At 39.1% G+C, this 72,089-nt stretch overlaps 1 protein-coding gene across 2 annotated transcripts; it reads right to left on the bottom strand.

Annotated features, from left to right (window-relative positions):
* Positions 1 to 24,267: 24,267 nt before the first annotated feature.
* Positions 24,268 to 64,234, bottom strand: LOC147233494 (prospero homeobox protein 1-like). 2 transcript variants are annotated; one of them, XM_086148350.1, is made up of 7 exons: positions 61,964 to 64,234; positions 57,865 to 58,279; positions 57,081 to 57,695; positions 55,360 to 56,571; positions 49,954 to 50,061; positions 42,150 to 42,344; positions 24,268 to 26,744 (listed from the first exon to the last, which is right to left on the bottom strand). In XM_086148350.1, the coding sequence occupies exons 2-7, from the start codon at positions 58,213 to 58,215 to the stop codon at positions 26,559 to 26,561; spliced, it is 2,667 nt and encodes an 888-aa protein (XP_086004476.1). In that variant the 5' UTR covers positions 58,216 to 58,279; positions 61,964 to 64,234; the 3' UTR covers positions 24,268 to 26,558. The 2 variants fall into 2 exon arrangements, with proteins under 2 accessions (XP_086004476.1, XP_086004475.1); XM_086148349.1 differs by lacking the exon at positions 61,964 to 64,234 and adding an exon at positions 61,219 to 61,338.
* Between the last annotated feature and the right edge of the window lie 7,855 nt (positions 64,235 to 72,089).

The raw sequence follows: 72,089 nt of genomic DNA, 5'->3' as shown, positions 1-72,089 counted from the left end.
GTGAACAGACACTGTAACGGCAGAGTGTGTGTGTGTGTGTGTGTGTGTGTGTGTGTGTGTGTGTGTGTGTGTGTGCCCCCCACCTCCCTGCTTGTGTGGGCGGGGATGGGGAAGGCAGAGAGAGAGTTGTGGTGCAGTGGGATGCCCTCACTAACAGAGCTGTCTAGCTCTCAAAATGTGTGAATCACATATTATCCATTTACTATAATAAATAACTTGTACTGAAAGGGAGAGTTTCAAGATATGGACCATTAGAAAACAAAACAATGTGTTTGCAGCATTGAAATTGAAATCCATGGCATGCCCTCATTAAAAGAGAAGTCTAGTCTTTTGGAAAAACAAAATATGCCTATAAATGTTATATCTAGATTTGCTTCTGTGCACTTTTGACCACTGCAGTGTCACTTTGATGACACTGACATGTTTTGGAGGAATGAGAGGGCACCCACCCCTTTTAAGTTTACGCTACCCATCTGTGATCAACATCTTAAACCATTTTCAGATTCTTATTGGAAACAATTTATTTCTGTTATGGCTCACTAGCTTATCCAGCTGATTCCCCGAGTGAGAATATGACTGTGTGATCAAAACATACTGACATTGAGTTGGATCGTTTGTATAACTAGTTTTTGTATTTTGCAGCCCCTAGCAGAGCCTCCCTAAAAGGCTCCCACAAAATGCGCCAGTAATTATCTTTATTTCCTTCCTAGACCAGACACACCAGAAAGAAATCTGCCTGAGTAACTTCAAAACCTAGAGTGTATGCTTTTTGCTCACTTACAAAGGGCGTGTCGGTTATCATGGGGGTTGAGAATTCATTAAATATGTATATTGCACTTTAGAGCCATTGAAAGTTGAATAAAGAGCCTTATTTACCCACATATTTTCCACCCCAAGTTATTGCAAGTGTATTTCTCCCTTCCATTAACAGTGACCATCATAAAGGCTTGGTGAAAGCAAACCTTTTCAGTCGATAATGTTGCTTTGGTTCAAGTGATGTCTCCATCATTCTGGCTGCTTTATCAGAGCCAGATTGATGAAACCATAAATTAGAGCCCCGCCTCATGCTGTCTTGCTTTATAGCTGCAATGAAACAGAGCAGTGAGCTGTTTGTGCTGAGGTGTACAGAAAGTGCAATGGCCACAACAAATGCTCATGAAATGAATCCAGAATTTCTTTTTAGCAAAACCAACAATATCCAGACTTGTTTGTAGCGTTCAAGTAGGTTGGAATAGAATGCTGTACATGTTAAAATGCAGCCCCCCCCCCCCCCTCCCCAAATCAAATTATTTACACAATATGTGTACGTCTACCCTTTCAACCTGTGATCAAATTGTTTTTTTCTGCTATCACATTTTTAAAAATCAAACCATAGTTTTAAAGTACAATTATGAATTTAAAGATAATGGAAGTTAGGAAGTTAGGTTCTTTAAAATAACTATAATCATGCTTTTGGGCTCCATGACTGAAAGTTCCCTATTAGGTATCCCAACCCCCTTCTAAAGCTATTTGAAAGTGTGGTATCAGTGCAATTGGAAATCTAAACCAAGCCAGTGCCATGTTATTTATTGCTCCTCTATTTTCCAGCTGGTTTCTTTATCTCTGATTTAGTTTAGAAGAAATCTGTTCCTCTTTTCTGTCTGAAAACAAAAACATCATTGTATATATACTCTATTCTGCAGCATCCCACCAATAAATCAGTGACATCAGAACCAAACACCCTCCCCCTCACCAAAATGCTCTGGAATATGATTTAATATAGGGTTAATTTACACTCTCATTGCAGTGTACAAAATTCCCAGCAACCCCAAAATTCGTGACTCACTACAGTACCATAATAAAAACATTATCTGCCAAAACTGACAAACATTTTGAGAGGGAAAAAAACAAAACAAAAAAACATTATATATTACTGATATTCTGACTAAAGTAAGTGCGGGTACTGTGGGCAATTTGTAAAGCAATTGTTTTACTCTTTCACATTTTTTTTCACAATTTAGGACTGGAAATCAAACTAAAGAGCAATAGAAAGGTTTGTGTTGTGTTTTTTCACAAGAAGAATAAACTGTAAGCCGACTCAACACTTTTATAAGCTTCAAGAGCACCCAGTACTACGACATGCGCTGGTTATGTGAGCTCTCTCAAAAAATCTCTCTACACTTGGAGATGAAAAAAAAACATATCAATGAAAATGAATACACATTTCCAGCACAATTATTCATACATAAGCAAAACCAATACACCTTTTTTTCAAAAAGATAGAAGAGCAGAGATGTTTAGGTTCCCTATGGGGGTGACAAGGATGGTCTGGATCATGAATGAGTCCTTTAGAGGGACAGTACATGTTATGTTTTGGAGAGAAGGTCAGAGAAGCCAGACTGAAATGGTTGGGTCATGTACAGAGGAGGGATAGTGAATATACTGATAGACGGATGCTGGTATTGGAGCTGCCAGGCAGGAGGTCTCAAGGAAGACCAAAGAGAAGATTATGGACGGAGTGAGAGGGGATGATACAGAGAATAGGGTTAGATGGAGAAGGCTGACTCGCTGTGGCGACCCCTGAAGGGAAAAGCCGAAAAAGAGGAAGAAAAAAGAAGAACAGAAGAAGATGTAACCTATACACCTTGACAGCCAGAAAACTGGTATTATCTCACGATGAATAGAACCCCAACAGCTAACATATGCTCTCGATTGTCGGGAAGTATGAACACCCACCTAGATCCAACTAAGGCTGAAACTTAACCCTAGAACACTAACGTTAAGATAAGTAACACCATCACTAACACTGGGTATATTTTACCCAATACAATATCGTGGATAAAATACAGTTTTCATCAATTTATAGATGGGCCGATGGGAGAAGGGAAACAAACATACAATTGATAACATCAGTGAGCAGCCTGAAGCTACCCAAGGACCCATAAAACTCACCTGACATTAGTGTTCTAGGGTTAACGCAACCTGAATAATATCTGGAAAAAGGGGGCATCACAACACCAACACCCAGTGGCTTCTCGAATTTAAAGCAGAACATAAACCAATGGAAAATACCACGGCAGGTATATGAGACAGTTTAAGATGAAGAGCTAGAAAGCACCAGGGTCTAAAAAAGCTGACAGATGGTGGTGAACACAGGAAGACGTTCTGTACCTATGGCTGTTCCGCACAGGCCTGAACCCCCTCAGCCAGATCATTACCAATGGCGGTTTTGAATACCAATTTTGAAGTTTGCTACAGTCATCAACCTCCTCTATGTGGATGACATGAAGTGGCATGCAACATGTGGGCATGTCTCCTTAATTTACCTCACTAGGATAAACAATCATCATCGGGATGTCATTGGGACTGTTGGTGTGCAAAAGAGGGAAGGTGATCACCACCGACGGAGTTGAACTCGCTAAAGGCACAATAGATGATGATCAGGGCAGCTCCAAATATCTGGGAATCCTGCAGGCAAATGCAAACCGTGAGAAGACAGCACAAAGGTCAGCTATAGTAAAATAACTTCTGAAGGGGCGTGGGTCCTGAGAAATCGTCTGTATTGCAAAAACAAGATCTGGCCACTAAACATCAATGGCTTGCCAGTGATCAGATGCCCTACTGGTATAATTCCTTATAAGTGGAGGAAATGGAAGCTAACAATGTCAAGACAAGGAAACTCCTTGCAAACCATAGAGGGTTTCACTCTGAGTCTTGCCTCCTGAGGCTGTGGACTGATAATCATCTGAGCTACTATCCAGGAGGACACGGCAAGCCTCCAGGAGTACATCAGGAAAATGGCTCCCTTTAGTGATCAGCTCACTTGGTACACTTGTGGCAGGCCCTTATCACGTTTTTCACCTTTAAGGAATATGTCGCCTTTTTCGGAAGCTCTAGTTTAGTTACTTGTTATACATTTCTTCTTGTTAGCACAACCAACTGTAGCTGAACTCCTTCAAATGTTTTCAAATACATTCAAAGATGCCGTCGTGCATGTTGGGACTCATGTATTCACCATTTTGTGCAGAGGTTGTAAAACCGAGTCATAGACTACATTATGATCTCTCTGCATCTTCAACTGCAAGTCCATCAATTGAATATGTGATATGCTGTGGACCTAGGGTAAAATGGTAACTTATAGCTGTTTATTTATAAAATACGATGACTTTGGTACACATCTGACATGGACACATCAAAGGTTTGTTTCCATTGCAAAGTTTATTTAGTTTGGGTGAAAAACATATTTTTCCATTCAGCTTTTAGTCCAATGACTAGTTTCCCTCGTCACATATTCAATGAACATTCCTTTCTCGCCTTGTCACGTACTGTCAAAGTCAACTTTAATGTCAATACTTTCATACATTCACACACACAGAATATTGAAATAGCATTACTCTGAGACCCACGGTGCTAACGTAAGTATATCAGAAAAAGTTCGCCAACCTTACTCCATTTAAAATAGAACTAACATGTCAAATTGCCTCTGGATTGAGTTTGGTGCTTATTTTATTCCACTTGTAGTATAATGGGGAATTCTCCCAAGTCGGGAAATGTATTTGAAAAAGGAGTCTTCTGGGTATTGATACATATGCGTGTTTTTCTTTTGTGCAAAAAAAATCACAGTATCGGGTATTATTTCCAAGTGATCAGTGATCCTCCCCAACACCTTTTCTAAAGCAGTCAAGAAATCTCCACATATCCCTCCTATACATTTAAGCAGGAAGTGGGTTGGTCCAGAGATTAGGGCATAATACGATGAAAGACAGCAAGACAGAGAGAGATTTCTAATGATCCATTAGTCTTGGGTTTCAATTTCCACACCCTGCAGGGATGGAGGAATTTAAATACCTATCATGATGCAAAATGTAATGAAACAGAGCAAGAGCAGAAAATGTTGTTAGTGTGTGGCTGATTGGAAGGATCCTGCTTCAAATTCAGGTACCAACATTTGAAGCCAAAGGTTGCATTTGGTCAACTTTCCTTCTCCTTTCTGCTCTCATCTCCTTCTGTTCACCATGTGATGCTTCAAATAAATGAGGGCATCAAATTATTTCATTTCTTTTTGCAGCAGATTGCCTGTGTTAGGTTTTCACTAGTCTTGGTCTCTCCGGACACAGAAGCCACTTTCATACTGCTGTTAACAGCAATACTGCAGCCACACTGTCAATCTGCCCTTTTGAGGCGTGACCAAGATGACAATCTGTCTCTCTATCATGCAAAATCCTCTTCTCTATGCTCTGTTTTTGTTTCTTACTGCAGTTTGGACTGTTGAAGATTTTATTTTTAGTAGCACATAACAAATCAGTCGATGGTGATTGGAAAAATATAGTTTCTTGTTGCACTGTCTATCCTGTGTAATCTAATTGGAAGATAATATTTTTTTTCATGTTTATGTATCTCAAAAGGAAATTTTAAGCAATCAATTGCCCCTGGAAATCCTGGCGGTGGCTTTTCAACCAATCACAGACTATAGCTGCTGGGGTTGCGTGACAAAATACAAAAATAGCTTTTGCATCTGCTCACAGCTGATGGAGAAAAGCAGGAATGAGCTCTTTGCTTGCAGCCGGAGGCTTGTGATCAGTGAGGGCTCCTGGTGGTGCCATCTTTAGCCCTTCTGTTATCAGACGGATCTAACGCAATGCTTAAATAACACAAATATGTTCCTGCAGTATTTGTTAATCCCCAATAATGTAAGCATATGCTGTGTATTAAAAACATAACAATTGCTCTTTACACACCATAGAGGTTAAATTTAAACTACACTTGACTAAAACCCACTCAAAATGGTCTTAATTTTTTTCAATAAGCTAATTCAAACAGTACAAGTGCTGTATATTCACAGATAACAGTAATGTGTATGGGTGGAAGATAAAACAAACATACATGTATTTGAAATAGGCCAGTTCTATGTCAGAAAAAAACATTAAGTGGTCTAAGAGGACACCTGGTGGATGATAACAGAAGCTGACAATAGAGGGATAAGCTTTACTGCTGCTGTTAACATATCTAATGTATTCTAATGGCCATCTGTCAACCGTGTGTGTGTGTGTGTGTGTGTGTGTGTGCGTGTGTGTGTGTGTGTGTGTGTGTGTGTGTGTGTGTGTGTGTGTGTGTGTGTGTGTGTGTGTGTGTGTGTGTGTGTGTGTGTGTGTGTGTGTGTATTGTGCAAACTGCTGTGTATGCAAACTTCTGATTGACTCACTAGTAATTTATCCTTAGAATTATCTGGGTCTCCCATTGGAAGGTGGGCTTCTAGCTATGGCCCTATGGCCTCTGGAGAGTTTAAATATTAACCTTTTCAAAGAGTCTTTGAAATATGATAGGACATATTGTGAATTATTCTTTGTTGGTAAATTATTACTAATGAGTTGGGTGATGTAATAATAATAATAATAGCATAATAAGAACAACACTACTACTAAGAGAAATAATCACAATTGTAACTATTATTATTATATATATTATTATCATTATTAGACATTGCAATAACAAAGCAAGCTTCATCACCAGGGAATGTCTGAATTTCCAACAAAAGAGATTGAAACAATTTGCTACAATGTCGGGATTGTCAATGTGGTAGTTATTGAGTATACTATAATCAGTAAAACAGTTATAAGTAATTGAAGGATTATTATTGTAGGTATAGGATATCAATTTTCAGATGCTCATGAAGGAATAACTGAAAACTCTCAGATGTAACCTTTTTTTCCCTTCCTTAAATATATTAGCCGCGCTGCATTTATTGATCTAAATCATTAGCTGGGTCTTTGTCAAGACATTGACCCAGTGATTTAATCACATTTACCACAATCCACATATTGTAACCCTGTGGCTTAAATTAATGTTTGCCCATCCTCAGTTGTGGAACAAGCTATCAGATTATGTTGCGTTGTCTTTTGCTTCATCTAATTTATTAAAGTGCCAGTTAATTTATAAAGTATACAGTATTCAAGTATACATTGTAATAAATTATATGGAGGTGGACATTAAATACAATATGTATCCACAAACCAAATGCAGTACTCTAAGGTCCCAGTAATTTCATATGTGGCTTGGTTCTCATATTAAACATAGAAATGTGTTACAAATACAATTCTAGTTTAATTAATAAGCTCTGGTTTATTGTACATTTCCTCAAAGCACCAGTGACACCTTCCTTGGTGCATCAACATTTGACTCTAGAGGGTACTGTTGCTCTTAAAAGCAAATTCTATGGTAAACATGCAGAAGCATTGATGAAATACATATATGATCCTGTGTAACTGATTGTGCAAGCAGAAAAAGCAAGCCTAATAATTTTTTGAGCAACTGACAATCAATTAATCAGTTTGTGGAAACAAGATGGAGGAAAAAAAATCCATGACGACATCTGAAAACATAAGGTGAACTGACTGTCAAAAAATAGTGCAATACAAAATATAGACAATGTCTATATTTTGCTGTAAAATATTATTTAAATGGATATAAGAAGGCCATCATAAAACAGAAGCATCGACAAGACACAAATTGCGAGAAATCTTATTATTCATACTTTTGGATTTGGATTTTTTTTTTTGCAAGCAATTCAACAATGACAGACAATCAGCAAATTAGACAATAAATTAACTAATTAATTAACCTCTGGACTCATTATTTCATTGTAGACTAGAGTCCGGATTCCAGTACTGACTCATTACTGGTGCTAGCATTAATATTTAAAAAATATATATATCAATTGTCAGGTATTGACTGTGTAAATTACAGTTAAAACTGTCTTGGTCATTTTCAAAAGAATACTGTTGCTTCAACCAGCCACATTTGAAATCAATATGACATATTTGTCAATATGACCTAGATGGGATGTTAGGAAAGGTGTGTGTGTGTGTGTGTGTGTGTGTTTATTTATTAGATAATCTAGGTATATCACACATTTATCATATAAAAGAATCTTAAATATTTTTGAATCCGCCCACATAAATGCCCTACCTGACAGATCTGTGAAATGGGTCAGGTCCTGACATTTTTATGTTGTCTGACGAGGACAAACAGATGAATGACTGATAAGCCTTTAAAAGTCAAGTGGAAAAATGTAGCCAATATTTACAGACTGGCTCTGCTCCTGTATGTTAGATAGCTTGTTGCACCACCAGTTTGTGCATTCTGGTTGAAGCTTAAACTATTTGCTGGATTTGGAATTGAAAGAAAAGCAGGCCAGACCACACAGGTGATGACCCCTACATCTTATCTCTCCTCCCTCCCTCCATTCATCCAACTCCCCTTCCAGATATACCCCCATTTCATTTTTCATCATTTTCACCTCCCTCCCGCCCCCTTCCCCAACCCTCCTGCTCCGTCTGAGATGAAGATTTGGCTCTTGCTCATCCACTCGGTCCCCATGCGACCGCAGTAATTCAATTTTTCCAATTTTTCTAATCTAAAGATTTCGTTTTCATTTTTCTAATACTATCAAAGCCAAAAGGGAGTGGGAGGGGAGAGGGAACCATTTGTGAATATTACAACCTCATTTTATTCCTTGTCTTGATTAACAAAAGACTCCTTCAAGCTTGTCCCTTCTCTTCTACTCTTTTCACATTTTTCTATCATTAGCCACTTTTCCCTTTTCTATTTCATCTAAATCAAGCTTTTTATTCATTCTTTGTTGCTTTTCTTTGTATAACCCTTAAGTCAGAGCCCAAGTCCAACATTATTGTGATTATTTACCCTGGGAGGGCAGCAAAGCGTATGGGGAAATTGTTAAATCCATGATGGATTATGATGTCCAGATTGTCATTCTGAATTAAAGAAAATGATAAGGAATATACGAAAAAGAAGCACAAAAACAATCATAAGTAGATTTAGTTCTCAAGGAGAAACTGTACTATAATGACTGGGGGTGGGGGCTGTGGTACTGCATTCAATCACTGAATATCTGCCTGGTGTGGCTCCTTTAAAACCTTTCCCCAGTAAAATACTGTACGGCTTAACCAGGACCTGCATCCACTCAATTTAGACTCTCATCAGGAAAGCACTCGTAGCCATCTTGTTTGTCAGTTTGTGTTATTACTACCCTCCTTCAGCCATCTGAAGAGCAGATTCTGGTGTATGACAACAAAAGTCACATACTTCATCTTCATTACATTCAGTTTTGTATGATCCGTTTATCTTTCATGTCATATTCAGCATTTTTGTTTGTGCTGTGATTTGACTCTGTTAGTTTTTAGCATCACCCAGGGATCTTCATATCTTGTAAGGTATGGAGTTTAAAAAAAAAGGCTTTTGAAAACAACTTGTAGTACAAAGCTTTCAGACTTGGTTAAAGAAATAATCAACAGTCAACCTATTTGACAGGTTCTCAATAAATATGTAGTCAGGTTCGTCACTTAAGTAATGCTTGTGTTTTTCAGTGAAGATCACGCTCAAACCAGCGTTTCCCCCATGTCCACCTTTAATCCAAGATAATTCATGTTGAACGTATGTCAGACATTTGCTCCACAGTGAATCAACTAGAGAATTTCCCTGAATTTGCGGCTTTTGATTTGACGGATTGTGTGTGTGTGTGTGTGTGTGTGTGTGTGTGTGTGTGTGTGTGTGTGTGTGTGTGTGTGTGTGTGTGTGTGTGTGTGTGTGTGTGTGTGTGTGTGTGTGTGTGTGTGTGTGTGTGTGTGTGTGTGTGTGTGTGTGTGTTTGAAGATGGGGGCATGGAAATGGGTTGAGGAAGAGTGGGATTATTTGAGGAAGACTTAGTGAGTGCGATTATGCCATTGGGTCACCAAATACTTACTCAAATTATATTCTGTAACATTTTTGTCATCTATAATCGTGCAACGATGCTTTGTGGTAAGAACATATTCAGATGTTCTGAGAGGTTGCTCTAATCCCTCTAATCTGAAAAAAGTGCAACACCACCAAAGGCATTTTCATTAAATATTTTTTAAATTGTTTCATATTTTCAAGATTTTTTATGATGACACCATTTCTATCCAGGTTGAACGTCTCATCAGTATCCAGAGCTCCACACATTTATGTTGGACAAACATTAATGCAAAGTGATACCTCATAACACTAGATAGGTTTAGTGACAGGCCTGTGAGGATGAGGGTTTGAGAAATTAAGATTTGCAAAGAAATGCCGATTCATTTTGATTGCAAGCTTTGGATTCCAAACGTCAGAGATTTCTTGAACATTCCTTCTTTATTTTGTGCATTGCTTTTGTTATGAACTCATTTAAAACCTTTCATGCAAAATAACTGTGCCACCTTGATCATTAATGTTATCCATCACATTGAGGTAGAAAAATCAGGTGTGTTTATCAGTGTGCAATAAATACAGTACTCCACTGAGTCACAGACAAAACTGTGTTTTAGGCTTGATTTGTGCATCATTTTAAGGTTAACAAAGCCCTGCCATAACTTACGACATAAATTCAACAATTATGTGTTGATCCTTTAATGTGAAGGCATTCAATATTTGACACGTTAATTAAAATAAACCTGGAAGTTTAATATTAACGAGCAAATCAAAATGAAAATATGAATATGTTTCTTAAAATGTATCATAGAGACTATAAATTTCTCTCAGCAGAATATTGGATGTGGACTGGCTTCAAAATTTTATTGGTATCACAACTCATCCAGCACCCCAAAATCTGACTTTTAGTGAGCTTAGATAGACTAGAACTTTTATCAATTCCATGACAGAACAGTCCTCTCTGTAGAAGCCTACATCATTTTACGCAGTGATTGTCAAATGTTAGACAACAAGAGGCAAAATACATTTTTGACTTCAGGGTAGAAGCTTGTTCAACATTCTGGCTTTATCTTTTCATTTTTAGAAGAGAAAACCTTGAAGCCTCCATTTAATTCATTCAGTTGAGAACAAGCTTGCTGTCTCAAAATTCAATCACCTCATATTTATGTTACAAAAACAATTTTAAAATATGGTGGCTTGAAGATTAACGCTTCATTTCAGATTAATTGATTTACAGAAGAGATTTTTCATCATGTCAATTGTTTAGATTTCACAAGTAGGTAGACTATTTGATTCACTCCTTTCATAATAGCAGCTCTTTGTACTTGTTTCCAATTGTAACTTTACAAACCACTGGAAAAAATGTTCATTATAATAAAGTGTCTTCCTTGTCCAAATACTTACATTCTCTTTAAATCATCATTCTTCCCTGTGATATTTCTTCCCAATGCCTCATGTGCTCTTGTGCAGAGGAAGGTAGGGGGCAGTAAAAGAGCTCTACATAGTAATTTGTAGCTTTTTGTCCCATTGTCTTATAGCCAGACGTCCTCTTGACAAGGCTCTGAAATATGTTGTTGTGGCCAGAATAATGTCTTGCGCTTGCTTTGTCTTTTTCTCATTTTTGACAATTGGTGTTTTGATGGATGTTTAAGTTTTCATTTAACGGTCTGAATAAAGTTCGAATTATGACTAAAACAATGGGGTATATATCAGCGCTATATATCAACAATATGTTAAGTTCAGGGGATTCTTTTTGAATTAAAAATTACCATAATTTTCCAATTTACATACGGGTGGATCTTATTCTGTCTTCGGTGTGCTAGTGATGTTCTTAATTTGGCAAATGTGGCAAAATCGTTATTCCATATTTTTTTCTTCAGTGAAATCCCTGAAATTAAAAATTACAATTTGTGGGAAAAGCCAAGAACAGGAATAAACAAACAAAAAAATTGATAAAGTAGATTAAACAGCATAAATTAACAAAAAACTGGTAGAAATGTGTTTGTTCCACCCTGACAGAAAATTATGTCAGCAAAGTTTGATGAGATTGAATTAATGTAAGATAAATATATGTATGTATATACACCATATGGCCAAAAGAATTCATTCACCCATCTAAATAATCAGAATCATGTATTCCAGACACTTCCATGGCCACAGGTGTAGAAAATCAAGCATCTACGCATGCAGACTGTTTTTACAAACTGTGAAAGAATGGGTCACTTTCAGGAGCTCAGTGAATTCCAGCGTGAAACTGGGAAGGTTGCCACCTGTGCAACAAATCCAGTCCTGAAATTTCCTCGCTCCTAAATATTCCACAGTCAACTGTCAGTTGCGTTATAAGAACATGGAAGTGTTTGGGAATGACAGCAATTCCGCCACAAAGTGGTAGGCCACGTAATCTGATGTTGTGGGGCCAGCAGATGCAAAGAGGTAGCCAACTTTCTGTAGAGTCAATTGCTACAGGCCTCCAAACTTCATGTGGCCTTCAGATTAGCTCAAGAACAGTGCGCAGAGAACTTATGGAATGAGTTTCCATGGCCGGGCAGCTGCATCCAAGCCACACATCACCAAGTGCAATGCAAAGTGTCGGATGCAGTGGTGTAAAGAACGCCGCCACTGGACTCTAGAGGAGTGGCGACACGTTCTCTGGACTGACATATTGCGCTTCTCCATCTGGCAGTCTGATGGACGAGTCTGGTTTTTGGAGTTGCCAGGAGAACGGTCCTTGTCTGACCGCACTGTGCCAAGTGTGAAGTTTGGCGGTGCCTAGTTCAGGAGCTGGTCTTGGCCCCTGAGTTCCAGTGAAAGGAACTCTGAAAGCTTCAGCATACAAACATTTTGGACAATTCCATACCCCAACTTTGTGGGAATAGTTTGGAGTTGGCCCCTTCTTTTTCCAACATGACTGTGCACCAGCTCACAAAGCAATGTCCATAAAGACATGGATGGCAGAATCTGGTGTGGTTGAACTTGACTGGCCTGCACAGAGTCCTGACCTCAACCCGACGGAACACCTTTGGGATGATTAGAGTGGAGACTGAGAGTCAGGCCTTCTCGTCCAACATCACAAATGCGATTCTGGACGAATGGTCAAAAATTCATATAGACACACTCCTGAACCTTGTGGACAGTCTTTCCGGAAGAACTGATGCTGGTTTAGCTGAAAAGGGTGGACCGACCTATTATTGAACTCTATGGATTAGGAAAGGGATGTCACTTACATTCATTTGTGAGTCAAGGCAGGTGAGAAAATACTTTTGCCCATATAGTATTATACATGTATGTATATATATATTTTAAATATATAATACATAGGGGTTTGGATATGGAGCTCACTTAATGCTTATGCTTTCTGGCCGTTTCAAAAGCCATTTCTTTTTTTTTTTTGCCACTTTTTTAGAAAAAAATAGTTTTACAAAATTTGGTGCCAACTTCCACATGTAGAAAATAGCTTTCCAGTATCTTCATTTCATACTTCATGTCCATCCCATTCAACAGCTAGCCACATTTTGGATTTGGATTTGCACTAGTTTTTCTTTTTTTTTAATAAGCAATGTGTCTGGTAATACTCTGGATAATGTCTTCTTTTTTACAGTTTTTATTGCTGTATTTTAGTCATTTCAGAGGAGGGGGACAACTTATGGTTTTCCCTATGGTAGTTTCCAATGATATTCTACACATTTTCAATTACTCAATCAACGTTGCAGTAAACATGTTCATGTTTGAAATTTAACACACAATAGAAATAACTGTTGTCACCTGAATTCCTTATGTAAAGCAATTATGGCTTTTGTCCTCAAAAAAGTAATAAAAATACTAAAAAGAAATACAACTCAACATGCCATTCTGGGAACTTAACCATGTCTTAATGACAGTAGAAGTTTTTTTTTTATATATTCATCTTCATTTTATTCCCAGCTTTTGCTTAGCTGCCAGCTGACAGGTGTCCACTAGTGTCATTCATGAGCACACATTTACACGTGTGTTGTTTTTTTTTATGTCGTGTTCACCCATTCCAGCTGACCTGACAGTGAACCTTGACCACAATGTGTTCAAAGAAACCCCACATGATTATTTGTGGTCTGTTTTAAGACATAGAAGCATGAGAGGCCCAAGATTCTTACCCCCTGTCACCTCTCTTTCGTGTAAGTCAACCTTGGGTTTTCCTTTTAACTTTTTCTCATTTCAGTCTGAATTATTTCTTCATACAGTTACACAAACCATGCAATTACACAAACCATGTCTTTTACCTACTGCATCTCATCTCATAGTAAGAAGCACCGTTCTTGACACTTTGTTATGGATTTATTTATAGAATGTGTGTGTGTGTGTGTGTGTGTTTCTGAAGAGGGCTCTTGTAGGGGCCCCGTGCATTTCTTGATAAATGAAATTCCTCTGCCCACTTTGGGATCTTGACAAAAGGACAATGAAGAGCTCGTGAGACTCACATACATTTAAAAAAACACATGCACATATATTCCAAGTGTGGAGTTCTTGTCACATACATATTTTATCCACAAAGAGTGTTCAGATTTCCTCAGGCTTGTTTCAGTTAAAATGGAAACATACAGAGATATAAAAGATTAGGGCATTGACATCGCGCTGCTTGCCAGGTGAGCTTAATGCAGCTATGTACGGAATACGCACTCAATGCACTTACACAAATGCATCCAAGCAACATAATAAATACACTTGACCATGATATATAATTAGTAGCAAGATTCTGGGACTGAGAGTAAGGAAATGCTAGAATTGGTTGACATGATGCAGAAGAGCAGGTTGGATATACTGTGTCCAGGAGGCCAGGTGGGAAGGTAACAGAGTTAGAAGCAGGTTTTAAATTTTCTACCATGGTATGGTAACGGAGTAAGAATCATCTTGCAGGCAACAGAGGTAATGAAGTGATGGGCAGGTTTGGTAAACAGGTTGGGATCACGGAGGGGATGATGGTGGTAGACTTTGTAAAAAGGATGGAGGTGGACTATATCTTGTATTGATGATGTAATCATAAAACAGTGACTGCAAAGTCGCGGTTGTTGAGCGCGTAGACAGAAAGTACGCGATGGTAGATTGGGAGATGACTGGTGGCAAGGAAAATGAAAGGCACAAGTGAATGAAGTGGTGGAAGCTGAAAAAAGAAGGGTTTTATGAGTTTTGAGGTATTAGTTTAGAAAGGCAGTGGGAGGTCAGTTGGAGTCTCCAGATGACTGGATAACTGTAGTTAATGTGATCTGGGAGACAGCCAGGAGAGAACTTTTCTAAGGAAGGAAGAAATGATGGCTTAGTGGTGGACCGAGGAAATGAAGGAGTAAGAGATTGGAAGGCTGTGTAGCAGGCTTGGGTGATTAAGGATGGAGAGGAAAATATTTTGACAGGTACAAGAAGTATGATGGGGATATGAAAAGAGTACTGTGGACAGCTGATGGATGAGGAATATGAGACTAGACAAAAAGTAGCAGAGTTTGAAGCTACAAAGTAGCAGATATTGATAAAGGTGAAGCAAGGAGGCCACTGAAAAGGATGAAGAATGGAAAGGAAGTTGGTCCTGATGATGCACCTGTGGAGGTAGGGAAGTGTCCAGGCTGGTTCTCATTTTTAAGAACAAGTGAGACCATTCATTGAAGTTATGGGAAAGAGTGGTAGAAGGTAGGCTGAGGGAAGAAGCAAGCATTTGTAGGTAGCGGTATGTTTTCATTTCACGGAAGGATACAACAAATGCAATATTTGCTTTGAGAATGTAGATAGAGAAGTTCAGAGTAAGTCAGCGGGAACTGCATTGTGCTTTTGTAGATCAAGAAAAAAACATATGACCGGGTACTTAGAGAGGAATTGTGGTGCTGTATGAGGAAGTCTGGTGAGGCAGAGAAGTGACTTAGAGTCCAGAGCAGGGGGGAGTGTGTGGAAAAAAAATGAAGAAATGTGTACAAACAGGTTAGAAGTGATGGAAAGAGTATCAGCCAGTGGCCTTGAGGAAAAGACAGGAGGCAGGGCTTGGGAGAGAGAAAGCACATTTTAGATGTTTTGGAAAAATAAGTCAGAGGCATGACTTAGATGGCTTGACCATGTACAGGCAGAGATTGTGAATATATTTTTACAGAAGGATGTCGAGGTTAAAACTGCCAGGCATGAGGCCAAGAGGAAGACCAAAGAGACGATTTATGGATGGAATAAAAGAGTACTTGAAGTTTGATGGTGTGAGAGAAGAGGATGCAGAGGAGAGGGTTACATGGAGGAATATTATTCTCTGTGCTGACCCATGGAGGGAGCAGCCAGAAGGGAAAGAAGCATTGTTAAATTGAAATAAACAAAACACACCATAATAATCCCAAATCTGTCTATTAGTCAACTCGGACCAAAGGAGGAAAATGGAAAGGAAAACTGTAAAGAGGGTGACGGACAAAGAAGAGAAGAAACCAAAAAATGTGTGAATCAGGGGATGTCAGAAGGGTTTGGGTGGCGCGGATTAAAATGGAACAGCCCCAGGCATCTTTCTGTTTTTGTCTGGTTAAAGGACAAAGTGTTAGCAGAAAGTTAGTGCTTCTGTGTAAGTGTAGGTATGTGTGCACACCAAGTGTGTAGATGAGGATATATTATCTGTACCCATGTGGGTCAGTTGATAGAACCCCTGTTATTCTTGAAAGGCTCTTATTGACAGACTTAATGTCCTTATTGGACATGAAACACGTGGCTGACACACTCCCTTGTGTGTGTGTGTGTGTGTTGAGTGTGTGTATATCTGCAAGCAAGTGTTGTGTATGTGTGAGTGCTGAGAATCTACACGGTGTGAGCCTTTATTGATTTCATCATCAGGAGTCACCTCTCTCTGCTGGTTGAATTTTACAGTCACAGGGTGCCTTGCCAATGTCCTCAGGATGCCTGCTAACATGTTGCAGGAAAAAAAGCCCAAACTTTATTGACCTGCTAAAAATACAAGCATATATATATGTGCGTGTGCGTGTGCGTGTGCGTGTGCGTGTGCGTGTGTGTGTGTGTGTGTGTGTATGTGAGTGTATACAACAGTACATATGACACAAACACACTTGTGTCTACCTAATAAGGTACTGATGAGGTGTTTATTATTGCTGTGTTGTTAAAAGTTCTAAATAAATCTGATACATATATGAAGTCATATTGCCAAACCCAAATCTGGAAGCATATATAGAAGGACAGAATTTGTAGAAAGACTTTTCCAATAATTCACCGTCCTTTTATTGACTTAACACTTGTAAAATTACATAGAATCACCGGTTCAACGCCATTGTTGGTCAGTTTGGTAGCAAACTGAAGATATATATATTATAGATATGATGATATATAATTATAAATTAATACTAACAGTGACACAATAGGGATCGTCCCTGACCTGAATGAAGATACAAAATATCGTTACAAAATATTGCATTACATTAAACATTACAGAGTCATTGCTATGCAGTCCAAGTCAACAGGGATAAAAAAGTGCGTTGATGTGTTGGTGTGTGATGTAAAGCTTTCTCTTCATCTGCTTGCCCCTAAAGAAAATGCTATGGACCAATGAGTAACCAGCAAATTGTGTACAGGCTCACAATTGGCTTATTTCTACATAAATTTGTGACTTTGTGTTCCACTTACATCTACTATTGCAAACCTTGTCATCACTATTTTTTCACTTAGTTTCCCCTCCATTATCTCTTTCTCTTCCCATCTCCCACTGTGAGATGACGAAGTGCATTCTTGGCATTTTCAGTCCCATATCAAATGCTCATGTGCATAAAGGGAAAATGAGACCAGTCAGTGTTATATAGTTTATATAGTGTGTGTCTGTGTGTATGTGTTTAAGTGTGTCTGTGAGAACATTGTGTGGAAGCACCAGTGAACATCTGGCCAATGTACCAATGATTGGTTGGGGAAGTTCCTTAGGATATAACACTTGAAAATGTCTTGGCATGTTCCTGACAACAGCAGTGCAGTGTTTGTGTGTGTGTGTGTGTGTGTGTGGGGGGGGGGGGGGGTATGTGATTGTGTGTGTGTGTGTGTCTATGTATGATGATGATGATGATGATGACTGTATTTTGTGTTTATGAATGAGAATTAGTGTGTGATTATATGTGTAATGCTTGTAAGATGGATGATTGCATTATATGAGTTTAAGATGATTGTATTCAAGTTGTGTGTCTCATAACTGTGCAGTACTTATGTTTAAAATTATTTGTGTGCGTGTGTGTGTGTGTGTGTGTGTGTGTGTGTGTGTGTGTGTGTGTGTGTGTGTTGGGAGCTTTTACTTTCCACCATTAGTTCCAAATCCTTTTTTTGAGCAGGCGGCTGATTCTTCCCTTGATTACTATTTAGACTTCCACACTTTTATTGAGCGCTATCTCTCCTCTGTTTTATCTCATAGTTTATACCTTCTGTTTGGTCATTATTCTTCTTTCACTGGTGTAATTTCATTTTCTTTCCTCATGGTTCATGACTATGCCACTTAGGTTCAGTGAGAGGCCAGCAGAAGTTTTCTACTTTGATTTTTCCTGACTGTTTTACCAGCCCATTTTTCTTGATCTCCTCTTGTCCTTAGTTTTTATTCCTCCCAAATCTGTCATTTCTCCTCTGTTAATTATTTGCCTCCTTTGTGACTTGCACAGGCTGATTACCCAGTACACATGTTTCTGAAATCCGTTGATCGCACATGCGTCTGTTGTGTTGTTGGAGGTGGTGGCCCTCATCTACAACATCCAACCGGCGGTGGCGGCGGGCGGCAGGCCGTGGAAGATGCAGCAGGGTTGTTAAAAGTGTTGTTAAGAGAGCGGCTGGCAGCTGCTCCTGACAGGTTGGGGATGGAAGGACAGATGGTGTTTGATTAGCGAACAGACTGCTGATGGAAGGAGGGATGGAGGGAGGAATGAGGAAGAGGGAATGATAGGAGGGATGGTGATAAGAAGGTTGAAGGAGGAAAAGAAAAACTGAGACGTGATTCTTTGAAGTAATAGCTGCAAAATGAATGGTAGATGGCTGCAGTGATATTGATGAATGAAATCCATATCAAAGTAGATAGGTAGATGGAGGGGAACAGAGGATTTCACCTAAGGAAGAAAGGGTGAAAGAGTGTTGGGAGGAAAAAGTCAAAGTGCCATCAGGGCAGCTGTTAGAAACAATTACCTTAATTCACTTGGGTGTTGTCTTCAAGTAGTCGCACAAATAAACCTGCAGCGTTCGCTGATGAAAGTCTGTTCAACAAGCGAACAGTGATTGTTGCAGCCCCTGATGATCACATTCAATCAATTGTTTATCTCAATCTTGTTTTAAAGCGATCATTTCAGTATTACAGGAAAACGTGACTGTGGTCAATCGAAGGCAAGATAATGCTCTTAAGTTGAAGAACGGTGCATTAAAGCATAAATAAGTAACTGCTTTTGAAATGCTAATCAAAATTTACAATTACATCTTACAAACCCCTGTATGTGCCTTACTTCTTAAAAAAACACACATAAAGATAATTTATGTACAAGTCTGCAATAGCAAACTTAACATTCCGTCCATCATGCAGAAATTCCACTTCACGTTTGCTTCACTTTCCTGGGCTCGTGGCAAAAATCACAGGATTGGTTGATGATATAAGAAAAAAAACAAGGTGATATATATATATATAGTGGCATCATGAAAATATGCAGAATTACAACGCATACACAGCGGGTATATTTCTGACATAACTAGTAGTTTAATACCTTTTAATCTTAATAGTTTATTTAGAAGCCTTTCAAAAGCACCTAAATAAAACTAATTTGACTCACTGCATAAAATGATTTCACTAAGAATTTTGTCTAAAAAGCTTTGTTCCGAACTGATGTTATTTTTCAACTGTTGGTGACACATGCTTTACTTTTGCAGGATTTCAATCTTTAATTTTGGGAAAGTATGGCGTAAGGAAATCTTATAAACATGTGACTGTGTGAAGTCTAACAATTAACAATCCAGAATGTGGGCGCACATAAACTGTCCAGGATAATGGTCCTATCTGTCTGGAATGTCAACCACTGCTGTAAATTATTTGTCATAATTTTTACCTGCTCATGCTATTGCATTGTTAAAGCCTTCAATCATTTAGGTCCCATAGTCACTTTATCCTGTTTGCACAAGTGCTAACCGAGCGTCTTGGAGGAATGTCTGGCTTCAATTCAATTCCTTAAAAATTTCTGTGCTGAATGCGTTTTTTTCAATTTTGATTTTAAACGATTTAGTGAATAAATACATAAAAATACAGTGATTGTCGTTGTTGTTAAAAGTACTGGTATAGTGTGAACAGGGCAATTCAACCTCTAACACATGCCATTCCCACCACTTGTAACTCTAAGGGTATGCCAAGTTTAAAACATTCAAGGTGATCTAGAGCAAATCTCACATTTGGCTGGTTGTATCATTCAGTTCTATTTTGCTCAACTTTTTCTTACTGACCCTCAGTATGAGTTTTTTTCAGCAGTCAGTGGGTTCTCTGATCACCAAACCCGATGCAGGGTCTCTCCATTGCTATGATTACTGAATGAACGTAGACTAATGATAGACTGTGCCGTGAGTAAGGCAAGGTGGGCCTTGAGCATGTGGGTTTAGTACTGTCAGAAGTGGGAACAGGGTAATTCTGCTTCCTTTGGTATCAATAATTAAAAGTAATGTATGTGACCATTCACACGATTGAGTATTTGGACGCTCCATGGCAACAGTTTTTTTGGATCCTTGTTTGGTTTAGCTCGTGACTAGACAGCTGAAGCGGCAGCTGCGTTATTGTTCTGATGTACATGAGCCATAAACGAAGCATCGAGTCTTATTTTAGCCAGTGAACTCACTTTTTTGTTTTTAAAAGAGCTTCAAATCCCTCAGGAGGAACAGAGAAATAAACTCTGCAGCAGTTCCCCTTCATTAACTTTTAATTCCCCTTTTTGGTTGTCTTTGTACTTTTCATTCTATTTTCATAATACAGAGTATCTTGAAGGTATTACTTCAAGTTCTGCACAGATGTTCACCTGTTCTCTTGAATAAAGTCATTCAAAGATTCAGTTTCAACCTCACAAACATTTCAGCCCCATTTCTAGTCAATGTTGCTTTATTGCCATTACAATATAGAGATATATTACTGAGGAAATAAGATATCTATGGTAGCATATTGGTCATAAACCTGTCAGATAAAAAAAAAAAAAAACAGGGACAGAAAAATATTCCACTTGGAAAACATACTTAAAAGGAACAAAGTAAACAAACAGACTGAGCATGACAATAATACAAACATTCATTCAATTGGACAAAAAGACAATATTATGGTGTTATATATCCAAAAGATCAACTTTACCGTGCAGTGGCAATGCTCTCCAACAACATTTCTCTCGTTGTTATTCACCATTAAAACTCTGGAACAAAATTCAATACCTTATCTATATTACAAAGGTTGGACAGACGGCTATATATTGTGGATACTACTTAAATGATCAGCAGAGACATGGCAAGATGGCAATTCTAGCATCAAACACAAAATTATGAACATAAATCACTTATTCAATAAAATATATTCTTTTGTTATAACGTGGAAATGACAACTGATATTTCAAGCTCAAAGATGATCAAACTTGTAACTTTCAAATGATGAATATAAAGTATTCAATCTATTTATGTGTGAATGTAGAAAATTGAAAACATACAATTTCTTATACACACATTAGCCACTGTCCACCTAAGTTGCAGTTAACACAGCTAAGATAGTTGCCGCTATAAATATTATAGTGAGGAGAGATTTTCTCTATAATACACTCCCAACTCAATCATAATAGCTGCCATTACTCAGTATCACTGTCAAGCCATCGTGGTAGACAGTGTGTCTGTTTGCATGTGTGTTTGTGTGTATGACAGGCTGATTGTGAATGAAACAATCATCAGTGCAACACAAACACAGCTGTTTTATTGTTGCACTGCTCAGATGTGCTTTCTCAGGCAGAAGGTGTGTGTGTGTGTGTGTGTGTGTGTGTGTGTGTGTGTGTGTGTGTGTGTGTGTGTGTGTGTGTGTGTGTGTGTGTGTGTGTGTGTGTGTGTGTGTGTGAGACAGATCATATAGAGCAAAGAGTGACCCCACCTCCTGTTCAGCACATCCGCTTCTAATAAAAAGCTTTCACAGTGGTAGCAATCCACAAAATCCTCTCCTCTTTCTGGGGCTTTCTTTTATGCTTTTTTTCGTCGTCTAAAAGTTAAACCAGAAATTGTCATTGTTCTGTATATCATACTCATAATCGTGAAACGTATGATAATCATAGTCTTTGTTACAAAGACTAACTGAACAGGACACAAATATTTTGAAAGAATGAAAGGTACCCCCACTGAATTTTGTGAGAGGTGGGAAGTTGTGGCTTTGGTAAAAACAACACTGTAATTGTAAATTAGTTGAAGAAGTTCAGCTATCAATGATATTTGAAATGTGAGATTAGCTGAAGTTAAAATAGAGGATATTCACCTGTCACTGTTTGCATAAGTTCACCTCTAGCCGACAGGAGATTGTGTCCAAATAGTGGCTAGAAATCTTCAAGCATGTGTTAAACAAGAACTAGACCCCCATGTAAACTTATAAAACTGAATACTCTGTCAGTACTGAGGTCAGTTAGTTTTGTCAAAATAATAATATTATTGGGGACTTTGGACTTTTGTGTTTTGTACGACAATTAGTGTATGTATATATTGGGTATTATTTTAAATTTGGATGGTGGAGCTGTTGAGCCCCGACAGTTGGCTGTCTATGACAAATAGCTACAAAAAGCCACACGCTTATTGGCTTGAAACAAATTAGGCATCAAGTTGTTTCAGTGTTCACTCCTAATTAACTTTCGTATGATAGAGGAAATACATATAATAAAATTGTGCTTATTTTCTTATAATTTTCCTACTGTCAAATGAATACATATCATATCTTAAGCAATTGTTTCACCTTTGCAACCTGCCTCACAGGTCATCTGTAGGATCTTCAGGTTTCAGCAGTTCTGCTTATGTTTTGCTCACTAATTCTTATTTGAGCTGGTGAGTGTACATAACTCTGCGGATCTGTTTCTGTATGTTTAAACATTGATCTGTAATGTATCACAGAGGAAACATGGTTATATGTAGCATCTGGATGTTGCCCTTGTTTTCATTAATGGAACAAATCACCATCATCAAAAAAAACAACAAAAAAACACAAATAAAGGACGAACACTTACATCTCTTTTTATATCTCTTTGTTTTCTCCTGTCCTATTCTTATTGCTTTGATTTAGTTTTATCACTACAGTATGAGACATTATATAGTATTCAACATTTTTATACCAGTTCCTTTTATTCTACTATATTTCCCTATCTTTTAAGTCTGTTCCTCTCGTTTATTTTGCAGTTTATGAAAAATGAGTCGTCTGTGACTTCTCAAACACCTCCAGTTTCACTCTTTTGACACTTCACTTTTGACGAACAAATTTCCCCAGCGTGCTACATTTGCTTGTTGGTTTCTATTTTAACTATTGTTTAAAGTTGTGGGGGCAAAAAAATCACGATACATTATATTTGCTTTTTTCCTCTTGTTAAATTTCAAAATGTGTTATTGATAATGGAGGAGAGTCATTACATTACTGAGCACATCAACAGCTTTCCTGTGCTATTATGTTCATTACTGCTCTGGCTAGCTGAATGATCATCCCACTTCTACCGTATCATGGCAAATACTTGAATATAATTTAAATACGATGCCAGAAGTATGTGTGGTCAGGTCTACTCACACCTTGTTTATTTATTTTATACTTTCTGCTGTGTGTGAGAGGGGAGAAGAAAGGCACACTGAGTGCTGGCATATTATTCCATGCTGGTGATGGTGGTTGGCATTGTGTGATGCCAGTTAGTGGTTGGCGCCAACACACACAGAGCATGGTGTGTGTGTGTGTGTGTGTGTGTGTGTGTGTGTGTGTGTGTGTGTGTGTGTGTGTGTGTGTGTGTGTGTGTGTGTGTGTGTGTGTGTGTGTGTGTGTGTGTGTGTGTGTGTGTGTTAAGAGAGGTAAGTGGTGTGAGCGGAGATGAAATGAAACCTATGACAGAGGAAAACGGGTGGAAATAAGAGAGGTACAGAGAGGAGAAGGAGAGATATATCAGTGATGGAGGGGTGACAGAGGAGTGAGAAGGATGGTGGGGTAACAAGGGCAGACAGGCCATTTCTTTGTGTGTATGTGTATGAGTGAGTCCGTACCTATGTTTTTTTGTGTGTCTGTCCCTGTGTCTTTGTACTGGCTAATCTAGGCGTCAGCAGCTTTTTGAGTCTTTTGTGCTGACAATAATCACACAGCGCTCCTCTTTTCAATTCATCAGCAACAACAACAAGGGATCACATGTCCCTTTTTACAGAATACAGAAAGCAAAAGAGGGAGAGGGGCAGGGAGGGCATGTACAGAGTTAAAGTGGCCATCATGTTGCCCATGTTGCCTAGTTACTGCTTAGGTTTATGGCGTGTGCGTGTGTACGCATGTGTGCGGGCAGGCACGCAAATGCAAATGGTCAACGCCCTCTGCACTTGGTACGAATACAATGGACACTTCCAAAGAACTTTTTTTTTTCTCAAAGAATAATTTATTCCATGTTGCAGTGCGATGAATGAACAATAATTGAACCACTGGTCAAATATGTAGCAAGCATTAATAATCATCATCCTCAGAATAACATTAATAGGAATAGTTATTATTCATTATAAATAAAACAATATCAAAGTGATCAGAGTAATGATTACATCTATACAGGCTACAAATAACAGCATTCTGTTGTGTTTTTTTATTTTATTTTTTGTTATTATTATTTTTTTTTCCTGCTGTTAAACCTCAACTTCACACATGGCCTGGCTGTTGCACCTAACCCTAATGGCTGCCCAGAGCACAGAGAAATATCTTGAGTTTTTCCAAACATTAGCCATTTTGACCTCTATTTTAGAGGTTCCCTGCATGAAGAGACAAGTTTTTACAAAAAAGACATGAGCTCTTTGGGGATCGATCCTCAGTTGACTTTAGGGACAAAATGCTCAGCTCAGTACTTCAGAACATCACTCTGCAGCAGGCCTGCAATGTTTAATTGATCAATTATATACTTCCAGTTTAAATCTGATGATTTGTTTCATCTCCTTCAATTACTTATGGACAAAGTTGAATCAAAACCTTTTTGTGGAATTTTGATGATATCATATTGAGCTGCAGAGGGATCCACCAGAAGATGTATTTACTTGGTAAAGTGAGACTATTTGACAGGTTAAACACTCATGGAAAACAAATATGGCATCCCTACTGTGCAGTGATTTTAAGTATGTAAAGTATCCTAATGGTTCAGGCCTACATCTGAGAAACTGGAATGATTGTTTTGGAGAAAGATCATCTTAGAGTAAAAGTAAACACTAATAATGACTTACATAAAGTAAACAAACATTTCATTTGTGTAACATCAAAAATCGAGGTGAGCATAAACTTTCAGGGAATACTATAAGGAACTTTGCAGACAGCTGAAATACAAGAAAAAAACACACAAATCGTTACAGCACCAAACCATATAGTCAGATTCTACTGTGTCCATCAGTAGTGTAATTTGCAAATAATAGTTGAGCCCAATAGCTTATCACAGACATTCCAGTATACAAACAATATAAAATTTAGGCACAGAAATGCCCCAAATGTGTGGAATTGTTTTGAACACTGTCACCATTAGTCCATATGAGAACACTTACATTAGAACTGTCTGATCAACTAGAAAATATCTTGGTCATAAATATTACTAACATTAAAAATGAAAGAATCCGCTTTTCTAGACTGGATCACCAATGTCTTAGAATGCATTGAGCTACAGGGATATTGTAGAAATGAGGCTTTGATAGTGGCTGCATTTAGGAATCTTGATTTTACACTAAAGGGCAAAATATTGTCTATGATGCTCTGGACGCCTGAAGGCACAAGCCAGGAGGGGCTGGCCACTAAATGGTTGGGCAGGGGAGATCACATAGTCAAGAACAAACACCCAGAAAGTCTCATTACAATAAGAAGGGGAAAAACTAAAAGAGGTGGCAACAGGGTAATGAACAACTGAGGCTTGTTTTTTGTTTGTTTTTGTTTTTTTCTTTTCTTTTCTTTTTTGGCCCAGTTGGTCTGGGTATGTATGAAAATGTGGAAATGCTACTGAGCTTTCCTGCTAAAGATGTATGTTAGTGTGTTGTGCATGTTCCGGTTCATAGAAGAGATGCTCTATGCTTGTACAAAGGAGAGAAAAAAAATACAGAAACATCAGGTTTTTACTTTTTTTTTAAATGTCCATGTAACTTAAAAACATCCACAATAAAAAACGGTTTTATATATTATTTTCTATGTACTAGTTCATTCCTTTATCACAATGATGGGCAGAAGATTATTCCATCAACCTTTGTCGTTTCCTTTGTTCCTTCAGAGAAGGTTGAAGAGCAAGCTTGGCAAACTAGAGTTGATACAGGGGACAAAGGAGAAGCTTCTCTCTAAGTGCAAGGAGTTTAAATTTTTAACTGATTTGCTTTTAAATGTACAAAAGTCTGAACACAGTGCATGAACGTGAGTATCTTCTGACTCTTGAGTGCAAGCCCTCTTCATCGTTCAAGATCAAAATGATTTTGTTATTCAATATCTGGGGAGGAAGGGTTGTAATTGTTGGGCTCTGGAAACCTCAGACCAGCATCACTTCAAATCTTTACCGTGTCATGAACATCATTAAACACCATCAAATGGATTTCAATGCAAAAGACTTCCGTAAAGTCTTACTCTGTGCCCTTTTATTTCATACACATCACATGGTCCTCTGAGGTTTGTCCTGCTTTCCACACTTCCTCCCTCGTCCTAGTCAGTCATGAAGAAGCTCTTGCAGACAGTTGGGGGATTTGAAGATCTCTGGAACCTCACTGTCCAATTTGCAGATCACCTTGTAGATAGCCTTCTTCCAAGATGGGTCTGCATCTTTACCAGCTACGATAGCATTAAAAAACTCACGTAGAGTCACCTGGGCCACCTCCAGAAATCGATCAGGAACCTAGATGACACAAAATGAATGGGGAGGGGAGGAAGTGGGTCAGGTGCAGATGTAGAATAAAACGAAATTGGTATATGGTTAGTTTAAGTGTTTCAGTTTAAGAGAAACTTCCCCAAAATACCCTTCCACGCAATTTCAGTATCTATGACATCAAGGTACAAATACAGAAATGTAGAACTGTGCTTCTTCCATATATACAAGATGACCAGCTTCACCTCAGAAAGTAAGCATTAAAAGGTTGAAGCAGTGACTCTCTGGGAAAGTATGTGAACACCCCAACATGATACCCACATGTAATCCCAAAACCATGAGTGTTAATCGGGTACTATATCAGATCCCACTCTGGGTCCAGGCTTTCCAGAGGAAGCTGAAAACTGGCGACAGGGATTTGTTCGCTTTTAGCTACAAACACAACAGTGAGGCTGGCCTCTCATGTTGAGTGAAAAGACTTGGCTTGCAATCGGCTTTTAGTTCAACCCAAAGGGGCTGAATGGAGTAGAGGTCAGACCAAACTTAAAACACGACCATTTTTTCAGGTATGATTTGTGTGGTTGGGAAGTTTTCAGCATGGGCCTTAATACTTTTTGCAGCATTGTATTTTCGAAGCATTTCTATATTTCTCTGCAGACATTTGATCGTCTGAATATAATGTTTTTAATCGAAAGTTGATCTCAAAAATAGAGACAAGTGTTTGTGAAAGAAGTATGCCAGCTTTTTGTGGAATTGGCATAGAAATTAAGCTTAGCTTGGCGCTATGAATGTTAAGTCATAAAAATGTCAGATTTACTCCATCAAAAGTAATTAAATCAATGTTCCAAATGTTCTCTTATACAGTAAATTACATAAACCTCTAAAATACTTCTTGAATATACGAATGTGCTAAAATCTTATCTTATTTCACATATTTAACAGCTAGACATCAGATGCATCTTAAAACATCTAATCTTGTGACCCCAGGGCTTCATTCTTCTCCTTTCTTTATGTGTTGCTAAAGATTTTGGTAATACAGTACAATAATATTAATAATAATAATAATACATTTTATTTACAAGCACATTTCTTAAAACCCAAGGACACTTTCTAATATATAACAGAGGATAAAAGAACATACACTCAAAACAACATATATAGGTGAAACAGTGATGGATAAAATTGACATAGATTAGAAAATGAAAGAAACTGCAGTGGAGGTCAGGATGAGTATTATTCCTCCGAGATTCTGAATTTCTATGAATGCAAAAAAAAAATATCCACCTTTATTTGTGAATTTCAATCCATCTTTGTGTGAAACAAAATAAACACATTATAAATTTGTGATGATTAAACATTCAACAATGAGAATCTGGAGAAAAGCAAGATGTTTTTCTCCTCTATATTTCATTCAATAAATCAACTTCATGTTTTTTTTCCCTCTTTTTTTCTTACTACTAATGAAGGACCCCAGTGAGTCATGTCCTTGAAAGGGAAATATTCCTTTCAAACATCTTACAGATTTTAGAGCTAACCTCATCTCAAAAATCAAAGACAGAATGCAAAGAAAGAAGAACAGGAAAGCTATTAGTTTTTAATGTTTGAAGTATAATTGGAAGGATGATGAATCAGATTATATGTGGTTGTACTTTACACGTGCACGTATTTCCACTCACTTAGGGTTCTTCTCCATTTCTCAAAACCCTTTCCAGTTGTGCATGTTTGGTGGCGGGGCTCCCAAAACCCACTGATAACAGCTGATGACATCTTTTGCATGTTGGTGCTTGAAACACATTATAAACATACAGAGCTGACTCTTCCAGGCAAGGTGCTTCCTCCTATAAATTTCCACAAACTCACGCCCACTGATGGTGACCGTAGCAATCAGGGTGTTGCCCTGTCACGCGTGGCAGGATATGCAAAGGTCAACCGCTACAAGAATGAATGAATCACCCCCCCATTCACACACACACACACACACACCCTAAATTATTCCCTGGACACTCATACACTCTGTCTACCTGAACCTACCCTCTCTCTCCTTTAAGCACCCCCCTTGAGATGAGAGTTATTTCAATGAGTCCCACTATCACTTTCTTGCTATTATACAGTTTTGCTGCCTTGTACAGACACACACTCTTACTCACTTGATAAAACTTTTCAGGCGTACAATTACACAAATGAACCAGAAAATCCAGCTTTATGAAAAGTTTTGGCTCTCTGCCCCAGTTATTGTTATACCTTTCACTACATATCCAATTCGTTAGGACGTGATGATTACAATGCATTACAACATGCTTATGTATTTGCATGCAGGTGAAGCTAGGCAATATCATGCAAATAAGAAGCCATTTACTGCCTATGCAGGTGGTTTTAATAAGCCCTCGTCAATAGAAAATATCTTCAGAACAGCAGTTCTTGAAATTTATCTAGGATAAAAATTACTAACAGGGTGAAATCTTGCCTATAAATTGAAATCCAGCCAGGCAGTGTTTGCATACTAATCAAGAGCATTATTCCTCAAGTCCTAATAGGGCCCATCTTAACTTCACCATATTACCTTCCTACTGCCACAGGTGCACATGGTGGTGATATTATTTTCCTATAGTCCAACAATGCAACAAAAAGTGGTCAATCAGAGAAGTTTACAGAATTTAAGTAATTTCAACTAACTGCAGACTAGAAGTATAATATTGCCAAAACAGGGGTAGATGTGTGACTCTACTGAATCAGCAAGCATACATGGTTATTACCAGTATGATTGATCACTTCTGGTCAATTCTGCTCAAGAATTAGATTTTTAGGGAGGCTCTAAAAAAACAGTTCTGCTCTTTCTAAAAGACAACAATACATATATTTAACACACTTGTATTCAAGTTGGAAGCAAGTACAGAACGTCAAAGTCAAGCTGCTGTTATAAATAGTGTCCGTGGAACTACCCTGAGGGGGAGCAGGAAAAAGAGGAGTTTGATCTTGAAGATGAATGTACCTCTGAGACACTATTGCCCCTTTTGATTACATCATTTCATCTTAAGTTGTTGATAAAATAAGTTTAATTTGTCTTTTTAATATCCCTACAACTGTGAATATGTGTTCTAATTAAATCCTTTTCTAAAACCCTTGTAAGGCACATTAATAGAGAACCTATATAATGTTATAACATTACTCCTCATCAGTTTGTGTAGCCTGCTATCGTGGCATTGTCTGATTTGGCATGACTATTTTTTAAAATTTTTTTTTTTTAATGTTTCAGTTCAACATGCATCATTATTACAGGAGCCAAAGTGGTGAAACGAGAACACAGGGTGCGAAGCACACTGCTGATTCAAAGAGGGGAAAGAAAATACAAGCAGGAAGACTGAAATAAAGTAGGTAGAATACTGTGAGTCTGCCAGCTCTACTGGACAAATACACAGATACACACTTGGTTCCAGATGCCCAAATTTGTCTGGCCATCATAAATCAGTCCAATAAAGAGATCTAAATTAGGCCATCATCAATACAGATGGGCTATGGGCTTGTATCCCCTGTGTGCATGTGTGAGTGTGTGATTTACTCCTGGCTCGGATCTTGATATGTCTAGTTGCCAGGAGAGGGAGAGCGAGCAAGGAACGGGGAAAATGGGAAAGGGAAAGAAAGATAAAGAGGAAGAAAGACACTTCGTTCCCAGTAAACATAATTCGCATGATTGCTCCGGTTTGGTGGGTAAATATTGGATAAAGGCAAGCTCAATTACTCTCTTTTCACACACACATACATGCAACAACACGCGCACACACAAACACACACAGAGATGTAAGCACAGACGAGAGCCTGTAAATTTTCTAAATTGCTCCTCAACAAAGAGGCTCATAGAGCCGGCCTTCTTCGCCTGTTTCCTTTCACTCCTTCTCATCCTTTCCTTGTCACTGCACCTCTTATTGGAATCCACTTAGGTGCAATGAATTTTAACATCTTTACCAGATTAATTAGGAAAAAAAAAAAAAGTCCTCAAAATTCAGCCGAGACACTGTAGATTCTGTCATTTTGTTCTTAAAACATTAAGTGCCAATATTAAAAAGGTTTGATCTGCAGTTCATGAGCTGAATTGTTCAGTCGGAAGAAAAACAAACACACAAAAAAAAACCTTAAAAAAGTCATTAATCACCAAGTTTGAGATTCCAAAAATGTTAACAGTTTTTAATGAAGCAGATCACAGTATACAAAACTGTGCATATTAAAGAGCTTGATCATCAGTGTTTTAAGTTATGTTCTCTGAAAGTGCCTCCTTGGGGTTAAGGTTAGTGCTAATGATAATGCGAGTGCTAGTGATAATCCTTTAATACAGAAAACATTTTTTTTCTTCCATGAGCAGTAACTGTTGTTGGGAAATCAAAAAACAAAACAAAAACCAAAATAAAAAACAAGACTAGCAGTGAATTCCTGCTTGGCTGATTTAGTATATTCTAAAACTGCGGACTGTATTGCACGAAAATCATGTTTTATTTGAAGGATGAGTAGTATAACCAGTACAAACAGTGTTCTGTTATGTTTATATTTGTTGGCTGCCTTCATTACTGTTAACTCAACACATAAATCAAGTTATATTGAGTCATATTAACAGCTGGATGTTGAAATCAGCTTTTCAACTTTGTCTTTGAATCTTGTTATTTAAAAATCAAAATAAAAATTTTGCTATGTCATCTTCTCTCAAAAAAATCTCAGTTATGAGCTAAATAGACAGAATCAAATGATGAAAATACAATGCTGTCTTTCTAAATATTTCCTTTTGCCTATGTGCCTGACTTTTTCATATTCTGTTGTTCTTTTCCATTGACTATCAATGATTTTCACCTATTCCCATTTCGCAATGTAAAATGTAGTGAATTTTAAGCAGTTTTAAGATTGTTCCAGTTAATGTGAATACAAGAACCACTTTAACTTGTACTGTGTATTTATAGAAAGTGCTATCTCATCAACCTCCTTACACAGTAAAATTGGGCCTGTCAAAACACCCCAACAACAGTCATCGATTTAAAGATTTAACTGCAGTACAGCATTTGGTATGAATGGAACCTAAAAACACTTCCTATTCATAGCAGTGATGAGGTGACTTACTTCCATTGTTCTTGCTTCTCTAATGTCGGCAATGGCAAAATGCCTCTGCAATACTTTCCTTTTATTATTTTTTTCACGAAAGATTAGGATGATAAAAACTAAAGATGGGTTTTACTTATGTACATTTATCTGTGTATGCTCAGGTGAAACAAACATTGAAACAAACATTTAAGAAACCATGGATGAACCTCCAAGAGTTTTTAAGAATCTGTACTAAAATATTTTAAATGTTAACCAAATGATATCTATATTATTATTTTATTTTGTTAATTCTTCAACTGTGTTAACGTTAATTGTATATCTAATCAATCACTAGTCCTCAAGTTGTGTCTGAAACATTTTTTTTTTGTTTGAAACCTCCAAACTAAATAAAGCTCCTTGTACACACCCGATCACTCCTCTTTCTACATGCAAGTGTCTTGAGAATCTGCTGTTGTTTTAATCTGTTGCTGGCGCACACTCTTGCTCTGTCTCCAGTGCCCCTTTACGGGATACAGTATGTCAAACTCTCCAGGATGATTTCCTCAATGTCATGGTGTAACATGGACAAATGTTTTTGGCAAGTGCTTCGGGGGGTATATTTTAGAAGTGGATGTGGTGTTCCTGGGCAGTATGTTGGGGCAGTGGTTAGTGCTGCTGCCTCACAGCAAGAACTTCCCTGGTTTGATTCTAGCTTCTCTGCCTATCTGTGTGGAGTTTCCATATTCTACCCTTGTCTGTGAAGAATAACTTCAGATTCTCTAGTTTCCAAAACCAAAAGAAGGCAGCAGTGCAAGTGCAGTTGCTAAATTGCTCATATGACTGAATGACAGAGTGAATGGTGGTTTGTCTCAATACAGCCCTGTGATTTGACTGGCAGCTGGTATGTGTTAAACCCCACCTCTTGCCCAGTGACAGCTTGGATTGGCTCCAGCCCCGCTGCAATCTGAGTACGGACAATGATTATGATGTTTCTATTCATACAACAGGGTTCTGGAGGTTCTTTGAAGTTCAGCCAGGGTCCAAATGTACACGTGAATACAGTAAGTCAGTAAAAACAATGACAATGACTTCAGCAACTGATATCCAGAGTTTGGGAAAATAATCACAAAATCATGCCATCATTAGTATTTCCTCAGTGACCCATGGTACATATCCAGGGGATTTCTTTTTTGTGACAATTTACTAACTTGAATCCTTTTCAAAGCGCCATTTGCCTCAAAACAATTTTCTTAGATCTTGTAAAACAATCTAGAGATTTCTTTTGAAAGTCAGCTAGTGAAGCAAATTACCCAGCATCCAACTAATGATCAGTAATGCAACAAGACTCATAATACAGCAGCTTTTGTAATATCAATAAATATTGTATTATTATATGGTACAATTAACCCTATAACAATAAATCTTTAGAATTGTTAAAACTCATTTTTGCCATGTCTCTCATTTACAGGAACTTTAGAACAAACTGATTAGTCTTTATTTAATCCATATCATACATATGTGACTTAACTCGTTGCAACAGTAAGGTTTACTGGTTTGATAGCACTTATTTGTCATTGCAGGCTTACAGTCTCAGTTTTCCAATTGTCTGTTTTCTTCCTACCTCCACCTTTTTTCCTGTTTGCTCCATTACCACACCTTGACCATGTGGCTCGTTTGGCAAGTTACTTTTATTTTTCATTTTTTTTATCAATTATGACATAAACTGTACTCTTTTCTTAAAGTGTTTTTTTGTGTGTGTTTCTGTTTGTGTGCATATGTGGACAGTGTGTGTCCATGTGTGTGTTTGCTTTGCTTTCAAGGTAAGGTGGAGGCTGGAGGTTCCTCTAGGGCATTACCAATATGTTTCCTTCTTTGCTACTCATTTGTCAATCAGTCACTGATCTCACTTTTACCAGGACAATGGCAATAAAGTTTGTCTTTGTTAAGACTCCATGTGACTCTGAGGAAGGGTCTGCGTCCTGAGATTGCGTCTGTGTTTCCACTATCTCTCAGTGTGTGTCTTCTTTTTTGTGTCTTTGTATCAGTGCACGGCTATGTGTTCTTTGATACACAGCGTGTTGTCTTGCATTGGTTGTGTGTGTGTGTGTGTGTGTGTGTGTGTGTGTGTGTGTGTGTGTGTGTGTGTGTGTGTCAGTCATGGAGGACAATAGCCTGGGTCATCTGACTAAGAGGCTGCAGACCACTAGTATCACATGACAGAGGCTGAAGGCCACGTCTTTGTTACCAAGCCTATTGTCAAAGCTAAGGAGACAGCTGGGGCAGGGGAAGGGACTCACTCAACACACACACACACACACACACACACACACACACAGGAAGACCTTAACACGGGTACACATACACCAGCCCCTCGTGACTCCAACCATGGCTTGGTGACAAAGATGATGCCTTCTTCTTCTTCCCAACTGGAATACCAAGACACACGCGCACACACGCACACACATTCTGCAAGCAGATAGCTATAATTATAGTGACAGAAACTGGCAGGTGGTATTGTCTGTACCATACCCCAGTCTGTATCCAACCGCACCAGGGAGGCAGAGGCAGCCAGTAGATCCTCAAGCATACTTAACTTACGTTTTACAACTAATTTGTATTTGAAAGTGTGTTATCATTGCCAGATTAATGTTCATTTACTCCCTGCCCACCCATTAAGCTGGTATTTATGACTTTGTGATGATTCTTTTTCAGATCCCTTTCAAATTGCATTGCGTTAAATGCCACCTTTTTCTTTTATTTAATCAGGCCTTTTTAAACCAACCTAGTGTTAGTTGTCACACCACATATTTCTAAAATACAATCCAAATATTTTATGGCAGGAGGCATGCACTGTATAAAGTAAATTTACAACAGCTTAATTTATACTACTATTGTTTTGTTTCAATTTACTTTGGGGAAATTAATTATCAATTTTATATCAATATAAATTTTCTGAACTTTTTTTCCATTTCAACCCTCTTGAAACAAAAATATACAAATACTGAAAATACAAGAAGGTGGTGTTACAAGATATCAGGTTATTATTAACTTAAAATATACCACTGTAGATCATTTTTTCATGTAGATTGTATGATCTCCCATTTTCCCATTTCTGCAGATAAATTCTGAAATTCAATCGAAAAATATCCAAATAATGAGAGAAAAGGAATTTTATACTAAATGTAACACTGGACTGGATCATAAAAAGTACATCTGAAAAATATTTGGGGCAGTTGTACATGATTTTAACCCAATTGAAGTTCTACTCAAATACTTTCTCAAATACATTTAAGAAATACATATTTAATTTTCTGGTACGCCGAATTAATTTGAAAGCTTGAATTACAGTCTGATGATTATATTCTAAGAGAAAATGCATTTAGATTTTTGGTTGTTGAAATAGTTGTTTTTCTTTTTTTCTTTTAATTTGTTGTCATTGTTTTGTCAAAGGTGCTATGCTGTGTATTAAATATAGTTGTTTATAATGTGATGCACTATGCATGTTATTTCTCCAACCAACTCTTAACCTTCTCCAGGCAGATGTTGCAGATTTGCGACAGCCAAATATCAGATTTTTCCTGCAACTCCAACTTAATTTGAGCCTGAGAGGGTTAAAATGTCCCCATTTTGGGAAAAAAAACAAACAAAAAAAACAGTAACATAATAATAATAACTATTTTAACATTTACAGAGATAAAACATCTGCATAGTTTCTGGTTTCTGAAGGAATCCTCTGAGGTATTTTTTGCAAAATTATAGCATTGCATTCAGCAGGTTCAACTTTATCAGATCTAATAATGAAATGCAAATTTCAGATTTTGATGTGACTGCACTTCAAAAAATGTAACAGAGGTCCGAAAGTCGAAGAGAAGACTATTTAAAACTGACATATACTGTATGGTGAGAGATGAAAGAAAGCAGGGCAGGTGTACAGTATGTGTGTGTGTCTTCTGGGTAGGTTACATGTAAAAGATAAGTGCTGGGGGAAAAAAGAAGACAAAGGACAAGTGAGGAAAATGGATCACAAGAATGAAGGATGAAGGGATGTATTTTTTTCTCGAGGGAATCTACATTTTCAGAAATATTGAAAAAACATTAAGATTATTAGCTGGACAGCAATATTTTTTGAATCAGAATAGGATATACAACAAAGGGGAGTGTGTGTCTGATATAAATCCTACTTTTTTGAATCAATTGAGACCCCTTTCAATGAGGAAATAAGATGAGTGAATGAATGAATAAGGAGAAAAAGGTTGACAAAGAACCTAAAACGGTGGAGAAAGACATGAGAAGTTTAGCCTTTCAGCTTATGAAACCAGATAGCCCTGAAATGTGAGTTTGTGACCACTCTTTGGCCTCCAGGTGTGTGTGTGTGTGTGTGTGTGTGTGTGTGTGTGTGTGTGTGTGTGTGTGTGTGTGTGTGTGTGTGTGTGTGTGTGTGTGTGTGTGAATGATACAAAGTCAGAGGGCAAATTTTGGTAGCGACCGCACCCACCCTTCAAGAAAAGGTATCTCTATTCTTTCTGATCTACACAAGTGAGTATCTGTATCTGTATCAGTGACGTGCAGTCAGTAGAGGCAGAGGAGGTCGGGCCTCACCTATCATCATGGAAAGAAAAAAATGCAAAATAAAAAAATAAATTAAATGGTTATATTTATTCAGTGATTTGTACTATCAAGTTATTTTCCACGTAGCTTCCCCATTTTAATTTTTTTTTTCAAAATTTCTAAAAAAAATTCACATTTACCGTTCAAATATGAAGAGATTGCGCAATGATTCTGCTAGCTGTGTTGGCATGGTATGAGCTGAGACCGTATTGTCGTTTCTGTGGATGTCCCTATTAAAAAACACTCTTAATATATGAACTAAATTTCCATAGTTTAGCTGATGTGTCGAATGTTTTTCGTCAACAACTGTAACGTGTTACTCGTGTTTCTCGTAATCATAAAACGACTGCGACAAGACATTAAGTGAGGCACGCAGTGACAGCGCCTCATGGTAGGAGGCACCGCTGATCCCAGGGGTCCTTCTTACTACTCGGCTACGGAATAATAGAAGTAGCAATAGCAAGCTACAGTTAGCAAATCAAGTGCAGCCATGCAGCTATTTTTGCCGATTTCATCGGGCTGTAAAGCTCACAAACGGTGAGGGATGAATGTGAATCTCCTGGCCAGTTTCTCAACTTTTTGGGCCAGAGGGATATCGTTCAAACTGTTCCTAAGGCGACAAAGTTGTTCCGGCTGGTGGTCACCGTTCCGGCTACGACAGCATCGGCGGAGCGGTCATTCTCGGCACCGAAAAGACTCAAAACATACAGTCGGAACAGGACCGATCAAGGATGACCGTGTTCAATGGCAGTGATTTCCACTGAGACAGAGAGACTCTTTAAACTGAGGAAAGAAACGGAAGACTTCTACAAGCAAGTTATCGATGCTTCAGAAGGAGCGGCGCATGGACGTCATTTATGAGTAAAGGTAAGAGATAGTAACGTTTTTTACAGTTTGTATATGTAAAGAATGCCGATATGATATATTAATCAAAACAGGTCAACTGCTGCCAATAAAATGGTGAATAAGTTACTCTGTAGGGTTCATATGTTTGTAAATCTGACTGTGATAACGTCAGTGCCTCACCAGCCATGAACCTCACCGCACGTCACTGATCTATATGTGTGTGTGTGTGTGTTTGTGTGTGTCACAGCTGCGCTGTCATTTGGTGCTGACAGAGCCAGCAAGGATCCTTGAACTGGAAAGATGAGAATGTCCTCCACAAAGCTTCATAAAAACATCTCCTTGTCCCTCTTGGAATCACACAAGTACATCTACATATAAGACACCTTCACAACTCACACACTGTCAACTACTATTGTTCATTCAGTCAAGAGTTGGCTTGGTTGATGTTGTAGGACCTTCAATCCTTTAATAGACATTGATAAATGACATTCAGAAAATAGATAACAGCGTATAAATACTGTTTTTTAAACTATGTTCTAAAATTTTTGAAGAGAAGACCCTTTGGGGTATGTAGAATATGGATGCATTGTTGGTGGATGGTGAGGAACAATGCCCTCACATAATGTACTGATAAGGAACATTACTAAATGACCAATTTTAATAGTTATTAGATTAAAAACTTGTGATAATTCACAAACAGAATAACAAAGTTATTTAAATTAAAAGAAAAAAAACATAATGAACAAAAACAGTACAGCAATGTGGTACTTCTGCCTCATTGGATAATATGGGTCAAACTAGATTTTCCATTGTTCTGAAAAAGTCAAATATTTTTAACTTTTGCAATATTCAAAATACTAATGAATCCTAATATACATGCTATGGATTATCCTGTGACTACACAGGCTATTCTTTGGTATTAAAACAAACTTGTATGCTCTTTTAAGGTTGTGAGAGTTGAGTGTGCTGCCTGCATTCCAATATCATACCAGAAACTTTTAACAAAAAGACTTGAGTAAAGAATACCGTGCCCAATGTTGCTGGCAGACTCTTCTCAAAAAATAGGAAATGTTTCCTTTCCTCTTGGCAGAATGAAGAAGCTGATACCTTTTCCCTGAATGTCCTGGCAAAGACGATTTCTGTCTTTTTCTTTTTTTTTTTTGAAGATGAGACTATTCCCAGTTTCCTTTCCCTTTCTCAATTTTCCCCTTAACTGCCTTCCTGTCTTTGCCCTCCTCATTAGTAAGTGGGCAGAGATGTAATTAGGACAAAATTGTTTCAGAAAAAAGGGAGGGTGGGGAAGGAGGAGAGAGGAGATCTGAGCTGAGAGACAGGGAGCGACAGAGGTAAACAAGAAAGTAGTTTAAAGAATGTGGCTGGAGAGGAGGAGTAGAGAAGGTAATTAATGAAGCTGTTTAATTACTGAGGCCTGTTTACGCCAACTTTGGAAGACAACTTAGTATACCCTCAACAAATTAGACCTACCTTTTCACAGCAGAAATCCACAATGACTATTTAAAATGGAGGGCATATGTACTAATTACTAATGTCATGAGATTTTCATATCAAAACAAAACCTGATTATATTTTACCAGTTAAAAAAATCAATAAAGTTTTAGTTTAGTCTTGAAGATATTAACAATAAATTCAAGCTACTTAGCCCTGCATTGCAAATTTCAATCTGGCAATTAAGAAAGAATAAAACAGTGAACAAAAAACTTTTAATGGCAGTACTATAATAGGGATTAGGAGTTCAAGATAGGGGGAAGTAAATAAAGACACAAACAGAAAGGCAAGGAGGAATAAGAAGGGTATAGGGAGGAGACAGAGTGATGGAGGACAGATATGAGATGATAGAGGAAACATATCAACCAGACAGATTTAATAGGAAAAGGTGGAGGAAGGTGAGAGAGTGACAAAAGAGCAAGAAGAGGAGGACGGATGGAAGGAATAGATGAAGCTGATGAGGGACAAATCAAGGTGGAACTCTGATGATGCTAAATTTGGCAAAAGGAGAAGATGTGTATGATGAGAGACTTGCTGAATCGGCCATGGTTCCAGTTTCATGCTTCTGAGTTTGGGGGGGGGGGTCGATAGAGAGAGCGAAAGTGTCCCTTGCCAGTAATGTTCCCGCAGGGTGGAGTGGGGAGGGGGTTGTGGGGGGATGAAAGGAGGCAAGCAGAAAAGAGGACAGACTAACAGAAGAGAATATACACCAACCTTTACAAACACACCATCACCATTGCAATTTTCCTATTAAGGGCAAACAATTTTGCTTCTTGTCCTGACTGTAAAACTATTGCAATAAATTAGAAATCTTTTACTCCATTTTCCTATATCTTGGAAATGTCACGACAAGTCATTAGCACAATCTCGTCCTTCAAATTCTAAGTACTGTGTAAATCAACTGCCATACTTGTGAAATGTTGTGAAGATGTTCTTGGTTACCAGACGAAAAGAAATCTTCCCCTGTGGTTCTTCAAAAAGTCAAAGAGGCACGGATGCCTTTCATCTATGAAATAACGATGTTTTAAATCTTTCAGTGCTCCGAATGTTTATGTTTTTTTTAATATTGACAAAATATGTTTCAAATTTTAAAACCACAATTACAAGGCACGCTGGTTTAACAAACCTTTGTTTCATTTTGGAAAATTTGAAAAGATTGGCTTTTAAAGGTGGCAATTTATGGTGTGACTATGACCCAGACCAAATCATTAAAATTTTAACTGGACGGAAAACCCGATGTGCGATGTTTGAATTTGACTTGGTCAGCTTTTGGCTAAACTGTCAAATGTGCTCAGACTGATGAGAGGCTGCTAGAGACTGCTAGTTTGGCCATACAATTTGAAGTAGTTCTGCACACCATCTTTAACAACTGCAGTGTTTCCTCTCATTCCAGGATAATCATCCCCCAAAACCATGCCAATATTGAGTCCATTTTAATCCCCTTTCAGTAATCATCAGGTATTCCAGATCTGAGGCTTGGGTCAAGTGATTTGGAGACATAATTTGATGTCTCCAGCTGAATGAAATGTGGTACTAAATTAATTAAAAGATACAAAATATTTTTTTAATGGATTTATTTTTAATTTGACACTTAGAAACTAACTTCAAACTGTTTCACTTGAAATTATGACGCACTACATTGCTCACTTAGTGCTAGTTTTCAATAGCCAATAAGAAATAGCTGAGTAGGAATGTCTGAATCAGGTGTTGCATAGGTGTTGCATACTTCTCTACAACTTGCCAACTACCAGTAGTGTTCACCCCTTAGTGATTCCGTACAGCTCACAAGCAACAAAATCAAGCTCCAATTTTGTGTGGCTCTCCTGTTTCTGAGAAGCAATTGTTTTTAGTTAGTATAATGCTGATTTTTTTTTTTTAACCATCCTCTGCTACTGAAAATGAAATACAGACCGCAGAATATTCCGTTGCCTGCCTCAAATTCTGACCCTACATAGTTGCCGATTGCATTTAAAATTTCAATAAAATGACTGATGCTCAATGACGCTTGGCTGGATGCAAAAAGACTTCTGGAGTCTTAGTATGTTTTCAACCGAAATCTTGAACCTGGCCAAATTTCTGTCAAAGAGCAATACGAAGTTCTGAAATTCCTGACATCAGATGCTCATGAATACAATCCTCGAAAATAGCCAAACTGGGGCAGTCAAAATAAAAACACACCGTGATGATTTGCATGTGTGAGTATTGTTCCGTTAAGGCACCTGTGAAAACCTACCTGACTCATACAAAGTATGCGAAACATTTGAGATGCATTCCTATGATGTAATGACTATTCAAATGACAGGAAACCACAGTATGTACAAATTTTACAAGTTAAACTAACAACAAAATTTTGCTATTCCTATTCATAAGCAAAAGTGAGAATGTGCGTATATGAGTCAGGCAGTGAGGTGTGTGCTAATGGACGTCTAATGCTGCTGATGTTATGTTGAGTAGTTTAAGGGCCCTCAGGTCCCCTTAGACCAATATTGGGAGATGAAAAGTGAGCAAGAGAATGTGACTTCTGCAAATCGCTTTGACAAGGACACCCACGCCTACAGCGGCGTCCTCTTTCGCCTCATCGAACAGACACACACACACACACACACACACACACACACACACACACACACACACACACACACACACACACACACACACACACACACACACACACACACACACACACACACACACACACACACACACACACACACGCGCGCGCATGCAAACGCACACATTCTGCGACATCCACACCTCAGCAAAATCATGAGGTGACTGTTGCGCTCTAAACAGCTGACTTGGTAGAGGACATTTGCAAAATTGTAAGTTGTGCTGAATCCTATTTTATGTTGTCTTAAAACTCGAATTCCAAACGGCCGCATGTTAAGTCCTGACATAAATGAACCAACTGATCAGTTACTGTATATCTGAAAAAAAATCTGATTGAACTCAGTTGAATAGTTCGCTTTTACTTTATTATGGCTTATACATCATTGATAGAACCAATTAATAATGTCAGGCAATGTTCTTAGTCATCCAGGTGATAGCCTTTCAGTGTCAAGAATGTTATCATGGCAACAGGATATTTTTTAGTTTTTTCAGAAACTTAACTAAAAAAAAACTAAAAGAAATCAAGTTGCGATGATAAGCTTGGAAAATGAAATCACCTTTGCCAAACATTAATTTTCTCAGAAGTCAGAGAAGCCAAAATACAAAATTCTTGAATCTTGGTTCTGGTTTTGTTGAGATTGATGATTGTGAATATTGTGATCACTGAGTTTTTACTTTAAGATTTTGCACACCACTATTTTTAATATTGTTATCAACAATCACAGAATTGAATTGTTTATTTACAATTTGTTTGTTAGGTGATCATCGTTCCTATTTCATGACATAACCCTCCTATAATGAGCTCACCTCAAAATCATTGGCTTTGTTGTAGTGCATGTTCAGCGCCCTGAAGAGTTCAGCGTCACGACCAACTGTCAGCTCCTCAGCAGTGGTCACTCCATCGTTGATAGCCTGCCGGGCGAACTTTTCCATTTGGATGTAGTAGAACTCCCTGAAGTTGCTGAACCACTTGATTAGCTGGGAGGTGATGCAGCGATTGAACTGAAAAAGTTTAGATGAGTCAAAATCTTTACTTAGAGAGGGATTTTTAAATAGTTCCCAATGTACCAACAGAATCATATAATTATATGTATACATAAAATTCTTCATTACTGTAAGAGAATTGATAATGAACAAATTCTCTATTTTAAGAGGATTATCTGTCTGTCTGTCTGTCTGTCTGTCTGTCTGTCTGTCTGTCTGTCTGTCTGTCTGTCTGTCTGTCTGTCTGTCTGTCTGTCTGTCTGCCTGCCTGCCTGCCTGCCTGCCTGCCTGCCTGCCTGCCTGCCTGTCTGTCTGTCTGTCTGTCTGTCTGTCTGTCTGTCTGTCTACATATGGTATGTGGGTAGATAGACAGGTGAAATGGTTGTAACATGCATTCCTTATTTGCATATGCACTTGGTCTTTTGCATTTGGTCTCCCATATATGAAGCAAACCATGGAGGAATAAAAAATAACACTGATAGCCCAGTGAAAGTGTGCGTGTGTTTGTGTGTGTGCAGTGAAGGGGAAAAACGGCTTTGACACAGAGATTAAGCTCGGTATTGTTACAAGACATCGTCTCACAGGAACAAGGGATGAGCAGAAGAGATGGGGGGTGAGAGATGAATGGACTGAAGTAGTAAAGAGAGGTGGAGAGGGAAAGAGATATTTTTCCAGGAGTGGTCAGAAGGAGTGACATAATGGATCATAATTGGGAAGGGGTGTGTGTCTTTGTGCGTGTATCTGTGTGTATGTGTACAATTTGGGTTGGGGGGAGTTGACCCACAAAGGAATATATGATTTCTCAGAGATGAATACACTGTCTCCCACAAAAAAAACAATGTCATCTGCCCATCAGAAAACAAATAGATCAGTCATTACATTATAGACATGCTATGGCATGCAACCAACGTGTGTATTAAGATCAACATAAATCTTGGGCTTTATCGACTAAGAAAAAAAAAACCACACCTGTAGATGTACCTCGAGATATGTTCACACACATTACATAATGTATACATTGGTATTTTGTGGTTCTCATTGTAGTTATCATTTATTTATATGCAATGTTTTGTTGAGACATGAGGGTGGGTCTGAAAGTATTTGGAAATATCACATTTGTTTGCTGACATGCCAACTGACCTGCCATCTAACTGCTGCGCCATCTACCTCATCACAATCAGCACAAACCAAGGAATAGAGAGAAGAGAGACAAAAAACAGGCAGAGAATTAAGGTTGGGGGGAGGGGGGAATGCTGAGCTCGAGAAATGCCATTTTTTGTTTGCGATGAAAAGGGGGAAAGGGACAGTGTCAGAGAATGTGTCAGGGTCTCTTGATGGCTGGTGCTTTCAGCCCTGAGGGAGCATTTTGGAAAGGTGGAAATACATATCCTTTAAGATTTTGCTCACTTTGAACACATTTGTCATAGCGATGCATTTTTTTTTTTTACTTGTCTTTTTTATAAAGGGCATCTTAAATGTGCAAAGTCTTCAAATTAAAAAGGAGGGCTTTTCAGTGGAATCTAGAAGAGTAACAGATGCAGTAACGTCATAGAAACAAAGCTTAGGTTTACTGAAAACTGTATTGCCACTGTATTATTGTATTGCCATTAATAAACTAATAAATACATTAACAAGATTAAGCATTTTGAACATTTTTAGCTATCTATAAAATCTGGTAAAGGCTAAACAGTTCACAAAATCAAGTAATTACTCGACATTATCAGTCACCAAGCTTTGCACTGCATGAGATTTTTTTTGTCTTTTGAGTGTCTGATATATTCCCTAAAAGATTGCCAACTCTAAAGCAACAAAGCAACTTTAAATGCCTCTTTTGGAAAAGGAATTTTAATTCAATTTTCCTCAATTGTATATTCAATTGAACTGCTGATCAGCTTGACTAATGAAGTACTTCAAGTTAATAATAACTTAGCAAAGTAGTTGTTGCTTGTTAATGTCTCCATGTTGCCAAATTGCCTGTGTTACTTCAATTAACAAGAGGAGTTAGAGGCGGGCTGGATTCTAATTGATTCCTGCTGAGACAGTGGAATTGAGATGTCATTCCAGTCTCTCAAGGCAGTTTCTTTTGGGCTCTTGTTGGTATGTGTCATTTTCTGTGTGTGTGTGTGTGTGTGTGTGTGTGTGTGTGTGTGTGTGTCTGTGTGTGTGTGTGTCTGTGTGTGTGTGTGTGTGTACACAGGCAGTGAAAGACACTCTGCATGGCACCGCTTATCTAATTAGTCCCAACTCCTCCAGTCTTAATGAGGTCTTAATTACTCTCACTTACTCTCTCAAGATGAGACGGCAGCAACCTCAGAGTGTCATGCTAACATATATGATTGTCTGGTCAGACGGCAAGAGCGTGCACGTTGCAATTAAGATTTTGTGTGTTTGCGTGTGCGCAGGTGCATGTGCATGCATGCACACTTGCTCATCTGTGCCTTAAACAGTTGTCAGCTCAACCCACTTCCCACAACGTGTAAGGCAGCCATTGTGCATAAGAGGCTCATCTTTAAGAACCAGTTTCCCAGAGACAAAGTCCATTCAAGTCCAATTAGGGGAATCCATTCAGGGCCCTAATTCCCTTACAGTGAATCTGCCTGATCCTACTAACACATGCTACTTATTGTTCCCTGGGAAGGAGAGAGGTGGAGGGTTGAGGGATGGGTATTACAACACAGTTAGAGAGATGGTGAGAGAAAGAAAAAGAGAGAGAGACACTGACCCGGATTTTGGAAATATGGTAATGATGAGGGCAATGAATGCAAATGAAACGGGACACACGCATACACAGACAGGCTGCAATGGTGCTCTCTGTTGACACACACACACACACACACACACACACACACACACACACACACTTAAAGCCTATGAAAAGAACAGGCTCTCTCATCACAAATCGGATTAGCTATCTTTTTTTTAAAGCTAAATAATATCAACCAAGTTCCTCCCACAGATAAATTTAGTGGATTAACTGAGATTATGACTCAATTAAAACTACATTTGACAATAAGTTTTTATTTGCATTAATATTAGTAAAATATAGCGAAGTATTATGATTTTCTTTAAGAATGATTAAGAGAGAAGGAGATAGGAGATAAAGGAAAATGTAATTTCATATTGTTAATGTATGAAATGTATGAAATGTATGAAATTTTCATGTATTGAAAATAAAATTGTGAGCCAAACTAATTGTTCTTTCTCTTGCTATCATCGACCATAGTGTAATTTGTATTCTAGCCATTACCTGTTTAGGGTAAATTTTTCTACGTCAATGGTGAGAAACAAGGGCCACATGACTATTAATTTTACTGTGTATAATTATAAAAATTATCAATAAAGAGAGTTTTACGTCTTTTTTCTTATGGTTTGGGGACACAAGCCTTTTTCTAATTTCCTTTTTTCAGAAAAAATAAATAAAACAAAAAGTGATATGCTTACTGGTGATTAAATGGACAATGTCAGCATTTAACTTCTGTCTGTGTAAAAAATGTCACAAATGATAAACAAACAGTATTTGTCTTCTAAAACCTCATAGACTCTGAAGGAGATAAATAAAATCTAAAAACTTAAAATCCCGCCAGAATACCTACTGTTAATATTTGCAGAAACACCAATAATTTAAAGCATTTGCATTTTTTTCTGCCCATGTTTTACAAATTCAGTAAAACATTGATGACAATCTGTCAAGAAAACTTTATGCATAAGAAAAAAGAAATTTCTTTGAAAATGGGTTGATGCTGTCATGTTCACGTGGTATATTGAAGATATATATATATTAAAAGATATATAAGATATCTATATCTCTATATATATATTAATGTCAAACATGATAAAGACACATATACTCTCATCTACAAAATTAAAGTTCCAAATACTTTGTGTTTGTATGTCAACAAGGCTTCAGTAAAGGCCCCTGTAATTCTCACTGTTTGTGACTTTGACTGCAGTCATAGATTAGACAGGAAATGATACAATCCATGTGCTACAAGAAATGGAAGGCAAAAGAATTGCAAATGTATCCTCTTCTTCATCTAAATCCATATTTGTTGAGATGGGTGGGATTAATTTAATTTTATTCTTGAGATAAACTCATTGATTAAGGATGAGATTAACATTATAGGCTAATATAAATCCAAAAAAATATAAACTTACAAAATGGGTCTTTATATAAATGCATTACTTGTGGTTTTTTTTTTTCAATTTCAACTGTAAAACAACTGTTCATTTGGCAACCCAAGAATTAAGATTACATTCTCGGATAATAGAAAGTTTTAAACAAGAGGAGTAATCCGATTCTGGACAATTGTCACAATCAGATTCTATGTTTTTCTCGTAAATTCCTTTCTTTTTCATTAAAGATACACATTTTGAATTAATATACACTCATACATAGTACATTTAGCAGGAGTACATTTGTAAAGAATTTCTTCTCTATCTTTTATCTTAATAAAAGCTGGCATTTAAAAATCTGACAGGATCTGGGCAGCAAATACATTCATTCACTCAGTAAATGTATCATTTCCAACTACTTGTCAGTGTGCAAATGAAGGTCTAACATATCAATAACATATCAAAAAGAAAAATTTAGATTTTTCTGCATGTGTTGGGCATTCAAATTGGGGAGAGCAGACACATATTTGACAATCTTATCGTTATTAGTTCAAAGGAAGTTTAAATCTCAAACTGTTTTTTACTTATGGTTAACTATAAAACTGGTAAAAATCAGTTTTTAAAGAATAACTAAATTAACTAGAAGATAAGTTTGCAGCATATTAGTTTGCAATTTGTTTTTAACAGTATAACTACATGTGTTGAGACTGAGGTAATAAACAAGATTGTTGATAACAAATCAGACTCACTGGGAGCAGGTAGGCTTAGCAACCTTGTGTTTGCTTAGCAACCTGGTGTCCCAGCGACCCTTGTTGCCATGGCAGCAAAAGAGGATGTGGCACTGCCATGAGGAAGTGGTCAACACAGATATGAGCCAAAGGGCAGCTGGTGTGTGTGTGTGTGTGTGTGTGTGTGTGTGTGCTCGTGTGTGTGCGCACGTGCGCTTAGGACTGCTCATTTGAATACAGCGTCCTGAATCCATCGAAGAGCCTTATGCTCCTTTGAAAACCATGTAGCAGTGGATAAACACGAAACAATTGTAGCCTTTGTTTCAAAACTGTTGACACCCTTTTTCATTTGTTTGTCCACCCCTCCCTAACACCCACAGTTATTTTTCTAAGAAACACCCATCTTAGTATCCATCAATTTTTTTCCTTTAAACATTTTGACTGCACTGCCATGGAAAAATTATTTTCCTTTTCTTATTCATTTTATATTTCTTAATGGTAAATGCTAATTGCATTGTGTGTCGCTGTATTTAAGTTAAAAATTCCACTTATCATTTATGCCAATGTGCGTGTGCGTGTGCTTGTGTGTGTGTGTGTATGTGTGTGTGTTTGCAGGAAAATAGATGCTAAGGTAGGGGGAGGGTGTGTTTGTTAGTGTTTCAGTATGTGTGTGAGAGAAAATGGGTAACCCCCCTTCCCTCCCCTGGCCGATTAAGGCCAGAAACTCTAATTATGCAACAAATATGCGACAGACTGGAGAGCCCATCTGCACTATACTGTCCCTCAACAATATACATCATCTCACATACATGTAGAGCAACAGAGGAATACCAAGAAGCACAATGTGACATTCTCAGGCAGTAATAGCTGGCAAGATGACAAAATGAGATCAGAATCTGACAACCGATGAACTGTTGCCAAACTCAGAACAGCAAAAACCGACAAAGAAAAAAACTGTTTAAAAGAGCAGTTGATCCACCCCTCGCTCAAAACTGAACGCCTGTGATAATATTTCAATAATTATACAGAGTAACTGTCACTTGAATAGAGCCTGACCAATTTGAGCTTATTCTTAAGCAATACATTTTAGTATATCTAAATGAGACATTTTTGATATGCATTTTGATTTTGACAGCAGCTTAACAATTATATGATGGAAAGGTGTTGCGATTTAGTTTGATATCATTGTGATGTTAAATCACAAATTATACTCAAATCAATATTAAGGATCTGCGGCATTAGATTTCCTTACTTTGTTTTCACATCCTACATTCAGTCAACTTTGGATCTCTCAAGCAACTCCAATATCCCTGCTTGGACATATATCTGACTAACTGATCATATCATTTTCATATAAAATATTGTTCTGTATAGTTAACATATAATCCAACAGAAATGCCAATACTGATGTCAGTGAAAGGGTGATAACCAAAAGAATCATTCTAACTTTGCCTTGCTCCTGTACTTCTTACTCAGTCCAAGCTGCATTTTGTTGAATTTTCTGTTCCACAATGTTAATTGACTACCGGCCAGAAATTATGATAAAAAAATCATGCAGCACACATGAGAGAGTAATCCTAGAAATGATTGATTGTCTTTGTTTTTTTAACTTTTGGAAAATTCAAGACCAAAATGGAGGGTTGGAACATCTGAATGAGGATGAGCTCAACCAGTAATGTTTGAGAAAAAAAAAAAATCCTATATATTTTGTGAATGGGTGGAATACCGGATCAGTCGAAGCCCGGGTTAACAACGACCACCATGCAGATGACCTACAGGGTACCAATGGAAACTGGGCTATTGTAGGTCAAAGAAGGTGAGGAGAAATGTGTGTTTGTAAGCAGAGAGAGAAGAGGAAAGGCAAGAGTCTGGGACTGAGACTAGGGACTTTGAATATCGGGACTATGACAGAAAAAGGTAGAGTTGGTCGACATGATGCAGAGAAGGAAGGTGAGTATACTGTGTGTTCAGGAGACCAGGTGGAAAGGTAGTAGTGAGAGAGGATATGAAGGTAGTTGTTGTGAGAGAGGAGGATACAGAGAATAGGGTTAGATGGAGAAGGTTGATTCGCTGTGGCGACCCCTGAAGGGAAAAGCCGAAAGGGGAAGAAGCCGCTTGTCAATGGGCAGCACGGTGGCACAGTGGTTCGCATTTTGGCCGCACAACACAAAGAACCCTGGTTTGAATCCGGCAAGGGGAATAACAGGATTAATAATTGGTTAATTGGCAAAATTGCTCAGAATGAATGAATGAATGAGTGAATGGTTGTTTGTCTAAAATTGTGGCCCTGCGATTGACTAGCCAGGGTGTATCCCGCCTCTCGCCCGATGGCAGCTGGGATAGGCTCCAGCATCCTCTGCAACACTGAGTGCAGGATAATTGAGGGGATGGATTTTGTCAATGCTAAATATTAAGGAAAAAGATAAATGTTGTGACAGTGCCTGAACTGCTTTTCTGCCAATGTTGTAACTGTATGTGCGTGTGCATCGGGGTTTGAGCATGTGTCTTTAATTGATAACTATGAATAATAAGGGTTTGTGATTGTTGATTAAAAAAAACTTTCAATCAAAATTTGACAAAAACAAATCTTTATATCCCACAAATTCAGATGAATAAATTGAATTCTAGTGGAAAAGAAAAAACCTGTTGTACTAATTAAAGGACAGAGAAAAGTGACTTGAAAAGATGAGAACAGAAAATAGAATTACCTTAGAACAATGATAAGGCTCAAAAGGGTGAGGTCAAAGAAATGGAGGATAGTAAAAAAAAAAGTACCGCGGTCTTACCTTGACATCGGAGAAGAACATTTTCAGCATATTAGAGGAAGGGTAACGGGTGTAGAAGAACATCAGCTTGGCCTTCTTCAGGTGGTTTGGAGACAAGCCCTCCTGAATCTAGGATGAAAATCTGTTAAGGAGCCTAAAAGCAGCTACACATAATACATATGATGTGTTGCATAAACACATACTGGTGACACATGCCTTTTGTACCTCAATGTGCAATAAATCCACTTATTTGAATTTTGAAAAACTTCTCGACTCATTTGTTAGTTTCTCAATGTTGACAAAGTGAGGCAAGTACAGAGAGAACCCCAAGTTAGAAATTGGATTGATAGCAAGCTGTTGACAAAATGAACTGACAAAAAAACTGCAAAATATATAATAAAATGTGCATCGTGTATTTGCAAGTGTATTTGCAGTCCCTATGTCCTCTATTGTAAGTCGCTTTGGATAAAAGCGTCTGCCAAATGCAATGTGATGTAATGTAATGTAAAAAAAGTGAAGTACAATTTATCAATAATTGATAATAATAAATAAATACATAAAAAACTCCATAGAGAAGTCGCTCTGTTTGTTACAGCACAAAACATTTTTTTCTTTAATGGCACATAGTACTGGATCTCAGTGTGACTGAGAATACCAATATTCTTTCTCTTCAACCTCACAATCTTAGCAGAACAAGCAGATGTAGAAAATGCATGGATGAGGAAAGAACATGTAGATCCTGTCCATGGTCAGTGATTTTAAAAGTGCTGGTCAGGCTGACAATGCGCTGAAAACATTGACTATAATAGTAGTAATAAAACAGATGGGATACAGCCAGTGTGGATTTTTTTTTTCTGAGGATTGCATGACGTTACTACATTTTGAATAAAGATGCACTAAGACAGACACAGAAACTAAGTTTCAGCAAACATGAACAACAACCGGTGCTGGATAAAATCCTAGTCACTCCTGCTTCTCACCAACCCTGCTGCCCCAATGTCTCTCCCACTATCTCAACAAGGAATATAATAATTGTAGAGATACCGGTTGAAATGGCAATGTACGTTTGTGTGTGTGTGTGTGTGTGTGTGTGTGTGTGTGTGTGTGTGTGTGTGTGTGTGTGTGTGTGTGTGTGTGTGTGTGTGACAACAGCTGTGCCCCACCATGCTGCCATTTCCCCACCACATTAACAGCACTATAATCTATCAGAGAAGATGAGGCAATCAATGGAACCCCCTGCAAGGTCAATTAGCACACAGACAAACACACACACACACAGATACAAACACACACAAACCCCACACATACGCTCACACGCAAACACACAAGCGTGTGTGCCGAAAACCCTGGGGGCACTTTATGGCTGAAATAAGGGAGCAGGGATAGGGTGAGAAAACATCATCAGCTTATTGGGAAAAGAAGAGATAGGAGGTAGATGGGGGTGAAAAGAGAAGATGGAGGTTCAGCTATAAAACAGGAAGTAGAGAAATCATTTTGCCATTCAACTTGAGCAATTTGCCTTATTGTAATTGTTTTGCTTCAGATAATAAGATTCTGCTGTTTATTTAGCATTTTATAAAAAAAATATAATATGTATATATATATATATATATATATATATATATATATATGATCTTAATTCTCTTTGTGTAGTTATATTAATGGTCACAGTAACAGTCCAAAATATTGACGAGGTGAAAACAATAAAATAAATGGTTTTCTATTTAACTATTTCTATCTTCTACTCTTCTACTTATTCTCACTTGTGCAGCTCAATAATGGTATTGCCACATTTTTTTTCCCCTTTACCTAAACAGGTGAAACTAGATGCACCTCATATGATCATCCATCATTCACTGAGCAGATGAACTTAATGGACAATGACACAACCATCTGATTAACATTCATACAAACCTGTCACTATCTTTGTATGTTAAGGTTTGATTATACATTTTGTTCAGCCTGTTTTGGAGACAAAATCAGACACACAAGCACATGAGCACAAATAAGTCTTGGTATAAACACAGAGAATAAGGGTCATTATGAATAACTAGTCAATGTGTGTGTGTGTGTGTGTGTGTGTGTGTGTGTGTGTGTGTGTGTGTGTGTGTGTGTGTGTGTGTGTGTGTGTGTGTGTGTGTGCATGCTTGGGTTTGTGAAGGTAATTGTACCCGAGGTGAGCCAGTGAATAAACAGTTCAACTACTGATGTTCTTTCACTCCTCTTCCTTCCTCCATGTTTTCCTGTTGTTCTGTAGTTTTTTTCTTGTGTGCGCTTTCCTGATACACATCTGTGTGTGTGCGTGTACGTAGGTGTGTGTGTGTGTGTGTGTGTGTGTGTGTGTGTGTGTGTGTGTGTTGTGCTTGGCTCACTGCATCAGCTGTAACATGACCTTGCTACCAGGTGTGTGTGTGTGTGTGTGTATGAGAGAGAGAGAGAGAGAGAGAGAGAGAGAGCGAGAGAGAGAGAGTAGTGGGTAAGGGGGGGAATAAATTCATAAATGAATAGGGGACATCTGCTCAGCTCTGTACAAAGGATTAAAGATACACAGACCTGTGTGTATGAGAGTGTCTAAATGTGTGTGTGTGTGTGTGTGTCTATCTTTGTGAGGACTGGACCTCTCACACCTTGAGGAGCGTGGACATTTTTATAAATAGGGGACACTTTGATCTGGCTTCATCGTCAAATGGCTGTTGGAGGGTTAAGACTTGGTTTCACTTGGGTACAGCTTCAGTCAGGTTTTGGCATGTAATTGTGGAAGGAAAAGGAGCATGTAAGCGAGACAGATTATTGAATTGTTGCAAAAAAATAATATCTGTAGTTTTAGTGAAGCACATCCTACAGATTGTGTTTTTGCACTGAGCATTAGATGCAGACGGGCTTTGCATTAGAACAATGATGACTACAACATGTATGTTATTAAGCCAAAAAAACAACAACAAAAAAGCAGCGTGCTTCTGTCACTTTCATGCTTCTTGACAAGTTTTCATATTGCAGTCAAATGCCGGGACCTATGTCGACGCTCTCAAATGAAACAACAATTAGTAAAAAAAAAAGCATTTTAAGCCCTTGTTTTTGAAAATTCAATACGGCCAAACTGAAGCAGATTTTTATCTTAATACCCAAGCAGATTCTGTTTTATTTGGAGATCCTCAAAACAACAAAAAACCTTGTTATAGCCTTTGAATCTTGTTATGTGAGGAAACAGTTGTGATGTTTAACCTCATTCATTACAAAAGCTACAATTAATCAGTTTTCTTAACATCTGAAGAATGTATTGATTCTGTATACTTGGCACCTCTGAATAAATCTGTTAGGGCACTTTATGACCCTTATTGGGTCAAAGCCATTGACATGCACTTAGCCCAAACTTAGCCTAAACCTGCGAAAGAGAATGCATTTAGGATCTTGGAACAATACAAAGTCTGTCTTTAAAATCAAAAATAATGCTACAGACTGCTGTTGGCTAAAGTACATAGTCGGCAAGTTATACATGATCAGAAACTGAATCAACACAAATTCTTAAGATCAGCAAGTCCTTATATAACATTAAAAGTGAACAACCTAGAATTATTATCCAGAGCCACATATGGTTTTCTTCTTATTGCTTTATTTTTTTTTTCAAAATATCATGAAACAGATAAATTAATTCTGTGTCTATTTATATTTCCTATTATAAATTTCGATAGCTGTTTTATGATTGGTTTTCAGAGCAAATAGGAAATACAAGAGATTTGAAGGGGTCTTCAAAATCTTTGAAATACTAATGTATAATTTCAAAGATTTTTTTTCTTCCAAATGAATAAAAATACATTTTGGAATGAAATTAAATCACAAGATCAAGAGGTGTGTCAACTATTTTTTTTTTTTTTTAAATTAAAGCAGTATCTACATTGGCTTTGAAGGTGCCACTGTGATCCAATCCTCATTGCAGCTGGAAGGAATTCCTGTTTGTGAGGTTCAAAGTCTTATTTTTCTTTTCACTTTGTTCTTCAAACGTGTGTGTTTGCTCGCACCTGTTTGTCTGTATGTGTGAGTCAAAGTGTGAATGCATCGAGGTTGGTAGAAGCCCTCTCCAAATAAAAGATTAGGAACGAAAAGATAAACAGCTACCTGCAAACACCTGTCCACTACCTGTCCACATGCACATGCCGGCAAAGTGTGTGTGTGAGCGTGAGCCTGCGTATGCACACATGCATTACAAAAAGCAGGTAAAACATATATATAGGTGCCAAGCAACTGAGAGCGAAGGCCAAAAAATGAAAGCAAGTAAGTGAGGTTGACAGTGAATGGAGGTGAGATGATTGGCTCCAAACTATCAATGACACTCAGGAGTGGATTTGCCGACTGCGCATTTCCTTTCTCTATGTTTGCATATGTATCTACTGTACAGACAGACAGACAGACATGCATTCGTTCAGAAAGCTTGCATCAGTGATGCCAAATGTTCACCTATTCCTCTTAGCTCTTTGAAATATGATTAGCTTTGAGCTCCTATTTACAAGGTCTTACACCCTGCGCACGCACGCACGCACGCACGCACGCACGCACGCACGCACGCACGCACACACACACACACACACACACACACACACGTATACACACAGGCTAAAATATGATTTGCTTTGAGCATTTATGTACAAAGTCTTTGTGATGAAAGCAAACCTATCAGCATGAGTGTTTCAGACAGTGGGAAGAGTGTGTGTGTGTTTGTGTGTGGGTGTGTGTACATGGTAGAGGGAGCCCACTTCTCAGCACCTTTAAACACCCCAGCCTGCTCCACAGACTTAAAAGAGCAGTGTGCGACCTGTTTAATCTTCCCCCCTCTTGCAAGAACTGGCACACCCTGTTTCATCTTCCCCACTCAGCCAGGAATAGGGTTTAACAGGGAAACAATTAATACAGATTAATTGGTATTAAAGACTTTGTGAGGCAACTGTCTGTTGCCTCTGTATTTCATAATCGGTGCATGCAACAACTTAAAAATGTGTTTGTCTTGGGCAACATGGAATGGAACCATTGGACCCCCCCCCCCCCCCACACACACACATTTTTGTAATTCTCAGCTGCCAAGAATATTGTTATAATGTCTTCAGATTAATCAGGTGAAAACTAATGAAATCCAATCAAGGAGGGAGGGTAATGTTTTACCTGCGTACAAAGTGCTAACTTATCACATTTATAAAAGAAACAGGTTTTTCTTTTTTTCCTGGACGTGAGTTCTTATTTCCTTTTATCGTTGTTTGAGTGTGGACAGACCAAACTCTCCAAAATTCATATAGGTTTGGTATTATTATTTTAAATGCTTTGAATTTAAAAGACTTCATGTAATGTGCAAATACACTGACAAATGCCCAGGCAGAGATGGACAGACAGACAGACAAACACATGCACACAAACAGACCTACTTAACCGCAACAAGGATACATTTCCTCCTGAGTAGGGTGATATATCGGCCATGTCAGTGAGGTCCCCACATTCAGACTTGATGAGGGATAGAGATAGACCCTCTGACCCATGTTGGCTTGGGGAACTTTGTCTGTTGTGGTGACTCAGATGACCCCCTCCTAGGTTAGCCATTTTGGTTCTGAGGCTGACTGTTTCCCGAGTAATGTCCATAGAATCTGGAGAGGACTGATGGTGGTCTTTTGGTCCTGGAGCATAGCCACCTCCTGCCCCATGTGACCCCAGAGGGCTGTGAAACGGGTAACCCATAAGGGGAAGTGGGAATGGGTGGCGAAAGGTTGGAGGACTGAACCCAAGTGAGGCTGTGAGAGGGGAAGGGTGGAGGGATGGATGGTGAGGAGGTGGAGGAGGAGGCAGTGAGGGGTTTGGGTTCTCTCCTCCGCCTCCTCCACCACCCTTACGCACCACCAGTGGCAGTGCCTCTGTTTGATCATTATGTGTTGGTACACCACTCAGTCTTCCACTCAACCCATTAAAGGTGTCCAAAGGACTTGGAACAATTACGTCATTGAAGCAGTGCAGCCTCTGGTTGGAGGGGTGATAATTTTGGGTTGGGCTGCCATCACCATTCAGACTTAGAGCCAAGGTAGCACCACCAAAGCGTGAGTCTGGGGTGAGGGGTGGAAGTGGGCCGAAAGGAGGAGGACAAGAAGATGACGAGTTGGACGAAGAGGAAGGGGCAGCTTGTGTGTTGCTATGGCAGGCATGATGGTGACTGGTGGCCTGTTTGGGTGATGAGAACCCCTTGACAACAGTGTCAACAACCTGTGACACTGCACAGTTCAGCTCCTGCTTTAGTGTTTCTGCAAGCTGTCTTCCTCCTGCTGTTCCCCTCCTTTTAATCACCCTCTCTCCATTGGTTTCATCTTCCTCCTTACCATCCACATCCTCCTCTGTTTCACCATCCATCAAGGCCTGCTCTCGGAGCAGCGCTCTGGCCCGATCCAGGAAGAGGCCCGGATCCATGTCCGATAGATCATCATGACTGTGCCTCCCATGATCCCGATGTCTCTCCTCCAGGCCATCAGAGCGGATGCTGTCCTCTGATAGGTTGCCATCCTCTTCTCTTTCACCTCCTCTGTCTGCCTCTCCACCCTCACCATTCTCATCCTCCTCCTCTGTCTCAGAGTCATAGATCTGGTAGAACTTCTCCTGAAGTTGGCGCAGCTGCTTCTGCAAAGATTGAAGAATGGTAAAAAAAAAATGTTTTTAGCCTGAAGAGCAAATGCTTGAAAAATCATTAGCAGAAAACCAGTTGAAAAGGACATTATTTATCTATCTATCCATCTATCTATGTGTGTGTGTTTGTGTGTGTGTGAATCTGTTTATTCTATTTTTCAAGGAGAAGGGTGGAAAACCTACCATTTGTCAAAAGAAAGTTTTGCCACTGGCTGCATTCAGGTAAAAAAAGATCCTACCCTCTGTAGATTTGCTTATGAATTTTAACAAAAGACGGCAAACCATCAAGCATGTTTTTCTATTCAGTTTTCAGTTTCCTTGAGTGCTTCTCTTCCTTTATAAATAGCATTGAAGAGGTCTTCAGATTTTATTAGTGTGTTTTTACTGCTGAATAAATTATCAAAGGTCAAGGAAATCCAATTAAAGCGTCACAATCAGCTGTAGCATATTTCAAATATAGTAATCTTCATTTGGCTTCAGCTTTTCTCAGTGTTGCTCGCTACCTGCATGTCTTCCAGTTGTAGTTTCAGCTGCCGCCTCTCCTCCTGTCTCTGCTCTTGCCTGGAACACACAAGCTGGGTGAAGCTGTGTTGCTGCTGTGGCAGCCGCTGCTTTCTCTTATTCTCACGATAAACCTCTCCAACACTGACCACTGTACCCCGTGAACCTTTACAGCTCACAAAGGAGGAAGGGCAGTCACTTCGGCTGTGGTTGCGGCTACTGCTGCCGTCACCTATGTGATCATTACTGCTGTTGATGCTACTGCTCTCATTGTCGCGGTTGCTTTCTTGGTTGTGGTCCCCTGTGTTAGAACGGACCAGAGGTGAGTGACTCATGCCACGAATAATATTTTCCACACGGGCTCGCTTAGCCCGAAGGTGCTCATCTGACAGCCTGTCCAAGTCAAAGGATGAGAGGGCTAGCGTCTGGGTCAGAGCGTGTGAGTTAAGATTGGAGGGAGGGAGTGGTCGACCAAAAGAGGAAGAGGAAGATGGTGGGGGAAGAGAAGGCCCGGGTGAGAGACAGTCAGATGGACTGTCACGGTCACGAGAGGAGGGGTTGCTGCAGACATCCTCAGTTTGGATTTCTGAGCCTCCGCTGGAAAGAGCCCCACTGCCCTGAAACACAATAAAGGAAAGCTGAACTGACCATCTCACACTGTAGATGACTGATGACAAATTAGTGGCTTGAATTGCAGATCGAACACTGGCTATAATATAGTGCAATGCATTAAAATCTTTAGATTTTTGTTCATGATTCATGTGTTGGAGTTGATTCCAGGTGTACCTGAAAGCCTGAGTCGCTCCCGCCATTCTTTCCCATGTTATTCTTCAACAGTTGTGAAATAATTGTAGCACCAGGAAAAGGCATTATGGCATCTTCATACGAGTTGGCCCTCTTCAGTAGCTTCCTTAGAACATTTGACTTCTCTCCATCACCATTACTACCCCCATGGCTGTGACTGACCAGTGAGCAGTCTCCATCCCGATCTGGGCTTTGCGACGGGTTCATGCTGTCAAGCAAGGCCTCCCTGGCGCGGTTGAATATCGCGCTGCCTACAGTCCTTTTCACCCCAATGTCGACACGTCGGCGCTTGGTCTGTCTCGTTAGGAGGGTGGTGCTGTCATGATCAGGCATCACGCAGAGCAGCTAAACTGACATGACAAGGGGTCCTCACACAGGAGCAAGAAGGTGATTGGCTCTATATGTGTGACAAAAACAAAAACAAAATCTTTAAATTTCAAATGTTTGATATGAACTAGAGAGAGGCATTTTTCAGACATTCGGCAAAGAGGTAATACATTCTCTGTCTAAATGAGATATTTATAATCTTACAAAGAAAGTGAGAAAAAGAAAAGCGTTATGGCTCGATGGTGTGGCAAAGTCCAAATAACAAACATGCAAAAAAAATGACAATTTTAGTAGTATAGATTTACTTAATATGAGTTCATTTTATTATCATGTGTTTCTTTTTTTCCCCAATATTTCAAAGTTCCTTTTTCATAAGCAGAGGCTAATAATAGTATATAAGATCCTAGTTGTGATTGACTGATGGACTGTTTTTCATGCATTTATTTATTCATTTCATTTGCCAACATTACGTCTCACATATAAAATATTCTTTCTGTAGGTTTTTTTTGGAGATATTTAAAAACCAGAATTGAGAGGAAAAAAATAAATGAAATAAATAAGGCAAAATAAAAGAAAATAAAAAAGAAAATGCACTTTTAAGAGATATACCAAATGATAAATATATCTGGTAGCCAATTAAGAAGTATAACTACCTTCAAATCAGAGTGTTCCTCATATACTTATTACATCTGTATGAGTTGTCTCCATTTTCAAAGAAACCGCCATGAATACACAGTCTATGTTTCTATGTCAGATTCACTCCATTCTAATGATAAAGGACAGCATTTAATGTTGATCAACTTCAGGGCAAGCTACACATTTCATTGTAACAAACCTTCTAAAGAGACTTGCAGATTTATGTTGTTGGACATTAATTGTTCGGTAAATGCAGTGCATTTATATATATATATATTTGTAACTGTCAAATGTAAAAAAATAAAACAATCTGAACATGCTACTAAGATGCCAATAAAGAAAGCTGCATGGTGGAATCGGAGGTCATATATTTGTGCTTTCACACACATACATGTGGAAGTGCAGGATACATGTTGGCATCTGTTTTGACAGAGATGTTGTGGTCATGTTACAATAGTTTGATGAAGTCCTACCTACATTCATGAGTTTCTCACAAGTGTCAAATCAGTTCAAATGATGAAATTGTGGGTGTAAACCACCAGCGGAAAGCACAGAAACTGAATCAAACATAGGTACTGCATGCATTTTTTTCCACAACTACAAGTATTATGAACCAAGCAAAACACAACCCAAGCAAAATAACTGCGTTAGTTCAAAAGTAAGCCCGAGTTTCAGCATTGTTGGGAAATGTTCAGAAAAAAAAAAAAAAAAAAAACTCAATTCAGTGCCCAGCAGTGACCCAGATACACACAAACACAAAGGCAATGCATATATTGTGTTATGCATACTCTTCCCTTTTGCTGTGTGAGACAGAAAGGCATTCAAACACAACCTCAACCTCATGGGAGATAAAGACAGTGTCAGTTTTGAGAGGCAAAAAACATTTAACAGGATGGTCAAAATGAGGGTCAAATGTTAAAAATGCAAATGTGTCTTTATTTATAAAGCACAAGGCAACAGATGGTGAAAATAAACTATTCCCTGATCATTAAAAATGGTAGACTCATTAGTACCAGAGTAATGTCAGGATGTCACCTTGCTTTTAATAGAAGTCTGTAACCCTTTGCACTGCTGAGCCTGTCTATAAGGTGAGAGGGGTGAGCAGTGAAGATGATGTGTGTGTGTATGTGAGCATCTGCGTGTGAGTGAGTGTGTGTGTCGGTGAATGGGGCTATTGTTTTCGGACCTGAAAGTTATGTTTTAGTCTAAATTTGAAATAGTAACTTGTCACCCGCCTGTTGAGAAAGGAAAGTTGAACGGTGTGATGAATAATTGACTGTCGTAATTTTTAAAAGGAATGTGAGTTTTGGGGTAAAATATATTTCTCTTCATGACTTGAGATGAACGCAACAAAACTTCTCGTTTTGACTAGTCTGCTTTAAGACATTACCTGCAATTGTTTTCAAGTAAAACTTGACAAATTTATATCAAAACGCGCAAGAGGGATAATCCCGGGCTGCAAGCGGTAACATTCCTACCACTTCTCTCCGTAGCTTGTAACCAGAAGCCGAATCACGTGCTTAGTCTATTTTTATTTTATTCTTATCATTTCCCTTTAAATTCTGGGTTATGATCTTCAAGTGTGAAGTGATTTCCCCTGTTGTCCCTTGGCGACAGCGGCTGAGAGTGCGCTCTGAGCGGAGGGCGTCTGCCAGGACCGCTGTCCGGACAAAATCGAGCGAGCGACCGTCCTGGTCCAGCACACTTTTAGTCCTCAACAAATGACAAGTCGTACTTCGCTTGCAGTAGAAATCCTGCTGTCCAGATGACGGGTAGTTTTGAAACGGGAGCCGAATAAAGTCACTAATTAGCGCGGGTCAATTAACTCGTGCTCAGGTGGAATCCTTAAAATGCGCCCTTTGCGTTTGACTTGGAAACCCGCGGTGTGCGAGACCGAAAGCCCACCGGCTCTACCCCACTTTCGCTCCGCGGACTTGTGTTAAACGCGAGTCCCGTTGAATATATATATTGTTTTAGAGGACACCAAACCTTCCGTAGAACTTCGCGAGCATGAGAGAAAGCGTGAAGTCCGGCCGGCGGCAGGTGCGTCAAAGTGCCGCGCGCGCGGTCAAATACGCAGAAACTTATTCGGTTTGAAAAACTTAGTTTTGGAGCCGGAGCCCCTTCAAAGTCAGTGGCTTCGAATTTGTCCCACGGTAATAATCGACGATAATTTAAAAAAAATACGTACACAAGTCATAAACCCCCCTAAAATGTAGCGTCGAACGGGGACGGGGTGTCCTCTCGAACCTCCGGTGGAAGTTACGTTGTAACCTTCACGCGGGGCTAACGGACAAACCCGACCGCGCGCGCACACACATTCTGTAGAAAATAATAGAAAAAAGAAAAGAAGAAAACGAGTTTTGTACTCACTTTTTATCGCGAAGGTGTCCGGGAGGCGACTCGTGACAGGAAGCCCGACCGCCAGACAGAGAAAGAGAGGGGGAGAGAGAGAGAGAGGGAGAGAGAGAGCGTTCCGACGCCCGCCGTCCGGATCTGCGCCCGGGAGTCAACTACGGGGAAGCGGAGGCGCCCGCGGAGCGCGCGTGCTCACGGGCGAGACCGCGTGCGGGAGGAGGAGGAAGAGGAAGAGGAGGAGGAAGAGGAGGAGGAGGAGGAGAGGAGGGACGCGACGGAGAGCCCCTCATCGAGAAAGTGTGTGACAGCGATGAAGAGAGAGACGGTTCGGAGGGGAAACGAGAGCGACGGCAGGCTCTTGTGCGCCGCTCTCCTCCGGGGACGGGAAGTGTTGAGGAAAAGCGCGCTCGTTCTGCGTCCGGCGCTGCGCTCGCACGCTAAACCGCGCTTTCTCCCCCCTTCTCCCCCCCCCAACGGGCTGCGAGAGTGTCAATAAGAAACAAGAATGGAGACGCACATGAAGGATACGCGAAGACGCCGCGTCACCGGGCCGGAGTGAGGTAACGGCTCCACCTGACCAATAAGGAAGAGGAACTGGGGACAGTGGAATTTATTTATAAGGAGCCCCCCCCCCAAAAAAAACTGCCGCTGAATGCAGAGAAGGAAAGGGAGGAGAGAGGAGCAGAACGGAAGGATCAGGGTAAAGTCAAAGTCAGGTCTACACGCGGAGAGTCTTCATAGGGATGAGAACTTTTCTGACCGTGTGTTTGCGCTTTTTAAGGTTCTCAATCGATCGTCTTCGTCTTTGTTTGCCTCTCTCTCGCTTTTAAAAAACTGAAGAAGTGTCAACACATTTCCAAACGCGTCCTCAGTTGAACCTGGTCTTGTCCACAGTCACCGTCGCCTTACTGATCAGATCGTCATCACGAGTACGTGATTTTTTTAAGCCAGTATTCAATAACAAAGTACCCTGTCATACTTTGAAACAGGTTTATCCGGAACTGTTGTCATTCTCGGAGTGTTTTTAAGTTTTCTGTAGGAATCAGCTGAAGGATAGATTAAAAGTAATGTTTTCGGCTCCTTTTTTAATCTAATTTCATTTTAATTAATTATACTTTCTTATTTGTTTTTATTCTGACTAATGCACCCCCTTTTAAAGAAAGATCAGCTTTGTGTTTATTTACGTATTCCGCCTTTTTAATGTTTAGTTCACGCAATTGGAGCAGAGCCTTGCGTTTGTGTACATCAACGAAAGCAGCCTTTTGTTTGTATTATAATCCCTATTATTGTTTTAACTGATAATAAGTTAGTCGTCATCGTGTTTAGGCTAAATATCGGAGGTCGGGGAGCTCTTAAGCTGTGTGCCGATCTGCGGCTTGCTTAAGGGTACTTCGGCAGGGTGGAGGCTCCGGCTCGAAGCCTCCACCTCTCCAGAGCCCACGGGCCGAAGACGCCGTGAACGTGGACAAGAGAGGGTGCCCACAATTCTATTTTAATGTAAAAGCAACCTTTAAAACACAACGAGGCCTTTTGGGAAACTTCTGTTCTTAAGAACCTCGGCCCCGAATTCTGATTTATTGCCGGAGGAAATAAACACAAACAAACTTGTCTTTGGAACCCTAGCATCTCCATGTATTTATTTAGGTATTTATTTTATTTTTCAACCGTCTTATAGTGTGTAAAGTATAACTGAAAGCATTGTAAAGTCCGGCGTGTTACGTTTTCTGCGTTGTTGCGCTGAATGAACATCATGCCGCGGAATCAGGGCTTTGCGAGGAAAACGATTCACCTTCCTCTCCTTTTCTCTGCATTTGCGATATGCGCAACAGCTGCTTAACAAGAAATAAGGACGCCAGGACATGAATGAAATTAAAACATTGTGTAAATGGCTGTGAAAATCCCATAAACAGAGCGACGCCGTGCAATGCTGCGACGTGTGTGAAGTTAGGTCTAATAAAAAAAATAAAAAGATAAAAGATAAATCAAATGAAATAAAGATGGAGACCGGTAAGAAGAAGACACAGAAAGACCCCCGAACTTCAGGAAACGCGAAGGCCTTTTTGCGTCTTGTATTCCAAGTCCTTTCAAAGATGAGAAGCACAGCTCCTCAGTGTGTGACAAGCGCCCGACGCGTAGCGGATCCTCCTCATTCAAACACATTTTATACTAATAAAATGTATATTTTTCATCCCTCATTTAATCTCAACCGAGGTCTTTTTTTCCCCTGTGCAGAAGTATGCCGTCATTACTTCAGTTATTTGAAGTGAAATTCCAGCGGTCGCGGTCCATCCGCCCTTCCGATTGATAACGTTTAATAATCGGCATTTGATCTGGCTTGTTTGGAAGCCACATGGCGTTACAGTGCGTTTTATTTTCAGTTGTTAATACAAACAAATGGCATTTTATTTATTTGTCCTAACGGACACAAATATGTTCTTTACAAGGGTCGTGCACGCACTCAGACAACAAAACAGACGTTCTTCTTGTAATGATCGCCAGTCGTTTTGGCACGGACATGACAACTGGGGTACTTAAATGCATGACACAAATCTGTCCGTTCACTTTGACGTACGTCGCTGCGGGGATGATCCGTCCGGGGGGTGCTGAGGGGGGCTCTTGGCATGATTGAGAAAATTTATGTTAAAGAGAAAATAGTTTGCTGGAATCACGGGCGGGTGGAGGTGGGCTGACTTGTGAATGTCTCTGAGAAACTTCGTATCGGCGGCTGAAAGGGATAAGAATGAGGAGGTGTGGACAATAGTGCCCATAATATATCGATTAAAAAAGCGACGAGGCCAAAAGCGATATCTTTGAAATATTTATTTCTGAATAGTTGTAGAGAGGGTGAACTCTTCTGAAGAGATATAAGCCGTGGCTTAACAACTGCTCAATTAATAGCGTTGCAAAAAATAAATTAAACACCCCCTTCATTTCAAAATAAAAGACGAGTGTCGATGGCACTATATCTCGTCAGGACGTGCTTTCACTCACTTGACTGTTTATGAGTAACTGTTGAAAATATCTTCAGCACTTATTTTCAGCCACATGGGAAAAAATAAATGTATTAATGTTTAACTCATGGAGCTTCCTGTATTTACTTGCCTGATATGGCGATGACCCCCACAAATGTGTGTGCGTGTGTGTATGTGTGTGCGTGTGAGGGGGTGAAACTTGAGAGTGAACTGAGGATGGACACCGGGAAAGAAAAATAAGTCTATGGAGGGTGAGAGGCACAAAGGGATGGAAAGTATATGATCCTTCATCCTCCAACCTAAATACTGACCATGAGGTTTTGGATCTAACACCCAGTACTAATGTTGGAGAATTTAACATAGTTGAGGTATACCTGCACATTATACCTCATTTGATGGTAGTTTTACTGTCTGTAATGACATAACACATTTCCAAGTGCAGACAAGCAAGGCAAAGAAGATTAGAGTATCAAACTGATATTTTTAAAAGTACAGTACTAAAATTAGTTTAAAGGATCTCCGAGTGCTAAAAATGTACATGATGACATAAGTGAAGGAAGACATTAAGTGGCTGTTGGACTAGTGAACCATGCAAAGTAGGTATTTACGTGAATATATATTGGTGGTACATTTAGGTGGGAGTTTTGTGGGTTTTGAAATTGGAGACCATTGCTTGATCCCTGTTGGCAAGAGCAGGGTAGATGATGCAGTGGGAGGCTGCTATTTGCAGACATGAGTCAAGGCAGTTAAGAGCGACAACTGGCCGATAAATAGCATTGCATTTTCAACCCCAAACCATGAAGTTTTCATAACCTTAACTTGATGTTCTGGCTTACAATAGATGATATCCATGGTGATCACACATTATCAAACTATATTTTCTGTGTTGATTGGTTCTAGGTAATTTACACACATTGTCAGGGTTATGTGCGGTTAGAGCAAATGGAGTATTAGTATTTGGGTTGTTGTATCATTGTTGAAATATGACAGTGGTTAGAAAGATAAGCTGCCGAGTACGGAGTGACACACATTCCCACTTCTTTTTTTGAAAAATAAACATGTTCAAAAGATTGCAGATATTTGATAAGCTTACCATTAAATAAGATAAGATAAAAGAGAAACAAAGCCACCAGTTAAATGAGGGAAAAGTCACATTCACCTGCAAAAACACTTAAACCAAAAACCTACCAGCTCGGGGAAAAAAAGACATTCCATTTTTTTTTTTTTTTTTAAATTTCTATTTCTGTTTTGCTGCCCTGAAACCATAGGTAATATTATGAATTTGAGACATGTTTTAAAATTTCTGTGACAACAAAAGCTCTCCTCTGACCATGAAACAAACATAGGGGGTGCTGCTGCAGTCCCCTGAGGTCCATGCAACACAGACTTCAGCAATCTTCTTCTGGACCATATCAGAGATCCATGCCATATTCATCCTCCAATACATTCTAAAAATCTTGTCAATAGCAGGAAAAAAATTGATTATGAGTGCTGGATCAAAAACTTTTAACACTGGGAAAAGATGCTGTTAACATTTCACCCATCATAAATCTCCTCTTGGTCACAGCTTGCAACAATATTGTCAGCTGTAATACAATAAAACACCTGTCTGTAATGTAAAATCACTCAAAAGAGGATAAACTGAATAATTAGTTTCAAGCCTTTAAGCTGTGGACTGGATCTCAGTGAAGCAAAAGGTTTTTTGGAGGCACATCAAGCATCCATTAGAGATGCTGTACCCCAGTGTGTCTCCATTTTCCTTCTTTCTGAACCGAATGAAACCAAAATGTAATGAGAAGTTCATTTTGCTGAAAGGTTGGTGTGTCACATAAGGACTCTTTACATGTGGACAGACATGAGATTTGTCTCCTTGCAAGAGCAAGTAAAATCTCTCTAGCTTATCATCATCATGATGGGGAAGAGACAAAAAGGGAATAATGACAATAGAAAGGCAGAGCAAGGGAATAATAGCTCTGTTACTGATGGAGGTCTGGGGGTAAAGACAGATGGAGGCAAAGGCTTCCCTCTCTTTTGCTCTCTTTTTTTTCTATACCTTCTCTCTTTTTCCTCTTTTTTACTATTCTCTCTCCATCAAGATGCCATTATTCAGGACATTAGAGAAGAAGAGCTAAAAGCTCTCACTGCCGAGGAGGGTCCCAGGGTCCTTTCTGAGAGCTGTGACACAAACGCATACACATACTGTACACACTTTGACTACAGAAGTACTTATAGTATAGGTTAAGAGGTAAGAGGTAGTAAAATGGTCTTATTGCAGACATTACTAGGCATCACAGCGCCTCTACTATTCTCTGTGTCCAAAAACATGAGCATTAACTCGTGCAAAGAAAAATGAACAGTCCCCAATAAGAGAAGCACACTGGGCATATATGGGTTTATTTTTACCATGAACTTTGCAACACACCATCTACTCTCATTGCCTGCTTATTCAGAGCTTATCATACACAAAGCTCTATCATAGTATCTTGTAGAATTTCTAAAAAAAGAAACAGGACTGAATAATGTGGTGAAAGAAGTTGAATTGATTAGTAAATGTGAAATACTTTTACTTTCAACTTCTATAAATCTATTAATTGATTTAAGTATTGTTCTATAGATTTAGCTTTTTCTTTCTTTGGTTATAACATTTAATATGTTCAAAATGTTGATTACTGACATTTGAAGATTATTTCTTGGAAACCTGTTTTGTCTATTATTAATGATTTTGTTTGTTCTGTGCTCCTGATGACAAGTGAAAATACCAAAAACGCATGTGAAACCAGCCCCTTTGCTGGTTGTTTAAGGTTGTTATGAAGGTAACAAGAAATAAAGCTAAGGCAATTGAAGATCCCCCGGTCGTCAGCGGTTGCTCTCGCTTTTTTTTTATCTTCCCAAAAAGTTTGGATCCCTCAAATATATTTGAATTTTGATTGCATCTTCTCCTTTCCCATGGAATAACTAAGTACAAGTTGTCAAGGTCTCAGAAAATAAAGAGTAAAATTTTCTTTACAGGCAGAGTCATTTAAAACAACCTTAATAGTGACTATGTGCTTTGTTCTTCAAAAAAATATTTGCAAATTAATAAGAGATTGTACAGCAGTTCCTTTTCAACCAGGATGGGCTCTTGGTCTTCTCTGACATACCTGTTGCAAAATTTAGAATTTTGTAGGTGAATGAACAACACCAAAATACAGCTTTACACACTGGTTTCATACTGCTGGTCACCGCAGAGAACCTCATTCCATGTCCAAATGATAAGGAACTTTCACCATTGCAATTCCTCCCTTTGAAAACGCAGTTGTTGAAACATTGAGGATTATTTTCATATAAGTTGAGAAAACAAAAGTTTGTCAAAGACCTGGGGACACCCACTTAATGGAATTCTCAGATTTGGCTCAAATTAATTCAAAGTGACATGGAAGTCACTTTTTTTAATGTTAATTTTCAATTTGACAGGCAATGGCAGGCTGCTACATCAAGTGATTGTCGGGTCCAGGCAGGAAGAGCAGAACTAAGATGGGGAACAGTCCCCTTTCCTCTGGTCCAAAGCCAGGCGTAAACAGAGGAGAGGGATGGTGGTGGTTGAGATGGCAAGGTTGGAGGAAGAGCGCTACAAGATCAAGACTGTGTCGCGGCCCAACAAGGAAGCTGGATAACTTTGGAGGGAGTTGTCAACCGCAACATCAGTTGTTCTGGCTTGTGGAAGATGCCGCAGGAGAGGATTAGCATCCTCATTTGTGTAACCAATGACACCAGGTCCTGAGAAAGGTACACGAGGTGCTGGAGGGGTGTCAACAAGAGAACAAAAAGATACCACCGGCAGAGAATAACATCAACTTCGTCACAGAAGGTGTAGAGGAAAAATATACCAAGCTAAGAGAAACATCTCAACCCTTTTCTCCTGATCAGGAGAGAGAAATGAGGGTTAACCTCAACAGGAAACTTCAATCCCCCACAGAGATCACCGCCACATCTCTCAGTCCTGACCTCGTTGTTTGGTCCACCAATGCAAGGTCGGCATACCTCATCAAACTTACAATTCCACATGAGGAAGGTATTGAGCTTGCCTTTGAGCACAGGAAGGCCGAACACACCAAGCTAGCTTCTGAGTATGAAGACCAAAATCTACAGTGTTGAGGTGGGAGGCCAAGGCTTTGTGGGGTTGTCAATCGTTTGCCCCTTGCGGGATGGGAGTGAATGGAGGGAAGCTGAAGAAAAGTGGTTCAAGAGCTTGCAGAGGAGGCAGAGAAAGGCAGCTTTGGGTCTGGCCGAGGAAGAAAGACAGGTGCCGGAGAAAGAACTAACCCCAACAACATGGCCAGGGGGTAACACCCATCAGCTGCAGAAAGTGCAGGGAGACATCCCTGTCTCTGCCCCACCACAAGGATATGTTCGAGGTTTAAAGGGCCAGATGGTTGACAAATGGTGGTCTGTGGATAATGGCCCTGCAGCAGATGACCCTGCGGTCGACCCATGGGCACTGGAGGAGGTGAAACAAGCAGGGATGCTCAGCAGGAAGTTTCACTTAGCCATACGCTTACTAAGAGTGGAGGAAGGAGCCTACAGGCCAATGATATCTTGTATAGACAATGTAATCATAAGGAGACCAGTGACTGCAATATAGCAATAGTTTGTTGTGTGGAAAGAAAGCATAGGATTGTGGTTTATAAGATGACAGGTGGTAAGGGAGATGGAGAAGACAATGGAAGAGGAGAGGACAAAGTTGTGGAACCTTTAAAAGGAGTGTGGTGTGGTTTTCAGGCAGAAGATGAGACAGGTTCTGGGTGGTTCGAAGCTTCCAAATAACTGAACAACTGCAGTAAATGTGAACACGGAGACAGGTAGGATAGTACTAGGTGTGTACAGATAGTACAGAGATAGAACAGAGAAAGAGGTTGACAAAGTAGGACACTGAAGGGAGTAGATGGGAGCACAGAAAATTGTAGCCCAAAGTGAAGTTAGAAGAGGCAAAGGCCAAATAAAGGTTGTATGATGACTTGAGAGTGACTGCCTTAAAAAGGTTTCATAATCCAGAGATGGACATGGCAAGGACGTGCACCAGGTAAGGGTGACTATAATTTGAGGGAAATGTATTGATCGATACCAGATATGTGTTCTGAAGATTGGAAGAGTACTTTGAGGAGTTGATAAATGTGGAAAATGAAAGGGAAAGAAGAACAGAAGAGATGACCATTGTTGACCAAGAAGTAGCAGATACTCGTATAGGTGAAGTGAAGAGGACATGGAAGAGTGGAAAGGCAGTTGGTTGTGATGATATACAATGGGGCAAAAAAGTATTTAGTCAGCCACCAATTGTGCAAGTTCTCCCAATAAAAAAGATGAGAAAGGCATGTAATTTTCATCATAGGTTCAACTATGAGAGACAGAATGGGGAGAAAGAACCCAGGAAATCACATTGTGGGATTTTTAATGAATTGATTGGTGAATTCCCCAGTAAAAAAAGTATTTGGTCACCTACAAACATGCAAGATTTCTGGCTCTCACAGACCAGTTACTTCTTCTTTAAGAGGCTCCACGTGTAACCTGTATTCATGGCACCTGTTTGAACAACGGTGGGAGAAATTGTTAGAAAATGGAAGACATACAAGACCACTAATAATCTCCCTCAATCTGGGGCTTCCGCAAGATCTAAGCCTGTGGGGTCAAAACGATCACAAAAACGGTGAGCAAAAATCCCAGAACTACACAGGGGGACCTAGTGAATGACCTGCAGAGAGCTGGAACCAAAGTAACAAAGGCTACCATCAGTAACACAATACGCCGCCAGGGCCTCAAATCCTGCAGTGCCAGACATGTCCCCCCTGCTTAAACCAGTACATTTCCAGGACTGTTGGAAGTTTACTAGAGAGCCTTTGGATGATCCAGAAGAGGATTGGGAGAATGTCCTATGGTCAGAGGAAAGCAAAATTGAACTTTTTGATACAAACTGAACTTGTCGTGTTTGTAGGAGAAAGAATGCTGATTTGCATCCAAATAACTCCATACCTACTGTGAAGCATGAGTGGAAACATCATGCTTTGGGGCTGTTTTTCTGGACGACCAGGACGACTGATCCCTGTAATGGAAAGAATGAATAGGGACATGTATTGTGAGATTTTGTGTAAAAACCTCCTTCCATCAGCAAGGCCATTGAAGATGAAACGTGGCTCTGTCTTTCAGTGTGGCAATGATCCCAAACACACCGCCCGGGCAACGAAGGAGTGGTTTCATAAGAAGCTTTTCAAGGTTCCGGAGTGGCCTAGCCAGTCTCCAGATCTCAACCACACAGAAAATCTTTTGAGGGAGTTGAAGGTCCGTGTTGCCCAGTGACAGCCCCAAAACTGCTCTAGAGGAGATCGGCATGGAGGAATGGGCCAAAATACCAGCTACAGTGTGTGAAAACTTACAGAAAATGTTTGACATCTGTCATTGCCAACAAAGGGTATATAACAAAGTATTAAGATGAACATTTTTTATTGACTAAATACTTATTTTCCACCATAATTTGCAAATAATTTGTTTCTTTAAATCAGACAATTTGAATTTCTGGATCTTTTTCTCATTCTTTCTCAGAGTTGAAGTGTATCTACGATGAAAATTCCAGGCTTCTCTCATCTTTTTAAGTGGGAGAACTTGCACAATTGGTGGCTGATTAATTTTTTTTTGCCCCACTGTACCTGTGATGAGGTCTCTTGGAGAGAGGCAGAAGAGTTTTTGTCTGGGTCCTTCAACAGGATCTTGAAGAGTCAGATGATGCTTGAGGAATGGATAAAAAGTGAGCTGGTGCTGATTTTTAAGAGCAAGGGAGACAATACATTGAAGTTATGGAAAAGCTAGACTGAGGTCAATGGTGAGTGTTTGTGAGCATCAGCAGTTTGGTTTTGTGCCATGAATAAATACTACAGATGCTTTGAGAATCAGATACAGAAGTAAAGATAAGGTCAGTGAGAGCCGCACTGTGAATTTGTAGACCTAAAAAAAAGCAAATAACCGGATGCTTAAAGAGGAATCATGGTGCTGTATGAAGAAATCTGGAGTAAAAGATAAGTATGTTAGAGGGGTGAAGTACATGTGTGAGAGCTGCAAGACAGCGGGGAGTTGGGTTGTAGGTGTTACAGAGGACGTTAAGGTAGAAGTGGGACTACATCGGGTATCATCTCTGAGACCCTCTTAGTTGCTATACTGATGGACAGGCTTACTGATGACTTGAAACAGGAATCTCCGTGATGTTTGTGGATGACAGTATGATTTGTGTTGAGAGCAGGGTGCTGGTAGAGGAAGATCTAGAGAGATGGAGTGAAAAAAAGGGGTTAAAGTATCTGTTATCTCAATTAATTCATAATTGGTGATTCACAGTGGCTATAGGGTGCTGCAAAAAATTCCCTTTGGCAAAATGGAAAAGGAAATGCCTGTGTCATTATCCATGTTTGTATCACCATTGTCCCTCTCCCTTGTAGATTGCTCACTCTGCCTTGAATGTGACCAAACAGAGGAGCATTAAACTGTATATTGTATTTTCCATTTTAATTCAAAGCCACTTTGCATGTTTTTTTGTATTTTTAGGCATAACAGCCTTTTACTGAGAAACCCTTTCAAGAACTGTATGTACATGGCATCATGATTAGGTGTCTGAAAATTAATGTGTCATCTGAGGTCTTCTGTCCTCAGCAAGAAAATCTGCTGTACCTTTTAATGCAGCTTTAAGCAAAGAAACTCTTGTTACTAGACGGTCAAAATATAAATAATTGTTCTGAGAAGTACTTGTATTGAAAAACTATATTGCCTGCTCCTCTAATAAGCAGGGAGGCTTTTTTTCAACCTTTATTTAGCTCACCTCGCAGTTGTGCATTTGGACCAACAACCAAATTGCAGAAGTCATGACATCCTTTATTCCTTTGCTGAATTATTTGCATCTAA

Source organism: Fistularia commersonii, chromosome 6 (assembly GCF_037954325.1).
Source record: "Fistularia commersonii isolate RoL2024-O1a breed Wild chromosome 6, RoL_Fcom_v1.0, whole genome shotgun sequence".
Classification (NCBI taxonomy): Eukaryota; Metazoa; Chordata; class Actinopteri; order Syngnathiformes; family Fistulariidae; genus Fistularia; species Fistularia commersonii.
The sequence above is the reverse complement of the archived record's forward strand: the minus strand, read 5'-3'. Positions and strand labels throughout refer to the sequence as shown.

What these genes read in the sequence shown, in the direction of transcription:
- LOC147233494 (XM_086148350.1), bottom strand. Translation starts at nt 58,215, where the DNA reads ATGCCTGATCATGACAGCACCACCCTCCTAACGAGACAGACCAAGCGC. An exon ending in GGAGCGACTCAGGCTTTCAG is followed by an intron (nt 57,696 to 57,864) that starts GTACACCTGGAA and finishes ATTGTGTTTCAG; the next exon opens with GGCAGTGGGGCTCTTTCCAG. An exon ending in TGTTCTTCTCCGATGTCAAG is followed by an intron (nt 42,345 to 49,953) that starts GTAAGACCGCGG and finishes AAACTTTTTCAG; the next exon opens with TTCAATCGCTGCATCACCTC.